The sequence below is a fragment of the Lactuca saligna genome, chromosome 3 (genome assembly GCF_052625555.1).
Source record: "Lactuca saligna cultivar CGN05327 chromosome 3, ASM5262555v1, whole genome shotgun sequence".
Taxonomy (NCBI): Eukaryota; Viridiplantae; Streptophyta; class Magnoliopsida; order Asterales; family Asteraceae; genus Lactuca; species Lactuca saligna.
This window is the reverse complement of record NC_136419.1, coordinates 144,089,886-144,161,974: the sequence shown is the minus strand read 5'-3', so window position 1 is coordinate 144,161,974 and position 72,089 is coordinate 144,089,886. Positions and strand designations below refer to the sequence as shown.

At 35.9% G+C, this 72,089-nt stretch overlaps 1 protein-coding gene across 1 annotated transcript; it reads right to left on the bottom strand.

Annotated features, from left to right (window-relative positions):
• Positions 1–48,124: 48,124 nt before the first annotated feature.
• Positions 48,125–49,227, bottom strand: LOC145036052 (zinc finger BED domain-containing protein RICESLEEPER 2-like). Its single transcript, XM_078984535.1, has 2 exons — positions 48,583–49,227; positions 48,125–48,487 (listed from the first exon to the last, which is right to left on the bottom strand). The coding sequence occupies exons 1-2, from the start codon at positions 49,225–49,227 to the stop codon at positions 48,125–48,127; spliced, it is 1,008 nt and encodes a 335-aa protein (XP_078840661.1).
• Positions 49,228–72,089: the final 22,862 nt, after the last annotated feature.

Sequence of the window (72,089 nt, the reverse complement as noted above, 5' to 3'; positions counted from 1 at the left end):
AATTTTTAAGAGGCAGATTGGCCAGTTGGACCTCAAAGAAGCAAACATGTGTTTCAACCTCTATTGCTGAAGCTGAGTATGTAGTTGCCGCCATCTATTCTCAAGTGCATTGGATGCAAACACAATTGAGAGATTATGGATTCAAAATGCAACATATCCCAATCTATTGTGACTGTAAGAGTGCAATTGCAATCTCTCACAAACTAGTCAACTACTCAATGACCGAGCACATTGATATCAGGTATCACTTCCTTAAAGATAATATTCAAAAAGGTCATATTGAGCTTTATTTTGTTCCTACAGAAGAAGAGACTGCAGATTTGTTCAAGAAAGCTTTGGATGAATCCAAGTTCTTACACTTTCTAGGACGACTTGGCATGCATAATCCAAATTCTCTAGGCATTTGAATTTTTTTTCTTTCTCATTTTTTTTCAAAAAACTCCAAAAATATTTTATTTCTAATTCATTGTATTTTTGCTTTACTTTTCCACAAAAAAACCTCAAAAATATTTTACATTTTTATTTACATAAGAGAAAACGACAAAAATTTTTAATTTTTTGTATTTTGTCTTTACTTTAAACAAAAGAAAATACCAAAAAGATTTTATCTTTATTTTTTTTAGGAAAATGCAAGTTGTCATCAACTATGCAAATGAAGAAGGTTAGTTGCTCCACACTTTAATGATTTTTCAAAATACTTTATTTTGTGGTTCTTTAGTTTGCTTCAGTACACAACTAATATTGGTACTTCGGTGACCATTAACAAGCTTCATGGTTATACTCTACTTAGAGTTATAACATACATCAAGTACCAATGTTATGTGGGATAATTTGAGGTGAAATCTATGGTTTAGTTAAGCCAATTTGTTATAGTATATTTGTGGCTTGCCTGTCATAGTGAACTAATGAGAAAAAAACACGAACTTGTGTAGTTTGAGGGACATAAAAAGTTTTGCTTTGTGAATATCTATACCCGATAAAAAGCATATTAATTAAAACAGAGCAAGTTAAGTTCCAAGTATATATATTTAATTTCTTCACTTTGAGTCTAGTTATATATTCAATAAGTTATAGGTTAGGAGTGGAGTCAATCTGAGACCTATGAGAACTCGACCAGTAAACCCCACGGGATATTGAAAATTTGTCCACCTGCAGTACATTAATGCAGATCGAACCGGGAAGAAGTCCGCTACATGGGTTTTCATAGAAAGTCATCGACTCCATTAGTGACCTAACAGATTTTGAGCACTCCAATGAATTTCTTATAAAGTCACGAACTAAAGTACAAATAGAAGTAAAGATAAGAATTATTTTCTTGTGTACTTTATCAAAGTTAGAGTTATATGAAAAGATTTTAAAAAAATATAAAAAATCTAAAAAAATACAAAAAAAATAAAAAAAAATCTCTAGTTATATTCTTAGGTCAACTATTATATATATTATTTTTTTTGTTTTAAAGTCGTGTTGGTGATACCTTTTGAAGCAAAAGGAGTAAATGAAAAGGTATGGGTAGTTGGAATGCCAAATATGAATGTTCTTCAAAATAAATGGTTGAACGTTTTATGAGTATTGTAAGTATTTAGGGCTTGGGAAGTAAGTAGGCCTTAGACACAAATATACGCAGTGCGGTGAGACATAATTGGTGAGTACAATTAAGTTATTTTGCATGATGTTAAGGAATTCAAAAAATAATAATCCACAAGGGAACTCTTTACAACGTGAAGTGAAGAATCATACACATAATTTATTTGCTTGATAAATTTGTAAGTAACAACAAGATAATCCTCAATGTCTCTAAATCAGTCAATAAGTGTTTCCTTAAAGTTCTTGTTTCCGCATGCACACACTTCACTGTATTGTACTATTCCCTTCTCAGATTCTCTATCTATATGCACACACATCACTTTCAAAGTAGATTATTCAGTGTTTGCACTTTTATACTTTATGTTTAACTCATGGCTTAGAATCTAGGTAAAACAGCTAAGTTAGATAGAGAATATCACTTACTTGATCATGGAAGATCCTTAGCCAAGTGGAACATCTTATGACAATGGATCGTCCTCTTTAAGAAAACCATATGTGTTTGTCTTGGTTTATGGAGCATTCTTGTATATTGTGAAGATGGTTAAAATCAAAAGCCTTAATGAATGATCTTGAAGTAACTTTGTGCTATTGGACCAACATGGAACAACTTCAGGTACATGGACCAAATTTATAGCAACAACATACAACTTGGACCATCTTGGATCATTTACTCATCTTTGGACCAATTGGACAGATGAATGAAGCATCTTCATTCATCTTGATCATCTTGATACACGTTGAAACATCCCAAAAACAGTGTCAGAAAATTCTGTTTAATTTAATAATAATAACCATAGTAAATAACCCTCATATAAAAATCATAAGCAATTTATCTCAAAATATTGTAACAACTGTCAAGTATATCAGAGTATAAACATCCCATGCTGAACAAATGGTGTGTGCACTGCAATCTTCCCGAGCTCATCTTTTGAAAACTGAGTACCTGGAACCAAAACTAAAAACTGTAAGCCCAAAGCTTAGTGAGTCTCCCCACTATATTTCTTTTCAATTTAAATCAAAATCTTACCTTTTAGCCCCTAACTCCAGAATTTCCTTTCATTTTTGGCCCAAAACTTACCATATAGCCCTCCACTATCAAAATTCTTCACCAATTAGTCTGAGACTTACATTTATTAATTTATTTAAATAAATGGATTGTTACACACGTTGGACCATATTCACCATCTTGATCATATTAAGGCATCTTGGAACACCTTCATCATCTCGATCAACTGGAAGTACCTTGGAGCATTTTCACCAATTTGAAGGGTCTTGATCACTTGGACTAGCTTGGAGCTTCTTCATTCACTTGGAGCATGTTCAAGAACATTGAAGCATGTTCAAGAGCATTAAAACATGCTCAAGAACATTGGCACATGATCAACAACTTGAAGCATCTTCAGCCACTTGTTGCATCACGCCCATGTAGTCCACATAAAGCATAATAAGTATGTCATGCACTTTTCAAGTGAGCTATGCACGTTTCATGTAGACCATGCACATCTCAAGTAGGGCATGCACATGTCAAGTATGTCATGTATGTTTCGAGTAGATGTTTCCTTAGGCACCATGCACGTCACAAAGATAACATCCATGCATGCACCACCTTTTCTTTCTTGATTCTCAAGGCATCATTCTCATGCTCGCGACTCAAGTTGAAATTCTCTTATTTATACTTGAATACCATCCAAGCCTTATGGGCCCACAAGTTGGCCCATGCAAGCCCTATTTCGACCCATTGAGAAACCCTAGAAACCTTCAACTATAAATACCTCACTTCTACTTCTCATTCTTTCTTTTTAACTTTCTCAAAAATTCTTACTCTCATACTCGCTTGGATCAACAAGGCTTCGTGAGCAACAAATACGTATGCAACAGGTAACTTTAGTTGGTGAGCAACAAGTAGCCTTGGCACAACAACAAGTTTAGCTCAACAACAACCCAATTTTCAAAAATCACCTCTTAAGCCATAAGTTGGTTGTTGCAAAACCCTAATTTGGCTCAACAACCTCCTTAATTTCGAAAATCACCTCTTGAGCCATAAGCTTGTTGTTACAAAACCCTAGTTTGGCTGAACAACCTACCCTATTTTCGAAAATCTTCTCTTGAGACACAAGTTTTTTTTTCAAAACCCTAGTGAGCATCAAAGTCTTGGAGCAACATCAACTCATCTCATCACCATCCTTCTTGAGCCACGCAACCACTTCGTGAGCAACTCCTCACCTTGCATTCATATCCATATCAAGCAACACGATCAACGCACTCATAAGCTCTCTAATTTTTTTTTTGTGCATCATGAAAAAAATTTCATGATCCTTTAAAAAAAAATTGTGATCACCTTAAAAAAATTTTATGAGCTTCTTAATTTTTTTGTGAGCGTCAAGATTTGAGTGCATTAAAAAAAATGACATCTGAAAATCGAGCCTCCCAAAACAGTATGCGTGTTGGACAACAAAGGTTTAATCATCTAAGACTAGATTATTGGTTCATACCTATTTTAGAGATGGATTATTTTGCTAAAGTAGGGTTAGTTTTGCTGTAGAAAAGAATCAAACAAGGAAATTAAAAGAGATTCTGAAACCAGTTGCGCCATCCCTCATTAACATCATCATCCTCTTGCTCCATCTATATGAATGAGCGCATTTGATAATCACGATTTGTTGGGGAATTTCGAAATTGGGTTATAGGAAATCTGGATCACAAACAGGAATCGTGTGATACACTTTACTTGTTTGATATTTCGACCCTAATTGCCTTGGGTATCACGAAATCCAAAATAGGATAATTCCTGAAGAAATGATTCTGATTTTAGGCACAAAACACAGAATCAATTTTGAGAGAGAATGAAGAAGAAAAGCATCCTATCAGTTTTCTGTGTTTCAATGAAGTTATACGTTTCCCGGACTTATCCACACAACGGATAAAACGAGAACAGTTTTCAACTTTGAAAAAATACGAATTAATCCTTGAATTTGCATCTTTAAAGAATGACAAATTAGTCATCGTACGAAGTTATACTTTTCCCGGACTTATCTCCGAACCCCAACTTGACACAGTAGATTAGCGTTCGGTACTAACAATGTTCAGTAAGTACAAGTGTGCACTCCCACACCTCCTAACTTGTATTATAACTAAAACACTATTCTTGAAACACCTGTTAAATCCATTACACTAAAATATATCTGGTGATTAAATCACCAACACGATTCACATATTCAATCTTTTCTTGAACATGAGATTCTCATGTACAGTTCCATACTGCAGCCAACATCGATTTTTTTTAGCATCTTCGTGACTTAGATGCACCTGGCATAGCGCAAATTCTGTTGGATCCAATTCATCAGTTGCTTCACCCCTTCGATCCAATTCTGATATCTTTTCTCACTCTAGATATGTTTCTTGGCGCATATTCCCTCTTAAACAAAATCTCTAGCGCATCATAGACTTTGGCAACCCTTGGCGCATCGTCGATTCCCCCCTGGCACACTCTCTCATTGATCACTCATCTATGTGCCATCTCCACATGAATACTCTCTAAGAGTTTGTTGATTAAACTTGGCGTGCCACCTATAATTTCAAGTGCACCAATCTCTTTCGACACACACTTGAGTGTATTTGAAGCAAGGTCAATCAGTCTTTTGGAGGTGAACCACATCAACGCATTCTGGTTATACGAGCACATCTGCATTTATTTATCACCAGCCCTGCGCACCATCAACTATGGCAAGAAACACAACAAAAACTCATTGATCCCATTGAAGTGAAGAAAAGAAAATTCAGATCTCCCCAAGATATATTTGTTTATCACTGCTGCAAGATCCAATGATGGGTTCAGTTGGGTGGAACACACATTGTTAACCGATCCAGTGTAGCATGGAAGTTTATAAAGTATCGGCCGTGAAGTGGTATCCCAAATATACACCATTCGATTAGAGATTCCAGACATAACCTTATTCCCATCAGGAAAACCAACTGTTGTGATCTGGTATTTATCTGGGAATGAGTCCTTTGGCGGAGGTCCCACAGCTTGGCGGTGCCATCGTCTGAGCTGCTCACAACCAACGGAGGTCCTCTATGGGAGGGACATGACTTGTTCATCAGAGCACATTCATGTATGAGCAAGTTTCCTCTCATGCAACGTCTTCTCTATGTATGTAGATCACAAAGTTTTTTTTCGAGCCTCAATCACCTCATTATAGGAATCTCCATTCGATTCGGTATCACAACTCGAACACATATCCAGCCGTCTGGGATTTTTGGAGAAAGAATCACGCAGGAAGCATTAAAACCTTAAGATAATTTTGAGCCTTTCCTTCGAGACCTATACAACGTGTTTTATGCAACAAACCATTTGTGACGCCTTTTTTTTGTGACACTTGAACATCAGAGCAAATAACTCAATTATGATGGTCTAGTGTCACAAAAAGAAACATGTGTTGGGTGTATGTTTTCTGCATGCACATTTTTTTTTTCTTTTCACACACATCTTTTTAATATTTTATCTCTTAATTTTTTTTTTTTTTTTTTTTTTTTTTTTTTTTTGAGATATCTTCTATAGCAAATTTTAAACCAAGTAACCAAAGTTTAAAGTTTTATCTTTTTATTTTTCTTGGGCTCTAAAAGATATCCACACTTTAAATAAAAAAACATATTTTTGAAAATATCATTTGTGATAAAAAAAAAGTTTTTTTTATTTCAATTTTTTTATACGTTACAGTCTTTTAAGGCCAAGACTTAACAACTTTGTTTTATCATAACACTCATTGATATGATTTAGCAAAATATCAAAGTTTTATTTTTGTTTTATCATAACACTCGTTTGTCGAAAAAGATCAAGTTTTTCATTGTTATTCACCACTTGATTTTGTAAATCAATACTTTTTCTTTTACACACTTTTTACAAATCCTTATTTTAGTAACCATCACATAGGAGGAAACTGTTGGAAATATATTTATGTGATTGTCACTTGAAATAAGTTGAGTATTGATTTACATTTTCTAACAAACATTATCAGAATGTTTTAGGCTGGAAAGATATTCAAGATTCAAAAAGTGTTTAAAGAATCAGATGTTGGAGCACTTGAAGTTGACATGGATAAGGTAGTTGGACCATCATGATCTCAGATTGCACATCTAGATCATATGTAGAACATCAAAATGTTGATGGATCATTTGGAATATTGATGGCTCATCAGAAACATTGTTGGTTCATCCACAACTCTTTAGCTCAACAAGAGTTCATGGCTCAACATGAATACTTGGTGGCTCAACTCAAGTCAATAGATCAACATGATCACATTGATGGCTCAACAAGGTTGCATATGACACATCATGTACAATGAAGGCACGTCGAAATGCTCAAAGGAACATGAATTTCGTCCATGGTCCATCATGAACATGTGGTGGTACATCTTCAAGTTCAAGACAAAGTCCAACATTCAAGAAACTACTCAACATGATCAACAACACTTCTAGAAGTTGATGACATCTAAAAGACAATTGAGCAACATGATACTCATGTTGCTCATTATATTTTTAATGTTGATAATGTTCAAGAATTATGAAGAGTCATAACTTAGATGGAACCCTAACGGAATACTAACAGAATTGGAATATTCCATCCATTCTCCGTTAAGTATGACAAAGGTGTCAACTGATGACTAAGTCATGATGACGTGTCAACACCTGATTGGTCAAGCCATGTCATGGGCTTTTCCAAAGCCTATATAATAGGCCCCTTCGGATCCATTATAAAGTGGCTCTTTTCTGATCATTCCTGCTCATTTTGCACAAATCGTTGCTTAGACTATTATTCATAGAGCCATTTGAGAGTTTTAGTGTGTTCTATATTCAAACACTTGTAATTGAGTATTCATGAATACGAGAAACATTTGAATCATTGATCTTGAACATTAAAAAAATTATATTAATTCGATTGACTCACAACTGTTTATTTTCCGCACAATTTACCACTTGACGATTCTGAAACTCTGTTTCAGTATTTTCAACACTTGGTCTATTATAGTCTAGGTTTACTGAATTTTTCTCATTTCTTCAGAAAAAGCATGTAAAATGAGCATCAACTATAAAAAAATAATTGGTGAGTACTCACAGGTTTATAACATAATATAGTTTGATGTCATGAAAATCAGAATATTGATAATAGTTTCCATAAACGAATGTTCATTGCTAAATAAGTAAATAAGTTTTCATGGATAGAAGTTCATTGCTAAAATGAGTGATAAAGTTTCCATAAATAGAAGTTTGTTGGTAATATGAGAAACAAAGTTCGTTGCTCAAATGAGTAAACAAGTTCACTGCTACAAAGAGCAAACAAGTTCGTTGCTACAAACAACAAACAAGTTTGTTGCTAAGACAAGTAAATAAGTTTCTAGTAATATAAGATTGTTGTTATAATGAGAAACAAAGTTTCGTTGGTAAAATGAGTATATAAGTTTCGTTGCTAAAATGTGATGTAAGATTCGTATGTGCATTAAGTTTCCATTCATGGGCTCACAACCTAAGCCTAATGACCGAATCTTTCCTTATTGACTACTATGTGTATCGCAAACAGAAAAATGCACTCAAGCGAATCGTGTGAGTGAGGAGTTGTCTACCTCCTAATAGCGGTATCCATAATGACCATGGGCTCAAAAGAGTTAATGAGTTGTGTCAAATGATTCCACAGACTTAACCGTGATACAGTCCTCATGAATTAAAGTAACATACATATACATGCAAAATATAGCAATGAAGATTATACGAGTCAAAATAAATACAACGAACATAAATAATTGAGGACATGCTTTTCCACCCCAAAACATTTAAAAACCAAAAATAGGGGGCGTGAATGCTCACTATGCTTTGAGGTTATGCAAATGATGCCTTGAACTAAGTTCCAATTGTATCAGTACCAATTCTTACATTATGGATATACACTAGTGAGTCTCTAATCGAAATCTAACACTAACATACTTAACTTCTACAATAGAATTATGCCAATATTGTGCCAAAGTTAGGTTTTATATAAGTTGAAAATACTTCTCTGAAAATTCAGATTTTCATATACCAATTGACTTACTAACATTTGCAAGTGACAAAGCTAATTTTGTGTTACTGTCTGTAATGTATTTTAGCACTTTTGGAAGGGCTTTACAAGCTAAAAATCCAAAACTAAATCAAATCAGTTCTATAAATTTCCAACCTTTACATTTCAGTTCTAACTATAATTTAGAATCCTCTTGTAATTTTTCATGGTTTTTAAATATATTTAACTATTTTTCAACCATTTAATTCCTTGTAAACATCATAAAATCATGGAAAATAATAAACAGTTAATAAAAATTCCCAATATTTTTGTAAAACTTATACAATGTATATAAACTGGGAAAATACTCAAATTGATTTTCGAATAGTTTAACCCAATTTTATGATTTTTGTGTGTTTATTCTAACAAAAATAGAGATAACTAGAAACAAGTGTCTAAAATTTCCCATACTTTTTATTACTAGTGTTATTAGACATATAAAAGCTGAGAAAAATATAAAAGTTGGTTTCCAAATAGTATAGACATTTTCTTTGTTTTATTCACTTAAATAAGCATTAATTCGTGAATAATTGTTAAACACTAAATAAGATTACCAAATTTTGTAACATTCATCCACACTGTATATAAGCTGGGAAAATTATCAAAACTGATTTTCATATAATTTAGTCTGATTTTTGGATTTATTTGTATTTAATGTAAGAAATATAGAATAAATAGTAAAATCATTCAATAATTTTTCAAAATTTTTGTAAAGTTATTATTTGATGTATAAAAACTGGGAAACATATCACAAATGGTTTTTGAACAACTTAACGTATTTGTATGATTTTTGTGTATTTATTCTGCTAAAAATGAGAATAAATACTAAATTGTTTAGAAAACTACTCAAACTTTTTATCTGTAGCTAAAATGTGATAAAATATTTTATGGAAATTTATTATAATTTTTAGAATATGTTAACTATTTTTCTCTTATTTATTCTCATAAATGAGCATTAATTCATGAAAATTTAGTAAAATGTAAGAGAAATACATTAAACTTTTTACTCATCACTAATATTTATTATAATATATTTTGGTAAAGTTTAATAAGTTTTGGACAGTGTAGCTATTTATTACCATTTGAATCCCTTAAACATTCATTAAATCGGGAAAACTAAGAAATTGTCTTGGAAAAATATGGAAAACTTTTCATGGACTGTTTATGATTTCTAGAAGATGTGAAAATTATGAAATTTTGTTTTGGACATTCATAACTATATTTTGTTATTTATTTCTCTTCAACAAAAATAAACTAGAAATTGACCAAAAAAAAAAAAAAAAAAAAAAAAAAAAAAATTCATAGAAATGCATGAAACTTCAAGAAACGTCTTAATCAGTTCATAGGTCATATCCGAAATTTCCCAAAATTTATTAACCATAAAAAGTATTTTATGTGAATTATTGTTCTATTTGCTTTAAAAAACTACAATAAATCGAGAAAATGATTTATTTTCTGAAAATTTCCATATAATCTTAGTATATTGTTTGGATTTTGAGAAAAATGGATTTGAGCAGAAAAGAAGGTTTAGATACTTATTTGTGAATAAATATTTTATGACGTATTTGAAAGTTTTTTAACAACATACTTTGATCGTCTAGCATCTAAGCTTGAAGATCATCACATGTATGTTGTTATTTGGGTGAAGTACTACCACCATCATCATAAAAATCATAGTTATGAACATATTATTCATAATCCATCCACAGGATAGTGTAGAAATAGAAAAATATGCATGAAATGTTGTAACCTTGAAAGGAGAATAAGGGGTTTTCGATTTTACCTTAAGAACACACTTGATGAGGGTGTTTTTTGGTATCTTGAGACTCATTTTTCTATAAATTTTCGTGGGTGGTGGAGAGAGGAAGAGAGAAATTGAGTTGTGGAGTGTGAGAGTGAGAAGAGTGAAAGATAAGGAAGTGTGACAGAGAAGTGATGTGTGTAGGAGGATAAAATGATTAGTGTCTGGGGGAAGAGTGGACTTGGGGAAAGGAGAATGAATTTGAGTTATGAGGGAGGTTCTCTCTCTTCCATTTTTATAAAATCCGAATCTTTTATAAAAATCTCAATTTTTTAATAAAATATGCACCTTAATATAGATTTTATTAATAAAACCTTGAATTTTAACTTATGAATTAAGTGTAAATGTTAATGAGATAAATTTTATTTTCCTTGAATACATTTTCATAATTTTAATTATTATAAGATAATGTTATAAGGTTCATAATTATTTTTATAGAAATTTTAAGGTTAATATTTATAAACACGAGTTTTTATGGCTTTTAGGGTTTTGTGGTTTAATAAATCTTTGGATATCAAAATAAAGTAAATTTTTTATACTTCAAATCATTTTATGGTATTATAACTCTTTTATAGTTATGAAAATATTATGGATTTGTTTTTATCGGTTTATTTACATTCTATGTATTGATTCCAAGATTCAAGTGAAACGAATGAATCAAGTATACTAATCCTAGTTTTCAACTTAGACATAAGTTCCTATCAGCTTCTAACCTAATTTCTAATATTAGGTCAAATATATGATGTGTCTACATAATTCACGCAAAGATGTTCAAGTCAAAGAATGACCTATATATGGATAGTCACTATAGTTAAAGTGATTGTAGAATTCACATATCAATGTGAAATTTAATTACACTGTCCTTGATTCTACTTGTTTCCAAGTTTCTAGTAGGTTATAACTTAGCTTCTAGTTACCAAGTCTAGTATGTGTCGTGCCTATACATGCAACTAAGTTTATTCAAATCTAGAACTATGTCGAATTTTGACGGTTGTCACAATTTCCCCCGGTTGAAAGAATTTTGTCCCGAAATTCAATTCGTGACATATTCTATTAGAACTCAGCCAAATCCAATTGTATAATTGGAGAGGTGGTGACTTTAAGAGCTCTTTGATTATTTTGGTTTTATTTCTCAAAGGAAGTGCCCAACTTTTTAGCTACAATCAAATTAGTGTTTCCCTAATTCGAGTTCTATAGTCTAGATTGTGGGAAATTTGGTTCATGGAATCATGATCCAACCATGACGATCTAGACGAAAAAGATTATCAAATTAGAAATTATATGCATTAAGAGAGCGCTATAAGTTTTGCTGAAGCACCAACTGCATTAAGTGTTAAGTCCGCATGAGCCTGAAAGTTTTGGAACCAAGGGACTTCAAATCAAGTGTTTCTCCTCTTTTCTCAAGCTCCGTGTATTTGCTGTTGAAAATCATATGTAGAAACTCGGAAACATGAGAAATTTATCTTTTCTTTTTCCCTCTGCATTTCCAACCATTTCTTTCAAGATGTATCTCGAAAAGTTGAAGTCGAGACCCGTAGTGAGAGCAGCAATGGCACCCGTGTTTAGTAACGAGATCTCGTCATCAATGACTCTCCTTCCAAAGATGCAGCTCTCGAACACATGGATAAGGAACGTCCAATAAGGTGGAAACAACTTCTTGATTGTGGGAGGAAACATACCCTCATAGCCCAAGTGGCTGGTCATTGATCAATAACACTTCGCGGATGGTTTGCTCGTCCACACATATCTTATTTCCATTTACAAGTGCTTCTACAGAGACTACATCATCTTCTCCTTTGCACACCACAACTTTGTTCCAAAACTGCTTCACAAGATCTTGATAGATTATCGGACTAGATGTGAAAGCATATGCCAGAAAACATTCCTTCAGTCCATGAATCATGGACTTGAAGTCACTGTGCGCAGCTGGTGGATCCATCAGAAAGACGGCAACGTTGTAATTATCTAAAATCTTCAAGCTAGCCATTTTTGATCTGCATCAACCAAGCCAAGTGAGAAAACAAATGATTTAGTCAGTTAAGCTTAAGTTTTGTAATTAGTTAATTAATTAGACTTTTAATATTGAATTGATTTAAAAAAATGAGTTCATGGTCAAAAGACGGTTCACGGCCGTAAATGCTTCATCGGCCGTGACCGTCTCAATGTATTCTGGCACATTATTATCAGTGTTTTGTTTTGTTTTTCTTTATTTCTCCCCCTAAATGTGTGCATGGGGGAGAATGGAAATTAAATGCGCAAATTTAAAGTACCTAAAACAAAAATCAGTCCTCAAAACGTAGCGTTTTTAGAAAGCCCACCAGCACATCAAATTGAGCTTTGTTAAACGGTTTTGTGAACAGATCCATCACATTATTATCAGTGTGGATATGCTTCAACCGAATAAGCGAACGCTCATAAGAATCTCTGATAAAATGAGCTTTGATGTCGATGTGCTTGGTTTTAGAGTGTTGGATAGGATTTTTGGCGATTTGAACTGTAGCATCATTGTCAAAGAAGATAGGAGTTTCAAGAAAATTCAAACTATAATCCAACAGCTGATGTTGTATCCAAATGACTTGAGAGCAACAGGTAGAAGCATCAACGTATTCCGCCTCCGCCATTGAGGTTGAGATAGTTTGTTGTTTCTTACACTGCCAAGACACCAGACAGTCACCTAAAAATTTACATCCCCCAGAAGTTGATTTCCCATCAAGTTCACAACCTCCGTAATTTCTGTCAGCAAATGCATATAAGTCAAAATCAGCCATCGGCATCAAGGCAACTTTTGAATCTTTGAACCTGAACCTCTCAAGCATGTCTTCAACATATTTTCCTTGATGTAGTAGGATTCCGGTTGAATCTTGATGGACCTGCAAACCAAAAACATGGTCATTTCCCCCAAGGAGCTCATCTCGAATCTCTTCTTCATAATGGTCTCGAACTCGGTGCACAACTTTTGACTCGTTGAACCGAAAATAATGTCATAGACATAGATCTAAACAATAATTATGTCCCCATCCACATGCTTAATAAAGAGCGTCTGATCAATAGTGCCTCTGGCATAACCATGCTCGAGCAAATGATAGGTTAGGGTAGCATACCAAGCCCAAGGAGCCTGATGTAACCTATACAGAGCTTTGTCTAATTTGTAGAGATGATTTAGAAACTTTCAGTTGAAGAAATCGGGAGGTTGATCAAAGTAAATCTCTTCTTTCATGGTTCCATATAGAAAGGCAGTCTTAACATCCATCTGATAGACTGTGAACCACATATAGGAGGCATATGCCAGGAAGATACAGATAGCTTCAAGATGCACTACAGGAGCATACACTTCAGTGTAGTCAAGTCCTTCAATTTTCCGAAACCGACAAATGACCAAACACGCTTTGTTTCGCACAATGACCCCACAATCATCTTGCTTGTTGCGGAAAACCTAACCCGTGTCCAAAGACATTTTGCCCTTTGGTAGCTCAACCAACTTCCACACCCCCAGTTTCTCAAACTGATTAAGTTCTTCGTGCATTGCATCCACCCAAATAGGCTCACTCAGTGCCATTTTTACATTCTTTAGCTTGATCTGAGAGATGAAGCAAGAGTAGAGACATGTGTTGACATCTCCACTCTATCTCCTCGTTTTGACTTTGTCGCCTAGTGCACCAATGATGTTTTCGATCAGATGATCGCGTTGAATTCTGGTGGGGATTTCATGGCTGATATCATTGAGTGTGACAGGAAGGTTATTGATGTTGATAAGTATGTCATCTTCTAGTTCATATGCCTCAGACGATCATGAACTGTGAGAGGTGCTTGACACGTACTCATTTGCAATCGGTTCGGGAAAGAAAAGCTCCATGAAAGTTTGAGTTGCAACGAAAGTATCTCTGTTCATGAACTCTCTTTCAGCAGGAGTGAGTGGAGTGGCTTCAATATCAGGATTAGTTATTTGAGTAGGAGAATTTGAAGAAGTACATGGAGCAGAGTCATCCACCATAGGAGTAGTAGGAGGAACCAAAGGTGGTCTGTACACAACATCTTCCTCTTCATCTTCAATAACAACCTTCGAACCTGAGCAAGAACCGGACACATCATCTAAAAACACATTAAATGATTTAAATAAAGGAGTGAAATCAAATAACCAGTCGGGACCGACTCGAGCGTCTATCTCATTCTCCTCCAGCCGGTGCACGTCGAACGATTCAACGACCTTCTTGTTTTTCTTATTGTAGACATGGTAAGCAGTGCGCATAGCATATCCCACGAAGTAACAATCATCATCTTTCGAATTGAACTTGGGGTTGGAATCTAAGTAAAGGAGGGTGCAATGACATCCAAAAATATAGAAGTGAGCAACAGATGGCTTGTGATTATACAGAATTTCATACGGGGTCTTCATCTAGGCTTTGTTGATCAGGACACGATTTTGAACGTAGCAGGCTGTGTTGATCGCCTCTGCCCAAAAGAAGACCAAAAGTTTAGAATCACACAGCATCGTCCTTGCAGTGTCCATTAGAATACGATTACGCCGTTCAGCAACACCATTTTGTTGAGGTGTGCGAACAACACTATACTGATGCATTATACCCTTTTCGGCACATAAATGATCTAGAACATCGTTATTGAATTCCGTGCCATTATCTGTTCTGAGTGCCTTCAGTTTCTCATTGGTTTGATTCTCAATCATCACTACGAACTTCTTGATCAGATCAGCAATTCTGCTCTTGTTAGATAGGAAGAAAACCCAAGTGAACCTCGAGTAGTCATATATCATAACCAAGCAATTGGAGTTTTTGTTGATGCTAAGAATGTTGACCAGGCCAAATAAATCCATGTGACAATTAGAGAACCTTGATGTTTGAGTTGACTACCTTTGGCAAGTGGGGCTTGCGATGATGTTTTCCTTGTACACACGCCACACATTTTTCAAAAGTAATGTGGTCTTTGACAGGTAGGCCATGCACTATCTCGTTCTTGGCAAGACGATTCAGGTTCTTGGTGTTTGCATGACTGATTTGACAGTGCCAAAGCATGGATTTGTGGTCAGAGACCTTAGAGAAGAGACATGTGACTTGCTCTAGGATATTATGATTCATGTCTATGATGTAAGCATTTCCATCCTGCTTTGATTTCACTAAGATCCAGTCTTCGGGAATAATGATTCTAGGTTTCAAAATAAGGCATTCTTTATCGGTGAAGTGAGTTGAGTAGCCTTTGTCGCAGATTTGAGAGACACTCAATAGGCTATGCTTCAAACCAGGAGCATGATTAACGTTCTCAAAACTCAGCACTCCATTGGTAACGGTTCCTATTTGTGTGATCTTTCTGCCTTCTCCTCCTACGAAAGAAACATAACCCCCATTGAAATTTTAAATGTCATGCATTTGCGATATGTCTCCTGTCATGTTCCTGAAACAATGAGTGTCGACATACCAAGGTCTGACGACATTCCTTCATAGTTGTTCATACACGATGCGTGAGAGATTAGTTAGATTTTGGAACCCAGATCATTGACACAACGGGTTTTCCCTTTTTAGCAACAAAAATTTCTTTTTCACCTTTTGATTTTAATTTTTCACCAGATACACAAGCAGAAGATTGTGATGATTGGACATTTAAATTCTTGGGCACCCACATGTATTTAGGTTTAGAGTAATTGATATGTGATTTTGAAACAATTTTCTTTTGTTGTGATGATTTGTGTTTCCGTCTAATATTATATGAAGATCCACACGAAGACTTTGACGAACCCGACCTTGGCTTAGCTGCATTCAGTTTCGTGAAAGTACATGTTATATTTTCATGAAAATCTTGTTTATTCCTTTTAAGCTCATCCCATTTCTTGTAATTATTGACATTCCAATCATCATCACGAGAACGAGGTCTCGAGAAATTTGTCATGAGAGATCTTCCTAGTGACGCGCTCTCTCTTCTGTGTGCATGAAAAGGAACAAATGCCCGATTTAGACAATTTTGAGAAATATGTATAGCGGTTCCACAGTTAAAACAAGTTTGTTTCTTAACATGAAAACTGGTACCGCTTTTCTCTGGTTTATTATTCTTATTTACTCCCTTACTCTTCCCACACGTGCATGTGCAAGACTCAGATGGTGTGATAGGTGTGGGTTGAGTGGATGTGCTTGTGACAGAAAGATCATATTTAGCAAATACATCACCACTTTTAACAAAAACAACCGGATCAACAGACTTTGACACATAGTCATCACAGATCAAAGCATCAGTTTTAGAAACAAAAGAAGCATTGTTTGAAATAGAAACATCCAACACACTATTATTATTAGACACTCTCTTCTTTGCTACATGCTTGCCCTGACTTAAAGACGGATCTGCATAGGAAGTAGAAACGTGTGTATTCTTTTCCATAGCACTACTTTCCGTCATGGGTATAGCAGGTTTGCCATACTCAAGAAATTCTGCTTTGTCGATCTCTTCCTACGTCATAGGTGTAGCAGTGTAATTGTGATTAAAATGAGGAAGGACACACTCATACCCTAGACCTACTTGTTTCTTATCTTTCCATCTCAGTTGTTTTTCTATCATGGTTGCAACTATTTCACTGGACACATCAAAAAATTTAAAGTGAAAATCAGCATTCTCAAAACGAATTTTTAATGTGTCGAGTTCCTCAGTCGCTGTGGAAAGCTGTTTCTTAATGAAATTATAATTATCTCACTTATTACTATACTTTTCCTGCAATTTCCTAAAGTCCTTAGTATTGGCCTCTAATTGTTCTTTTAATGGTTTTTGGCCTTTCCTAAGGTTATACCCCTCGTATTTCAGGTCGTCGTTCTCTCTATGTAGTAATTCAATTTGTTCACACAAGACTTTAACAGTATCAATACAAGTTTGATAACAAGAATTTTGGGAGAGAAATGAGCAGCTTCTTGTTGATTTTTTATCTTAGCACTGAGATACCGGCTGAACTCATCTCAGTGGTGACTGTGATAAAACGCTACAGTTGAGCTTCCAAAGTTTCTCAAAGAATGTGATTGAACATATTGAACTTTTGTCGCGGCATGTCCTGATGGCTTTGCGTCATATCCTCATTTCCGTCATATACTTCGATTAAAACTTCCCATAAAGATTTTGTTGAGTCGTATTCATGGAAACCTTGAGTAATCTCCGGAGATAATGCCATTGTAAGTGTAGCAAGAGCCTTCTCTTGTTCCTCTATCTTCTCAAAGTCTTCATCAGTGTAGATTGAAAAGTCTTTGTCAACAATGATTCCCTTTTCCAGAGTGGTACTGATTTTGATAGGACCTTTCAGAATACTGCATCAGATCTTGAAGTCCTTCATCTTGATGTACTTTTCCATTCGGTATTTCCATTTTGGGAAACCCTCTGCTGAGAAAAGACGTGGGATTCTGGTAGTGGTTCCCATAATCGAGTCTAATTCCTGATGAACTGTTAAGTTTTGTGATTCCATTTTTTTAATTTTTTGAGTTTTTCTTAATTAAAATAGTAATTTGGACATCACATCGGCTTTAAATATGCCTTCCAATGTTGGAAACCGGGAGCTTGATTGAAAACCGGGCTCTGTGAAGGTAGGGCTTCAAAACCGAAAAGATAAAATTTTCAGGCTTCTCAGGGGTCTCGGGATGTGTTTCAGGTGCTAAAATTGATTTCGGGGCTTTGGGAAAAGTTAATATGAAGAAAATATGGAAAGAGGGGCTAAAAGTGGCAAATTTTCAAAGTTAGTCGTTCGCAGGTCCTCTTTATATAGGGCCGAGGTTCGGAGCTAGCTTAAGCAGCGAAGGGCTCGGTGGCAGCAGCGGAGCGAAGCAGGTGGCGCGAGAGGGGAGGCTCGGAGGCGATGTTCGGCTGCGAGGCTGGTAGGCGAGGCGTGTCTCGCTCCTGCTGGACCTCGGCTTCGGCGAATCAGGGAAGAACACGCGTCGGAAGCAAGCAGCGAAGCAGCTCGGTGGCAAAGGCAATACGAAGCGCACGTTGGATCCGGATTGGCTCGCACCTCGGTCCACTCAGCTCGCGACACGTGAAGCTTCTCGGATCGGCCACATCTCCGGTGAAACTGCTGCTTTGTGCGAGTGACGTGTCCGGGCACTATTCATTCGAAATTTTTCGATTTTCGTGCCCCGAACTTCTAAAATCCGTAACTTTTGCATACGAGCTCTGTTTTTGACGTTCTTTATATGCACGTGTAGCTAAAATTACGCTCTACAACTTTCATTTAGACTTCGTCGCCTAGTTTTGATTTTATTTTTAATATTATTATTTTTAACAGATCGGGACAGGAAAATCCGTTAAAAATTCATAACTTCTTCATCCGACATCCGTTTTCGTCAGACTTTTTACCGTTGTACTACATATGACGAGACCTTCGATTCTTGTTTAGGATGTATCAGTAAAGTATCGCTCGATCTAAAATTCGAGTTTTTAGCTGTCTACTTCTAAGTTGAAACTTCGAAAAATCATAACTTCCTCATACGAAGTCAGATTTTGGCGTTCTTTTTATCGAATTTCTCGGTTTAACGAATACTAAGAATTTTATTTAGATTACTAAGGCTAAAAAGTAGTTTAGCAAAAACTCACTTTTAACGTCATTCGGCGCTGTGCCGGTTTTGTCGCGGATCTTCGGTTGGTCATAACTTCTTCATTATAACTCGTATTTTGACGAGGTTTTCGCCTACAAATTTCTAACGAGATTCTCTACAACATCAACTAATAAAAATTTACTTATTTAAAATTTCATATTTTCACTAAATTTCACTATTTGGCTTTTAATTGGAATCTCATAAGACTTCCAATATTTTTTGAGTGATTCTAAATATAGTTTTACTTCTTTTCTAGTAAAAACCATCTGTTAGAACTTAACACTCAACTTTACATAATATTTCACAATTTTAGTCATTACAAAACACGATTTTAAAACGTGTATGTTACAAATGCCTCATCCTTTTGAGGATTTCGTCCCCGAAATTACATCGATTAAAATAAATGGGGATATTTTCCTTTTAACTCATTCTTATTCTCCCAAGTGTAGTTTGGGCCACGATGGTGTTTCCACTTGACAAGCACCAATTCTACTTCTTTATTGCGTAGCTTAGTTTTTCTTTCATTCACGATTTCTTCAGGCTCTTCTACATATCTTAACTTATTATCCAATTTCACTTCGGATAATGGAACTGTCTCATCATAGATGCTCAAGCATTTGTGCAGATAACTTACATGGAACAAATCATTAATACCCGCCAAATCTACAGGCAATTCTAAGTGGTAAGCTTGCTTTCCAATTCTCTGGATGATTTTGAAAGGACCAAAAAATCTAGGACTCAACTTTCCTTTCTTCCCAAATCGCATAAGGCCTTTCCATGGGGATACCTTCAGCATCACGAAATCACCCACTTGAAATTATATAGGTCGTCTTATCTTTTCCGTATAGGACTTCTGTCGATCCTGGGCCGCTTTCATTCTTTCCCGTATGATTTGAATCTTTTCGGTGGTGTCTTGAATCATTTCAGGGCCTCCAAGGATCTTATGTCCTACATCACGCCAACATAACGGCGTACGACATTTGCGACCATATAATGCTTCATATGGTGGCATTTTGATTGAAGTGTGGTAACTTTTATTATACGAAAATTCGACAAGCGGTAAGTATTTATCCCAGTTACCACCGAACTCCAAAACACATGCGTGAAGCATATCTTCTACTGTCTGGATTGTTCTATCTGTCTGAGGATGATAAGCGGTACTGAGCGCAACTCGAGATCCCAATTCACGTTCCATACTTGCCCAAAAGTGAGAAGTGAAGCAAGTATCGCGATCGAAAATGATCTTTAGTGGCACACCATGTCTTGCAACAATTTCATCCAAGTATACTGGTGTGTATTTCTCCATTGGATCCGTTTCACGCATAGCGAGAAAATGTGCACTCTTAGTCAGACGGTCGACGATTACCCAAATGCTATCATTTTGTCTAGCATCCTTTGGCAATTTGGTAATAAAATCCATGGACAGCTCTTCCCACTTCCATACAGGAACATTAAGGCTTTTTGGAGTTCCATAAGGCTTTTGGTGTTCTGTTTTGACTTGTAAGCATACTAAGCATTCCTGTACATATATCTTCCAATGTCTCTCTTTAATCCAGGCCACCAATAATCAGCTCTTACATCATAGTACATTTTACTTGTACCAGGATGTATTGATAGTTTAGATTTATGAGCTTCATCTAAAATCTTCTGTCTTAATCCACCAATCTTTGGAATCCATAGCTGATTGTTAAATACTTTTAATCCTCGTGGATCATCAAGTAAAACATCGGCATAATGTACCATTCCTTCCTTCTTTACATTTTTTGGCTTTAAGGCTTCAACTTGCCACTTCTCTAGTTCATCAATAATGGTGAACTTCACCGTAGTGTGAGTAATAATATAACACATACTATTACGATAAACTTTCCTGCTAAGTGCATCTGCAACCACATTAGCCTTTCCAGGATGGTACAGGATTTCGCAATCATATTCAGAGTTTGCTGAATGAATATATACTTGAGACTCTTGTGGTCGGTAAATAATTGGCTTTTCGTACCAAAAAGGTAATGTCTCCAAAGTTTTAGGGAAAATACTACTGCAGCGAGTTCAAGATCATGAGTGGGATAATTCTTTTCATAATCTTTCAGTTGTCTTGAGGCATAGGCTATCACTTTACCACACTGCATCAACAAACAACCGAGTCCCAATCTTGAAGCATCGCTATATACAGAGAAATCATCATCACCTTCTGGGAGTGATAAGATGGGAGCATGAGTCAAAAGATCTTTTAGAGTTGAGAAAGCTTTTTCTTGATCTTCACCCCATTCGAACTTCACTTCCTTCCGTGTAAGGCTTGTGAGGGTACGGCTATACAAGAAAAGTCTTTAATGAATCTCCGCTAATATCCCGCGAGACCTAAGAAACTTCGAATTTCGGAAGCATTACAGGGAACTTCCCAATTTTGAATGGCTTCGATTTTGATGGGATCTACAGATACACCATTACTAGAAATAATATGGCTGAGAAATTGAATTTGACGGAGCCAAAATTCACATTTCGAGAATTTAGCATAAAGTTTCTCCTTTCGAAGAAGTTCTAAGATTTCACGAATATGAATGGCATGATTGGCTTCAGATTTGGAATAGATTAGAATATCGTCAATGAATACGATGACAGACTTATTGAGAATTGGGCGGCACACTCGATTCATCATATCCATGAATACAGCAGGAGCATTTGTCAAACCGAATGGCATGACAAGGAATTCGAAATGCCCATAAAGAGTACGAAAAGCAATCTTCGGTACATCTTGCTCTTGTACTTTCAACTGATGATAGCCAGATCTCAAATCAATTTTTGAGAAATATCTAACACCCTGAAGTTGATCGAATAAATCATCGATGCGAAGTAGTGGGTACTTGTTCTTGATAGTCACTTTATTCAGCTCACGATAATCAATGCACATTCGCATCGATCCATCCTTCTTCTTGAAAAACAATACTGGAGCACCCCAGGAAGACGTACTCGGTCGAATAAAGCCTTTGTCAAGTAATTCCTGCAATTGGATCATCATTTCTTTCATCTCGGTTGGTGCAAGACGATAAGGAGTCTTTGCAATCAGAGCAGCACTGAGCACAACGCCAATTCGGAATTCTACTTGTCTGTCCGGAGGAAGTCCAGGCAGATCATCGGGGAAAACATCAGGATATTCGTTAACAATGGGAATATCATTTACATTTTTATTCTCCTTTCTTGAGATGTCAACTGTATAGGCCAGATAAATAGGACAACCTTTCGATATGAATTTATGAGCTTTGAGGAAAGAGATTATTTTTAAGATTCTTTGTTCACCGTAGACATGAATAGGATTTTCCCCTTTAATAGGAATGCGTATCATCTTTTCGTAACACAAGAGTTCTGCATGGTTCTTTGACAACCAATCCATGACGAGAATAATATCGAAATTGGGCAAGGAGATAGGGATTAGGTTAGCAAGAAAATTATAGCCTTCAATTTCTATGACACAATCCCTATAGATTTTATCATCAAGTAATTATATACTTCCTGCAGTATCTACGTGAAATGGTTGTGCGAGTGCATAGCAAACAGTTTGAAAAGATTGTGCAAATTCATAAGATACGAAAGAATCTGAAGCACCAGAATCAAATAAGATGTGAGCAGGTCTAGAGTTGACAAGAAATGTACCCGTCACGACATTTGGGTCCTCACGTGCTTCCTCTACGGTAATTTGGAATGCACGACCCTTAGCTTTTGGCACCTCCTCCTTTTTAGCTGGAGTATTCTTCGGTTGTTGGACAGGGACTTGACTTCTCGCTGGTTGTTGAACAGAAGCTTGACTTCCCATCACTTGGCTGGTAAGATTAAGGCAAAAACGCTTCTTGTAGCCAGTAATACCACATGCATAACAAGTCACATCCTTCCTTGGGCAAGTTGGCTTGATATGACCTGTTTCTCCACACCCATAACAAACAATGGATTCTTTGTCTATTTTGCATTGACTCGGATGATTCCTTCCACAAACGCGACATGACGGTGATTGAATAGAAAAAGATTGTGACCTACCACGGCCACGAAAAGCACTCTGAGATTGTGCTTGCTTATTTGGATCAGTTCGAATAGATTGAGCTGGTGGAATAGTGGAAATAGGGGTAGTTCTTTCAGTACGTGGATGCTTTGGAATAGTAAAAGTGGCACCACGTATTTCTAAGTCATGCTCACGCCTTCGAGCATACTCAACGGCTTTATCGAATGACAGAACATCCCGGTTGACAACGAAATCATGGATTTTGTGTCGTAGCCCTCCATGAATAACTGAATTTTCTCATCTTCAGTTGGAATATACTTTGTAGCAAACCTTGCTCTTTGATTAAATTGAGTTTCATACTCATTCACAGTCATTCCTCCTTGTTTAAGCTCGAGGAACTCCTTCTCCAATCTTCTCCTCATATCTAGAGGACAACACTTCTCTAGCACACCAGTCTTGAACAACTCCCAGGATAAGTTCTCCGGGTCACATCCATCGAGAGCTTCATATGTTGCTTCCCACCAGACTAAAGCTTCTCCAATGAGCATTGCAGAAGCATAAATAGCCTAGTCTTCATCATCCACATGAGAAACACGAAATACTTTCTCGGTGTTCTGAATCCAAGTTAGAACAATTATAGGATTAAGGACACCAGAAAACTCTGTAGCACCACTACTCTTGAAATCTTTGAACGAGGGATGCTTCAACTTTCCGCTTGAAGATTCTCCAGTGACTTTCTCTTTTCCTTTATCATCATTCTTTTGGTGTTCTTCGAGATTTTGTCGAATAACACCGGTAAGTTTACCTAGAAGTCGCTCCTCACGAGGAGATACTAGAGTATTCACTTCCTCAGGTTGAGGATCTCCACCAACATCAGGGGTATGGCTACTTACTTGTTCAGCCATCGATCTGAAATACGGAGTAAGATAGTATTTTAGAATATTAGGGTTTACTATTACCTAATACTTTTACTTATATATTTCCTATGATTTGTATCCCTATACTTACAGTGATTAAGTTCATATATTGAACTTCCTATAGTTTAAGTCTAAATACCAATCCGTGGAATTTAGTTCGCTTAAACTACTGCTCTGATACCATGATTGAAAGACCCCAACTTTCGTATGTTTGAAAGACCCAAACCTTCATATTTCACATTATCATTACAACAAAACATGTTATTTGCATATTCATAAAAGCAATATTTTACATTAATATAAAGGATTTACAAACTATTGGATACAAACCTTCTATTACAAAGTGTTATATATATTACATAACTACCCAGGATATTGTAATTTATACAAACATAAAAAGTAGTACAAAAGTACTATTACAAACTATTATGCATCTTTCAATAGTATGTAAACATACTAGTTATTTATCACCTGCAATTGTTAAACACATATAGGGTAAGCAGTGACGCTTAGTGAGTTCAAAAATAGATACAATATAATGTTATGCCATATATATATATATATATATATATATATATATATATATATATATATATATATATATATATATATATATACTTCAATGTGGCAAAGCAAAGAGGAACAACAAGATGTATGTGAGATCATGTGACAAGCGTTCATATCAATCAAAGACGTTATTCAAAGATATTCTTTTCAATTCTTGATATACATCAATAAAGCTTTGGCCTAAATGGCATAGATGACATGCAATTTCTGATTAACATCTTGTTAGATTTCAGGCTTATAGTCCTATCTAACCATTTGCCAATGTCATAGAATAGAAGTCATTCTCTTACGGAGATATGCTCTACATGGCCAGAGGCTATGTACCAGTACCAATGTGAATTTAAGTCCTTTCACTGATCACATGGTCAAAGGTATTACAATTGCTATAAACATAGCGAATAACACGAAAAAATAACTCAGAATGATAATACTGAAAAGCACATAGCACATATAACACATAACATACAATTGTTCCTATATATTGAACTCACCTTAAATTAACCGGGGGTTAAAATAGTAATTTGGATAGCACTTCGGCATTAAATATGCCTTTCAATGTTGAAAATCAGGAGCTTGATTGAAAACCGGGATCTGCGAAGGTAGGGCTTCAAAACCGAAAAGATAAAATTTACGGGCTTCTCGGGGGTCTCGGGACGTGTTTCGGGTGCTAAAATTGATTTTGGGGCTTCGAGAAAAGTTAATATAAAGAAAATGTGCAAATAGGGGCTAAAAGTGGCAAATTTTCAAAGTTAGTCGGAAGGGTTCGCAGGTCCTCTTTATATAGGGCCGAGGTTCGGAACTAGTTTAAGCAGCGAAGAGCTCGGTGGCAGCAGCGGAGCGAAGTAGGTGGTGCGAGAGGGGAGGCTCGGATGCTAGGTTCGGCTGCAAGACTGGTAGGCGAGGCGTGTCTCGCTCCTGCTGGACCTCGGCTTCGTCGAATCAGGGAAGAACACGCGTCGGAAGCAAGCAGCGAAGCAGCTCGGTGGCGAAGGCAATGCGAAGCGCACGTCGGATCCGGATTGGCTCGCATCTCGGTCCACTCAGCTCGCGACACGTGAAGCTTCTCGGATCGGCCACGTCTCCGGTAACACTGCTGCTTCGTGCGAGTGATGTGTCCGGGCACTATTCATGCGAAATTTTTTGATTTTCATGCCCCGAATTTCTAAAATCCATAACTTTCGCAAACGAGCTCCGTTTTTGACGTTCTTTATATGCACGCGTAGCTAAAATTACACTCTACAAATTTCGTTTAGACTTCGTCGGCTAGTTTTGAAATTATTTTTAATATTTTTATTTTTAACAGACCGGGATAGGAAAAAATCCGTTAAAAATTCATAACTTCTTCATCCGACATCCGTTTTTGTCAGACTTTTTGCCGTTGTAATACATATGATGAGACCTTCGATTCTCGTTTAGGATGTATTGGTAAAATATCGCTCGATCTAAAATTCGAGTTTTTAGTTGTCTACTACTAAGTTGAAACTTCGAAAAATCATAACTTCCTCATACGAAGTCAGATTTTGGCGTTCTTTTTATCGAATTTCTCGGTTTAACGAATACTAAAACTTTTATTTACATTACTAAGGCTAAAAAGTAGTTTATCAAAAACTCACTTTTTACGTCATTCGGCGTCGTGCCGGTTTTGTCGTGGATCTTCGGTTGGTCATAACTTCTTCGTTATAAATCGGATTTTGATGAGGTTTTTGCCTACAAATTTCTAACGAGATTCTCTAGAACATGTAACATCCAGAATTTCAGGTATTATATTTATTCTTTTTATTTTGAGTTTTGAAGAGGAACTCGGCGAGTTGGTGCGTAGACTCGTCGAGTAGAGACGCGATTTCTCATCCGAATTAATGACCGGACTCGACGAGTCGCATTGGTGGACTCGGCGAGTCAGCGATGTTTAATAAAACCCTAATTTCATGGGTTTGGGGCCTATTTAAAGGGCCTTATTGCCGTCATTTGTACTCACTAGTCCATAGAGAGAAACCCTAGAGTGCTTGAGCGTTTTGAGAGAGAAAGGAAGCCATTCTTGACCTTTGTGGTGTTGTTTAGCAAGAAGAAGGAGGTCCTAGCCAAGAGGAAGCAAAGGAGGTTGTTATACTATGGATTTGAAGCTTAGATCATCGCACTTGAGGTATTAATTCGGCTCATCATCTGTTTTATCAAGTATATTTGGAATTAGGGTTTCTTGTGGCCTTTGTTGGGTTGACTTAATGCCCAAATAGTCCCTTTCTAGTGATGAGGCTTTGGATCTAGATCCATATAGGTCCAGAGAGCCTCACTCATCAAGCTTTATAAAGAGCAATGGAGGTTATGACCTTGAGTTGTGGTATTTGGGGCTAAATCATCATATATGGTCATATAGATGTTGTATGTACATCAAGATAGCGACTTTACGTGATAAATAAGCTTGGAAGGACTGGATCTATGACTTAGTGGAACAGATCTGAGCTCAGAAGGTTGTTTGGGATTGGGCATGGAATGCACTCGCCGAGTCTATTGGAAGACTCAACGAGTTGGTGCGGGTTGTTCATAGATTTAGAACCAAGGGTTGAGTAACCGAGTTGGGTGAGTGACTCGGTGAGTCGGAAGGGACTCAGAAGAAGTGGGGTCCTCGTAGGGACGCGGCAAGTCCACGCCAGACTCGGCGAGTTGGGGTTGACCATTGACCAAAGTTGACCAGTGTGGAGTTGATAGAGTTAGTCAACCTTAGTTGGGAAAGTGTTAATTAGAGATGTATTGTGTTATAGGAGGACTATAGCTCGGGAGATCGAGCACTAGTGATTTCAGGGATTTACAAATTACCGAGATACGCGAGGTGAGTCTTCTCACTATACTTTACCTTGAGTAGGTAACCATAGTTATGTGATAGAGTATTTATATGCTATGTATGTTATGTGTTGTACTGCATTATTTCTATGTGATTTATGTTGTGCATGTTTACAGAGTTAGAACCGGAAAGTTCCTAGAGTTAGAACCTGAGGGTTCACAGAGTTTGGGTGCACGGACCCACAGAGTTATAGCCTCGAGTGGCTAATATGTGTTATACGTGGTATTTTGGGGAACTCACTAAGCTTCGTGCATACAGTGTTTTGTGTTATGTGTTTTAGGTTTCTCTCAGGATCACGGGACGGCACCGGCTTGATTGTACACACCAGCGAAAGAGTCATATTTTGAGGATCCTGGTTTATTATGCAAGTGAAAATGGAGTTATGTTTTGTAATTTGATTATGAATGAGATTTTAAGAAAAGTGTTTTTAAGAATTAAACCATTATATATAAATGAATTTTTTTTTTTGAAATTTACGGTGTTACAAGTTGGTATCAGAGCCTTGGTTTTAGGGATTCGGATGCACCTTCGGGTAAATCTGGACTCAAATTGAGGAAGTAAGAAAAGTTTTCAAAGAAATAATTTTCTAAAAGCGAATAAGAGTTCAAAAAGAAAGCGAGAAAGAGCAGTGTGTAAAATCAGCCAAAGCCCGAACGGGGATTTCCCAAAATACCATTGCTTCTGTGTTATGAGATCTTTATGATGCACTTTATGAGATATCATTGCATGCTAGAGACAGGCTAGGTATTTCATATCTTAGGACTAGAGTGACCTGATTTGTGATGCCTTAGCCTAGGAATTGTTGTTATATGCGATGTGCTTTTGAGTATGTGATGAGCGAGAATATTTAGATGGAATCCTTTAGGGGGATCTGAGTAGAGGAGTAATCTAGGGGAGATACCTAGATGAGTACCGTGGTACTTAGCGAAAGAATAGTTAGAACCCGCGAGGGGAAGAGTTGCAGATTTTGGTGGTACTTTCGAGGATGAGCAGAGCAAGCGGGGTTATCACCCAGAGTGAGTCCTATGTATTCTTCGATGCTCGAATGCTGCTTGCTCCGTGCTTTGTGGAACTCTCGATGATGGGAGTCAACTACCAAGCGAATATGACGATATTCAGGAGGTAGATGGCTGGCATCATTAGGAGCTTTTCAGCAACTGATGGCAGAGAAGTGTGAGAATCTAGGAAGAGCCTAGGGAGTAACCTTAGCCAGATGAGAGTGCTGGCAGAGTAGAGAATTTCGCTAGGGAGCGAGCACACACGACGGAATTGTTGAACGAGAAGGTCGAGCAGCTACTTAGGAGCTCCGGGATAGTCCGTGTGGAAAGTATGGGTAGATGTGGTAGGTAGTATGGGCCCGTATTACTGAAAGCAGAGGACCCATACTTGATACAGGGAGTATTCTGAAGGTTCTAATGAGTGGAATGAGGAGTGATGTTATGGTTCGAGTACCATACATCGGAGCAGATAGAGAAGTGATGTTATGGTTCGAGTACCATACATCAGAGCAGATGGAGGAGTGATGCTATGGTTCGAGTACCATGCATCAGAGCGGATTAAGGAATGATGTTATGGTTCGAGTACCATGCATCGGAGCGGATTGGGGAGTGATGTTATGGTTCGAGTACCATACATCAGAGCGGATTGAGGAGTGATGTTATGGTTCGAGTACCATACATCGGAGCGGATTGAGTAGTGAGGTTACGGTTCGTGCATCATACATCGGAACATATTTAGAAGAAATGTCATGGGACAAGTACCATGGTTCGTAGTGAATGATGCTCGTGGTTCTTCGGTTATCCGGTCATGATTGATGAGGTAGAGATTGGACACTATGGGCCTTAGGCCAGTGGACCATGATTGAGTTCAAAGAGACATCCCTTGAGAGGGAGGTCAAGAGCCTTTCGGAGTATTTTGGTAAGGAGCCAGAGGGAGTGGAAAATTTCGGTCTGAGTTGAGCAATCAGTCGATAGAGGAGATGTCACCTTCTATGACATGGGTGGTCCTATTTATGTTCGTGTACGAAACATGAGAGGCAAGATGTTTAAGTTTTGGGTTTGGGGGTAAACCTTGCAGGTTGTCATTGAGGACGATTTTCCATAAGAGTATCAGGTAGCATGTGTGCCGCGAGGCAGTAATTTACTATGAGCAGATAGTCAGTTGGGACTGAGATAGTCGAGGACCACGTTACATCTATTTGAGTATAGTAGGGTGTATTGTAGAGGTATCAGTGGGGAGTCCAGTCGAAATTATTACTGCAGTGGTTTTTCTATCTATATTGAGTATTGAATATGGGAGTGGGTCCCTGTTCTTGGGAAGATCCATGTGGAGGTACGTCGGTTGAGGAGTCGAGGTGGGGGAGTATGATGATTTGGTGGTCCATTCTATGGGTCAATGATATTATTGGACAATTGAGTTGTTTGGTTTTGGATTAGTACGAGACTAGGAATGACTAGAGGCAGTTGTGACGAGAAGTTCTTGAGGATATCATCTAAGGTTCAGAGTATATGAGATCGATTGATTTCTTTAAAAGGGATTATCGGGCGTTGTGTAGCACTTTCGAGGGGCAGGTGCATTATTTCTAGTGAAAATAGTTCGTGAGATTGTTGATGTGTCAGATAGTGATGGTTCGAACCCTAAGTGGGGGAGAACCGGGTGGTTTATCGAGAGAACCAGAGATTTGTGCAAGAGCGGTTAGGGGATTGGAAACAGAAACCTACGGCTTGAATTCATGAGATTAGGGTCATTGGTGATCAAGGAAAGGTGCATGACGAGATAATGCATGTGGTATATGTCTGAAAAAAAAAGATGGGTGTCTCCACGGCAGGTGGTCAATGGTCAGGAATCTGGTAACGGTCAGAGTCGTTTCAAGCGGAATACTCGAAATGATGGTATGGCAGTTAAGAACTTATGGGTTGTAATATGGGTAGAAGATTGTTGAGTAGCCAACTCCCGGGCTAGGATGTGTATTCTTGCTTGGAGTTTTAGCAGTAGTGGAAAGGGTTTCAGAGGATCATCAGTGTGTTCTGAAGAGTTAGCGCCTTCCTTGTATTCCAATTGAGTGCTTGGATGCACTGAAGTTGCGCATTGAGTGAAATAGGAAATTATTACGGAATTTAGAGGAAATGTATTGATGTATATGTGTGGTGCTAGGAGTGCGGGAATCAGTGGTAGCGGCAGGACATTGTGATGCTCTGTTATGGTGTTCCGTGGTTTCCGTGTATAGCGTCCCGATTACAGAATTATTTAGAGTCTTGGGTTTAAGACGACTAGTGATGTATCATGTATCTACGGTTCTAGTGGGAGCCCTTCGTGTATTGTCATCAAGAGGGATTATTCAAGGAAGTGGATCTCCGCTGAGGTAGATTCTGTGTTATGACGGTTGTCGCCAGAGTCTGTAATGTATATCGGGGCAAGTGTATGTGTAACTATCTATGATAGTGTTCGGTGCAGGAGTTAGTGAACATAGTGTGGTGTTGTAATGAGAATGAGAGTATAGGGTGAAGCTATGGGGAGTCGTGGTATTCGCCAGTCAGAGGGTGTTGTGATGCTACGAGGAGCCGCAGTACTCACAAATCAAAGAGGGAGAGAGAGAGAGAGAGGGTCGTGATGCTACGGGGAGCCGTAGTATTCGCCAGTCAGAGGGTTTTGTGATGCTACGGGGAGTCGTAGTACTCACAAGTCAGAGGGAGGGAGTCGTGGTACTACGGGGAGCCGTATCATCACTAGTCAGAGGCTGTCGTAATGTTGCAGGAAGCCATAGTACGCACTAAACGGCAAAAGAGTATGATGATGGAGTGATCTCCGATAAGTGCATGATGCATAAGAGTTTTAGGCTAGAGTAGCCCTAGTGTTGAGTTTATGGAGCCTAGTGGTTAAACTGGGGCGAGACTGGGGTCTCCGTCTCTGTTGGGAGGGTCAGCGAGGCGCGCGGGAGAATATGCGTAGCAGACGCCTGAGGTTGGAGCTGAGTCGACCTACGATTGGATTGTATTTTTTTATGAGGTAAAGAGAATTTTGTGACTTGCGTGTCACTGGGCCGTGATAGTGGTCACGGGGAGGAAGTTAGTGAGGTATCTTGGATCATGTTATGTGTGACCTTTGGGGGTTCAGTTGTGGGGCCAAAAGTTGTCCTGGTGATCAGTATCGAAGATGAATATAAGGAATGAGCTAGAGTTTGCCATAGTTTATGTATGTGGACACTTCGGAATGAGCGAACAATTCAGACGCTCGAGGATATGCTTCAGGCATGTGTATTAGATTTCGGGGGAAATTGTGGCCCGTAATTGCCCTTGGCAGAGTTTTCCTACATCCACAACCATCATTAGTGCATCAGTATGCCACCCTTTGTGCTGATGTAGGGAAGGAATTATCGGACCCCATTTGTTGGGGAGAGGTAAGGCAACATGTGATGGGAAGTACAGAGATCGTGCTTTAGACATCAGAGCAGATTCAGCAGGTCAGAAAGAGGTTGTTGACCGCTCAAAGTTGCTAGAAGAGTTATGTAGACAAGCGACGATCCGAGCTCGAGTTCCAGGTCGGTGATTATGTTCTCTTGAAGGCATCTCCTAGGAAAGGAGTGATTCGATTCAGGAAGAGGGGCAAGCTAGGGCCCCGATATATTGGGCCATTTAGAGTGATCGCGAGGGTGGGCAAGGTAGCATATTGCTTGGAGCTGCCTGCAGAATGGGAGCGGATTCATAATACCTTCCATGTGTCTCAGTGGAGGAAGTATATAGCCGACGAATCGGCGGTAGTGCCACTATAGGAAATTCAGGCGGATTCGAGCTTGAACTACGCGGAGAGACTAGTTGCGATTTTGGATAAGAAGATCAAGGTTCTGAGGAACAAGGAGGTGCCTTTGGTGCAGGTCCAGTGGCAACATCGGAAAGGATCGGAGCTTACTTAGGAACCGGAGCGTCCGGAGCTATTTCAGGGATGCGATTTCGAGGGCGAAGTTGAGTTCAAGTGGGGGAGAATTGTAACATCCGAAATTTCAGGTATTATATTTATTCTTTTTATTTTGAGTTTTGAAGAGGAACTCGGCGAGTTGGTGCATAGACTCGCCGAGTAGAGATGCGATTTCTCATCCGGATTAATGACCGGACTCGACGAGTCGCATTGGTGGACTCGGCGAGTCAGCGGTATTTAATGAAACCCTAATTTCTCGGCTTTGGGGCCTATTTAAAGGGCCTTATGGCCGTCATTTGTACTCACTAGTCCATAGAGAGAAACCCTAGAGTGCTTGAGCATTTTGAGAGAGAAAGGAAGCCATTCTTGACCTTTGTGGTGTTGTTTACCAAGAAGAAGGAGGCCCTAGCCAAGAGGAAGCAAAGGAGGTTCCTATACTGTGGATTTGAAGCTTAGATCATCGCACTTGAGGTATTAATTCACCTCATCATCTGTTTTATGAAGTATATTTGGAATTAGGGTTTCTTGTGGCCTTTGTTGGGTTGATTTGATGCCCAAATAGTCCCTTTCTAGTGATGAGGCTTTGGATCTGGATCCATAGAGGTCCAGAGAGCCTCACTCATCAAGCTTTATGAAGAGCAATGGAGGTTATGACCTTGAGTTGTGGTATTTGGGGCTAAATCATCATATATGGTCATATAGATGTTATATGTACATCAAGATAGCGACTTTACGTGATAAATAAGCTTGGAAGGACTGGATCTATGAGTTAGTGGAACAGATCTGACCTCAGAAGGTCGTTTGGGATTGTGCATGGAATGCACTCGCCGAGTCTATTGGCAGACTCGACGAGTTGGTGCGGGTTGTTCATAGATTTAGAACCAGGGGTTGAGTAACTGAGTTGGGTGAGTGACTCGGTGAGTCGGAAGGGACTCAGAGGAAGTGGGGTCCTCGTAGGGACTCGGCGAGTCCACGCCTGACTCGGCGAGTTGGGGTTGACCATTAACCATTGACCAGAGTTGACCAGTGTGGACTCGATAGAGTTAGTCAACCTTAGTTAGGAAAGTGTTAATTAGAGATGTATTATGTTATAGGAGGACTATAGCTCGGGAGATCGAGCACTAGTGATTTCAGGGATTTACAAATTACCGAGATACGCGAGGTGAGTCTTCTCACTATACTTTACCTTGAGTAGGTAACCATAGTTATGTGACAGAGTATTTGTATGCTATGTATGTTATGTGTTGTACTGCATTATTTCTATGTGATTTATGTTGTGCATGTTTACAGAGTTAGAACCGGAAGGTTCCTAGATTTAAAACCTGAGGGTTCACAGAGTTTGGGTGCACGGACCCATAGAGTTATAGCCTCGAGTGGCTAATATGTGTTATACGTGGTATTTTGGGGAACTCACTAAGCTTCGTGCTTACAGTGTTTTGTGTTATGTGTTTCAGGTTTCTCTCAGGATCACGGGACGACACCGGCTTGATTGTACACACCAGCGAAAGAGTCATATTTTGAGGATCCTGGTTTATTATGCAAGTGAAAATGGAGTTATGCTTTGTAATTTGATTATGAATGAGATTTTAAGAAAATTGTTTTTAAGAATTAAACCATTATATTTAAATGAAAATTTGTTTTGAAATTTACGGTGTTACACAACATCAAATAATAAGATTTGACTTATTTAAAATTGCATATTTTCGCTAAATTTCACTATTTGGCTTTTAATTGGAATTTCATAAGACTTCCAATATTTTCTGAGTGATTCTAAACATAGTTTTACTTCATTTCTAGTAAAAACCATCTGTTAGAACTCAACACTCAATTTGACATAATATTTCACAATTTTATTCATTACAAAACACGATTTTAAAACGTGTATGTTACAGAAACCAACCATAAACATGTTCACGGCCGTAGACGCGTTCACGACCATGAACACCCTCACAGCTGCAAACACACACAACACTCATACATAGATGACTATACCCTATCAAGACCTATACAGATTGATGCCTAGTCCAAACCAACAAAATATGACCTAACATTAGTAGAGTGTGTGTGGTTAACCGACACACTAATATAGACTAATAAAGGGTGGAAATAGGCGTCTCGTAAATTATCATTAGTTGATGGAGTGCATGTGGTTAACCGGCACATTAATTAGATGATAAAAGACATCGAGAGTACTAAGCTAATTTGCATGATTACTTACATCTTGTTTGTGATCCTTGGTATCCCAGTCACAAATGGAAGAGCGTAATTGAGAGTAAACATGTCATTGAATAGTTCAATGAATCTCAAAAGATCTAGGATTTTCACTAAAAATCTAATTCGTTAAAAAAAATTTGGTAAATCGTCATTTACCTACCTTTATTTATTTCACAATTAGATTACGACATCCCTTTTATAATTTGTGAATTATTTGGTTGGATCTAGCCTTAATATTTCTTTGGGTGTTATATTGAGGAATATTCCTATCTAACCTCAAACTTGTCATTCTTCTTTTTCAGATGTCAACTCCTAATGATGCTTCTGGTTCCTCCAAAAACAACAACTCCACCAACTCGAACAATAACTTCACACTCTTGCACATCTGCTCGAGGGTCACTTTTGATGGCACCAATTATAATGATTGGACGCAAAACATCAAGATGGCTCTATGTTTCGAGGATAAAAAGTATACGATCGAAAAGGAACTCCTCAAGATTGATGAAACAAAAGCTACTCCTGAAGAACTATCTGAGTATAGGAAAAACTACAATGATGCAACAAAGGTTGCTTGCATCATGGTGGCAACTATGACTCTTAAGTTACAGAGGTTCTATGATGATAACTGAACGTATGAGATGAAGAAGTACTTGGTGGAAAAGTACCACTAACGATCTCGTTAAGAGAAATACAAGGTAGTAAAGTCCCTCGTTACTAACAAGATGAAATACAGAGAGTCTATCAGCAGCCACATACAACGAATGCATCGATAAGTGGAACGCTTGCTAAAGCTTAAATGTGAACTTTGATAAGGAATTGGCTATTGATATAGTCTCGCACTTATTGGCCAGTTATTATGTTCAGTTTATTATGACTTATCATCTGAACAGCCAAAATACCACATTAGCTTAACTTGAAAACCTGCTAAGAACCACTAAAAGTGGACTAAAGGGAAAAAGTATTTGGGCCTGACAATTGGGTTGGGTTCGGGTTAGTGGGTCACGAGTTGTCGGGTTGGCGGGTTAGAATACATTGACCCAACCCAACCCATATAATACATGGGTTGGTGGGTCGGCGAGTGTGACAACTGTCAAATTTGAATCCAATGAAAGTCAACAAGTCAACAAAAGTCAACAAATCAACAATAGTCAACTCGATCTGTATTAGAATTTTAGGTAAATCTTGATATTTCCTAACATACAACCTACAAGAATTAATATGAAATACCTTTCCTTCGCCAATTAATGAATAAAAATTATACTTTTGGATTAACAACGTTAGTTTCAATAATTCCAACATATATTATTTTGGTATAAATAATATTTGCAACACATTGTGCTATTATCTTTATTGATAATACTTCATTTATGATTATTTGAATTTTTATAATTCAAATAAGGTAACAAGACATTAGTTTTATCATGTTTTTAAAAAAACCCATCTTTTTTATAAAAACTCTTAGTTTTTATATAAAAATAACAATAATAATAATAATAATAATAATAATAATAATAATAATAATAATAATAATAAGGTTGACATTGGATGCATGGAAAACCCCATCAAAGGTCAAATCTAGCTACAACTTTCAACAAACATGTTATCCAACAAGTAACCAAGCAATCATCACCTCACCCCACCCCACCTCACCCCTTCCCCCCTTTTTAGTTCTGTCGAGAGCTCCCTACGCCCCACCATCTCTATTTTTTCTTCAACTCTTTCCCATGTCCTCTCAAGAACAAATCTCCTTCTTCGTAGGTTAATTATTCTAAGTGGTTCTTGACATTTCGGTAAGTGTTTTATTTATAACCTAGTGATTTTACACACATGCATGCTCGTTTTGTGACTCTTACACACATTAACATGTGTTAAAATCCATAGGATAATACCATCTTTAAGTGTTCTTGAACCATCTTCAAGTTTTCTAAACTTAAGGTTCTTCATCTTCATCTCTTTAACCAACCACAAACACACTCAATGTGAGTTCATACCCCATATTTTCGAGTTTTTCATGTTTTTAGGGGGGGGATACAAGAAAATTTTGATTTATAACACAAATGTTTGCATGTTTCATTTCTATGTTGTATAAAGTATCAATCTTCATGAAATGTGGTTATTACTATTGGATTAGTGTCTAAGTCCATAACAATATTTGGTATGTACTTGACTCAACTCGGCATGGTCCATTTGGGTTGCATGGCATCAGAACATTTGGATAGATCGTTTGTGAGAAGAGGACATTTGTGACATATTAATATAGTATAAGTTCTAATATATTAATATGAAATCATGTTATTTATTAGTATTGATCAAGAATTAATATGGGCTTAATTTAGTGTTCAAAAAGAGACTAATTAAATATATGGGGATTGATTATGTAAATCATTCATTCTTATATATGTGGGCTTATGATCCAAGATTCCTTATGTTGGGTTTAACCCATGTGGTGACCCATGGATACTCCATGGAGATTAAAACCCATGGAGCATAAGGAATGGGTAAAGTCATGATTTTCATGGTGTAACCCTAATAGCCACACTATATAAAGACCCCATTGGTTGGTGAAATTGGTACTAGTGTATACAAAAGAGGGCAAGCCGATTTCTAGAGTTCATGTGTCTTCTTCTCATGATTATTCCATGTGTTGATGATGTTGTATGAACCATTTGAGGTGTCACACTTGGGTCACTAGGCTCTCGAGCTACATGGAGTCAAGCTACATCAACAAGGTATGTATTTCTATCTAGTTTATTACCAAGTATCAATGTTTTGTGTGCTAGTTAGGGTAATACCATGGATATTCATTTTTGCATGTGTAATAGAGAAAACATAGATCCAAGGTATTTAGGGTTGCATGTACACTTAGAAGTGTTAGAATGCTCAAAACCCAACAGTGGTATCAGAGCCTAGGCTTGTTTTCAATTAAACTTCATGTGAAACGATTTTTCGAAGCCAAGAAACTGCCCAGACTGAAAACTTGATGGGTTCTGGCCAAAACCTCGACAAGTTCATGTGTAAAAGCATGAACTCGACGAGTTCCTTGATGAACTCGACGAGATTGTCTCCTAGAATGCATATCTTCGACTGTTTTGGATGGAATTGGACTAGGAACATTACCCTTGGCTGTTTTTCAACTTATAAACCTATTTTTGATGTGGTAATGCTCATGGTAACCCAATTTCAAAGATAATTATCAATAGATTTATGTTTTGTATTAGTTTAGTGATTAGGCTAATTACATGAAAAAGTTTGATTGAATTATCTTGTTCTTATGAGTTGCTTAGATTAATTGGAAAGTTATGTGAATTTGTTGTTTTCAATCCAAATTAATATAAGAGTTGATTCTAAAATGTGTTTTTGTAACTTGTCCTCAAGTTATATGAAAAGTCACATTTGAGATTCATAAAACTCATAAATATTTCCATAGGTTATGGATAAGGAAAAGTCACATTCTTTTATTAGTTTAAAGTCTTCCATAACTTGTCCTCATGTTATGGAACTTGAAAAGTTTTCTTTGTATTAAAACTACTTTAAACACATAAGTTATTGAAAAGTTATTGAATAGTTCAAAACTTTCCTTCAAGTTTTGTAATTTGAAAAATTTTCTTTCATGAATACTTTAATTCCAAATTAAGCCCTTAGGATTTTAAAAGTTAAAATTCAACCCTTATACTTTATAATATTATAAGTTAATAATATATATATATATATATATATATATATATATATATATATATATATATATATATATGTATGTATGTATGTGTAAGAGCAAGTCAGTCTTACCGTTAGTAGGCCTCATTCACGAAGTCGGTCTATAAGGGGGTATAAGGTTACTGCCTATAAAATGCCAGTTTAATAGGTTTCCACTCTCACCCACCGCTTCCTTGACTGGTGGAGGGTCGTTAGCCGAACGGGTAGGACAAGGACTATAATTCTCCCTTCATTAAAATTATTAATGATAAATACTAATTAACTCAACCCTTTATAAATTCTCAATCTTAATTACTTAGGAAAATGTGAATACGGTGCTAACCCATGAAATTACACTTTGCACTTTGCTTAAGTCGGTTAGTGGAGCACGTGTGGTTAACCAGAACCCTAGATTGATTAAACAAGGTAGGCAAAGGGTTTCTTAAAGTTTATTATAGGTCGGTGGAGCGTATGTGGTTAACCGACACATCGGTTGGGTGATAGACATTTAAGAGTACCAAGTAATTTGTATGGTTACTTCACACCTTGTTTTGTGAACCTCGGCATCCTAGTTACAAAACCTGAAGGGAACACTCAAGATTGAAACATGTCATTGAAAAGTTCAATGAATCTCAAAAGATCTAGGAGTTTCAAATCCAATTAAAACCTAATGAATTATTTCGTTTTTCACGGTGGAAATTAGTGAATCCTCTTTTGGATTATGACATCCCTCTTCCAAGTTATAAAATATTGGGTTGGGTCCTAGCCTTAATATTTCATATTGGGTGTTATATTAAGGACTTTAAATCAACTATCTTGAATATCTCCCAAAAGATGTCTAGTTTAGACATCTATGGTCTTCCCAAATCCCTTGGAACTTCACTTCCTCCACCTCCTCCAATTTTTCTCCCTAACCCACAAGTTCAAGGTCGCTCAAGCCCTATTGGCAAGCAAGGTCTATTTGTGCTCACATCTTGGAAATGAAGTCACATATTGACAAGCCTGAAGAGTTGGGTGTCAAAGTCTTAAGAAAGTAGAATGTTCAATCACTTTCTAAGTCGCATAGTTAGTTCCTTTGGGACAACTATGAAACAGACTATCACATGACCCTTAATGATCTTATCTATTTGCTTTGTGCTACTGAATCAGCAATGATTTGAGGATTAGTAGAGCAAATTTGATTTGAAGATCAATTTCCCAAACTTCCATGGACTTTGAAAATGGCAACATTAGATATCTAGAAAAGCTTTCTCTTACCAATGGAAAGGGATTTGTCATAGTCAACTCGGTTGACCAAATGGTAAAGAGAAAGTCAAGTATGTGATAGTCGAGTACACCACTCCCAAAGAGTCCATATGTTTCTCTTGCCAAAGGAAGGGGCAATGACTGTGAAGCTGCCTATTTACCTGAAAGATCATAAGGTTGTTCAAGTCAAGAAGTTTGACCCTACTTCAGGTAAAAATCCACTATCTAACTCTGTTAAGTTTGTATTATGAGATTCTCATTACATGATGTGGCTGGTTCACATGTTGATGTTTTAAGAATCAAAGAAAAGTGAAGAAACTTAAAGGAAGTATATGTTGATTCTGACCGTGAAGATGAATGCATGGTTCAATGATCAGAATTTTGAGTTGTTGCTTAAGAGTTATGATATATTGCTTAGGAATAGATAACAACAAAGTTTTCGTATGCTTATGCACTGTAAGGATAAGTTTTTCCGCAAAGTTTTTAAAAAATAAAAAGAAAATTTTTGATTTCATTTATTCTAAGTATCCTTACAATGGCATTTGTGAGAAAATTGTTGCTTATATGATTCCATTGATAGCAATATTGGAAAAATGGATTTGTTTCTTTCATTTGTGGTAATGTCTAATTTACCAAATAAGGAAAGATTCTCATCACCCAAGGTTTCAGTTGGATAGAAACTTGGAAATCATGCAAGTTGTATAATATGATGAATGATAATTTTCATCTTTGGAAAATTAAGACTAATTCCTTGTTCACTAGTATATGTAAGTCAAGTGAAGTACTAACGGACCGAGTACACATTCCGGTGCACCGATTAAGCCCACCACAAAAGATAGATAAGACTATTCGTCATGATTTACTAAAGTTTAGTAAGTATGGTTATACTTACTAGTTTAAGTATAATTCTCAAACATTGGAAAAGTTTCGATGTATGACAGAACAAATGAAAAGAATCAAATTAAGTTGAAAGATAAAAGCTTCTCAAATCTAAAAGGATAGGAGAGTACTTTAGTATCAGGTTTTGTGATCATCTTAATGATTTATAAATCATATTACAATTAGTCCTCTAAGGAAATCTTAGTGCATTCTTATGACTAAGAAGAGGAATCTTGAATTGTTGGAATGGTCAAATCAAGAAGATGAGTCATACTTCATTCCAAAACAAGTCCTAGAGTCATACTCCAAGACTATAAGTTGAGTGAAATATCTTACAGAAAGGTTTAAAACACCTATCAAATGTAAGAGTAAAGGTGTCCTACTCTTGTACTTTTGAAATTGGTAAGTTGTGATGTTTTGGATAAAACAAAGTCCAACTAAGGCCAATTGTGTGAAGTGTTTGTCTTGATAAAGAATCCTCACTATCTGTTGAATATTTAGCAAGATAGTTTTATATGTCAAAAGGACAGTAGGAGTCTAAATGGTTCTGAAAGTATTTCAAGATCTAATTAAGAATAAAACATGTATTTCATCACTAGCACCTGACTAGAGGTTTATTACCTATTATATTGACATTTATGTGCCCATTCCAGTAAAGTTGAGTATACATTTGAGTTCTACATGTTCTCAATTGTTTGCATAACTACTTGGAAGCAATGGCAAGCCCTGTACTGCCAGGTGGCTAGAAGTTAAGATTACACAAGTTCAATCCATATGAGTTTGGATTTGTCACTAACCTAGTCTTGTGATTGTGGTCTTGACAAATTCACGTGGATAATAACACATACACCATAAAATCTAAGGGTCATAAGATTTCTCTCCGATTCATGAAATTGATGGTGAGGAAACACTTCCACCAAGTAGATTTTAAGTAAGATAGCAATTGTGATCTTTGCATTCTCAAAGTCGTTAGTGGAGCATGTGTTGTTAACCATCACACTAACATGGACTTATGAGAAATGGCAAAAGTCTAAACAATTGAGACTATGATTACGACATCCATTTTCATAGTTCTAAAAATGTTTAGACACATCTGTGAGTTATCTAAGATAAGGTGTATGATTTTGATAAAGTCTTATCAAAGCAATCTTGTATCAGAAATCTGAACTTTGGTAAGAAAGTCAATAATGTATTGATTTCTAGAAGTCCAGCTAATTTATGGATACATGTCAAAACTAGTGGGAGTATAAGTTTTATGCTAATAGTTTTCATTTTAGTGGGAGCATGATAATTATGATAAGTGTTGCATGTTAGCAATGTTAATTATAGAAAACAAAAGTTTCAATTGAAAAAACAAAAAGTTTTTTTGCTATAATTAAAGGAGAGAAATTATACTTCATTTCAATTCTAAAAGCTTGGATTGAGGTAATAATCGTCTTTAGTCAAGGTTACATATATGAATTTTATGTTTGAGTGGCTTAACATAAGGAAATTCTATATATGGGTCCATTATTTTCGTTCTAAAATTCGATTATGATTACGGCATCCCTTTTCATAGTCTGAATTATGAGTGTTGGGTTTTGAGCATTCTAACACTCCTATGGTGTACATGCAACCCTAAATACCTTGGATCTATGTTTTCTCTATTATACATGCAAATATCAGTTTCCAAGGTATTTATCCTAACTAGCATATTATGAAGTACAAGTAATATAGAAACTAGTAGAAATACATACCTCTTTGTTGGTGCTTGGTTCGATGGAGCTCAAGAGCCTAGTGCCCCAAATGTGACACCTCAAATGGTTCACACAACATCATATGCACTTGGAATAACTTAGAGAGAAATCATCACTTCATGAAATCGGCTTGCCCTCCACACATCGACTTAGTGGCCGATTTTGACAAGAATGATATGTTTATATAGTGTGACACAGTTAGGGTAAACCCTAATTTTCATTGATTCCCATTTCTTTGGATCAATGGGTTCAAATACACCATGGAGCATCCTATGGGTTTTAGCCCAACTTATTAATCCATGGAGCATTAGCCCACTATACAAGTATGGATGATTTACACAATCAATCCATATATTTAATTAGTCTTCTTTTGATCACTTAATTAATTCTAGATTAATTCTTGATCAATACTAATTAAATAATCTTATTAATATATTATAACTTATACTATATTAATAAACCTTAAGTGTTATTTCTTTCATTTTAGTCTATCCAAATGCATGACGTCATGCAACCCAAATGGACCATGCCGGGTCGGGTCACGTATATACCAGTTATAGTTATGGACTTAGACACTAATCCAACAATGATAACATGGAAAATAGACATAGATATATTATAGGAAAAATACTAGCCTAGTATCATGTCTTTATGTGAGACATCATGAATCGTGTCCCATATGCTTCGAATATAGGATCATTGCATGTGCTATAATATTCATCCTTTCTAAATTTTCCAAATGCTCTGGGCATTAAGGGGGAAAATCTAGAATTAGATATGACTAAAATGATTAAGCAATTGTCGAGGAAAATCTACAGTTTACCAAAGATTGGTTGCTCAGGGACAGTTGGAAGTATAATGTTAATTTTGGAAGGACCGTATTGACATGCTCTGAAAGGAGGAAACTCTTGTTCGGAATTGACAGTCAAAATGGGAATATGGAAATGTTTCATAGTTGGAAGTTATTCAATCTGTGTAAGATTAGAAAACTTAATGCAAGAAGGATGTTCCCATGGAGCTGATCTCCATTGGGATATTCTGTAATGTCTGTTGACAAGTCTTTGTGACTTTGTGCATAATCATTACAAGAGGATCATGTGTATAAGTTTAAAATCTAACAAATTTCCTAAATGAGAGGAATTTGGAATTGTACATTTTTTATAAGGATTTGGGAGTGTGAAAAGAGAATCATTGAAGTTATGTTCAATCAATCTAGTTCACAAAGTAAAGATCATAGACAAACATAGAGTGCTTACTTGGTGTATGGCAAAGCTATTGGTTAGAAAAACATAGTGTGCATGCTTGGAGCATGGGACAACTAGTGTTTTTAATTCAAGTATAAAGTTAATAAAACCAAAACAATGACTAATGAGTAATCAATATGGTGATAAATAAAAATTGTTTTGTTTATATTCCTAAGTTTTGATACCATACTAGATTCAATTATTCTTGTGTTTCATTTTGCATGTTTTGACTTCCAAAATAAACTAGGTCATTCTTCCTGAATGACTATGTTATTCAAACCATCCACAGTCGGTCATATGTTGGAAGTAGATATGAATCAAGACTGTCATGAGTTGGCTTGTAGATGTCTAATATGTTGGACATAGCAAAGAGGTGCTACAACACTCCTGAGTGCTCATAAGTTCTGAGTATTGGGTTCAACCTACGCTCATTTGAATCGCTTCATGGATTTTATCACGAGTGATCATGAGACGATAATATCTTATATTCTTCAAACCTAGAGATATGAGTTGTTACTATGAGTTGGTTGTACATTGATTGTGCGAAATCGCATTGGTAACTCGATGTTATAAAATGTGCATTTGTGTATGATTCAACAAGTAGTAGAATAAGCCATATGAGTCGAATTTTATCCATTCCTTTTACCTTCGAGATAAAAGCAATATTTGTGGGCCCCTCGATGATTTAGTGATGACAAATGTAAGTGCTCAGTCGGGCCTGGACTGATTTGATTTGTTCAATTAGTCAGTCATAATAAATCGGAAATCGGGAAACAACAAATGGACAGAGATAATGATTTATAATCAATGTCTTAGTCCATATGATATCTTGAATGGAGGAATATATGATCCCTTATCTAATGGAAAAGTCATTGACGAGATCAGAGTTCAGTTACAACGTCAGAGTTCAACAGCAGATTTTGGGAGCTACGATTGCCAGTTGGTTCTTGAATTCATACGCAATAATAGTTTTAGACTTATCCAAGTGGGAGACAGTTGGATTAGTGTCTAAGTCTATAACTATATTTGATATGTACTTGACCCCACTCGGCATGGACCATTTGGGTTGCATGACATCGGAACATTTGGATAGACCGTTTGTGAGAAGAGGATATTTGTGACATATTAATATATTATAAGTTCTAATATATTAATATGAAATCATGTTATTTAATTAGTATTGATCAAGAATATATTTTGACTTAATTTAATGATCAAAAAGAGACTAATTAAATATATGGGGATTGATTATGCAAATCATTCATTCTTATATATGTGGGCTTATGATCCAAGATTCCTTATGTTGGGTTTAACCCATGTGGTGACCCATGGATACTCCATGGAGATTAAAACCCATGGAGCATAAGGAATTGGTAAAGTCATGTGTTACATGGTGTAACCCTAATAGCCACACTATATAAAGACCCCATTGGTTGGTGAAATTGGCACTACTGTAGATACAAGAGGGCAAGCCGATTTCTAGAGTTCATGTGTCTTCTTCTCATGGTTATTCCATGTGTTGATGATGTTGTGTGAACCATTTGAGGTGTCACACTTCGGGCACTAGGCTCTCGAGCTACATGGAGTCAAGCTACATCAACAAGGTATGTATTTCTATCTAGTTTATTACCCAAGTACCAATGTTTTATGTGCTAGTTAGGGTAATACCTTGTATATTCATATTTACATGTATAATAGAGAAAACATAGATCCAAGGTATTTAGGGTTGCATGTACACTTAGGAGTGTTAAAATGCTCAAAACCCAACAGTTACTTATTTGTAGAACATTTATTTGTGGTATGATAGTTGGAGATGCAAAACTAGGAAAAACAAAGATAAACTATGTTATATGTTCATTAGAAAAAGTTATAACTTCAAAGCTACAAAGATTAAGATTTTTATGAACAAAATATGATTTTTATAGCAAAAATGGTTAGGATCTAGTTATTTTGCCATTTTTGAGGTATATAACCCAAAATATGTTTTTTTGGACATGTATTTTGAAACTAGACAAAAATGTCATGGAGTTTGCTTTATAAAAAGAAAACCCAAAAATCTATCATTTTATGTAAAAATAGATTTTACACAAAAAATGTTCATAACAAGTTTATGGCATCATTTTTGTGGGCTTTGACTAAAAATATATGATTTTTAACATATAAAGGTAACTTGTGTTAAATACCCCAAAAAATGTAAAGATAAGTTTTACAAAGTTATATTTTTCTAGTTACCGATAAATATCGTTTAAAATGAGCAAAAACCAGAAATTGACTTTATAATATTAAATGTTCTCATATTTGAGTTAGATGTAAGTTTATTTATTATAATTTTTTTAAAAACATCTAGACACTATAACTTGTGTGTGTGTGTGTGTGTATATATATATATATGTATATATATATATATATATATATATATAATGGACTTAACAAAACATTATAATAAACTATAATTGGAATAGTTGAATGGTCACATATATTACACTATCATTTGGTTTGAAACATATAATTACTTACAGGTGTAATTAATTTACACTATGCATTTACTATGGAAAGGTGATACTTCCACGTACAAAAAAGAAGAGTTTTCATTACACTAGATGTAAACCTGTTAATACATTTTTATGAGACATAGTCTTCACCGTAAACACTTGAGTACATACTAAAGTCCTAAATTATAACCAGAGTCTCGGTAAGAGAGATTGACACTTGTGTATAGATCTATATAGGACTGACAACCCCGCACCTAAGATGTTAGCTGCAGCTAGACCGGCAGCTCTAGAGTGACAATTATCTAACATTCTGACGCTTGAAGAACATCGTAGATCGTAGCAGGCCAATTAGTTAATAGTATGGTTATAATAACTCACATGGGGTATTAACAATACACTTGGTTTACTGGGATAACATACATATAATTTGTTTTATATAATGATAAAATTACATAATACCATTTTCCAGTACAATAATACTTACATTTTTGGTCTTTGGTTTTTAAGACTTACAATTCAATTTTAAGAGAATATTATATTTTCTTAAGGTACATTCTTTCATTGTACAAGGAAATAATGTAGATTTTTCTCATACAAAACTTTTATGATAATCACCAACTTAATTATTGACACTTTTTCAAAACCACTTGTATTCTCATGAAATCAGTAAACAAGTAACCAAAAAGGTTTTGAGGATGGGGCGTCACAGCATCACATTATTTACTTTTGTCATATGTATTTGGTATCAAGTAACAAATGTTTTGGATACAATGTAAACTTCTTAATTATCAATATGATGCTTGTATGGTTTTGATCTCTATTATTCATTATGTTATGATACTGTACATGAAGTCATCCACCCCCAGACGTTTCCGCCGTTCTGGTTTGGGGTTTGTGGGTTGAAAACATCAACCCAACTCAACCCCTACAACCTGTATAAGTATATAAGTTTGTGGGTTCATGGGTCAGTAGGTCAAACCCAACCCGTATAACCCATTTAATAAGCAACACATTTTAAAATGAAATTGAAAAATACAAATAAAATGAGTCATAAATTCTTAAACATTCAACATATAGTTATAATTATAAACATAAAGTTATAAAATTGAAAATAAACACCTTCATGCAAAGTGTAATTGTTCAAACATATCCAAAAATCAAATCTGTAGTTCGTTCATGCTACAACTTCCATTTCTAGATCGACTTCTTTAAGATGACCTTCAAATAGAAACAATATGCAAAATTAAATTTGTGATCTTTTAAAAGCTACATAAATAATTATACAAAAAAACACACCAAATGACAACCTAAAGTATGTTGGAATTTGAAGCCTCCGTGTTGTCTTCGTTGATGTTCAAATTCATTGCATTTTGTGTTAGATTGTCAACGACCACATTCAAATCAACTGCACGAGTAATAGGAAAAAAAGAACAATTAATACAAAATTTTAGTTAATATTTTAAATTATGAAATATTACCTTTTTCTCCAAACCACCAATCCCTCTTACAAACCAAAGCTTCAACCACACCAGGCTTCATGGAGCTTTATTATTCATTCAGAATTCTTCCACCTAGACTAAAAGCCGATTCAGATGTTATTGTTGAAACGGGAAAACAAAGCATATCCATAGATAATTTAGTTAATTTTGGATATCTATATTGTTGGGATTTCCAAAAGTCAAGAAATTTAACAGAAGAAGTTCTTTTAGCTCTTGGCTCAAGAAGGTATATATGCAATTGACTTGTGGTATTGGAAGCCGAATCATTGTTATCATATTCGTCAAAATCCTATAATTAAAAATAATATATAAAAACGAAGTAGTACTTTAGTATATTTAAAAACTAAACTATAAAATCAAATTTAATGATAATTAAAAATGTGATTTACCTCAAGAATGTTGTTTTGACTAGAATCTCCCCCAACATTACTTTATCTAATGTTGTCATTGCTCCCTTGATGTGATGTCGAGTCGAATGTGGTTGAATTTTTTAAAGCTTGCACATATTCATCATAAAGTTCATAAAGAGCACTCTCAATAGCCTTAAATTGTGATGAACCTTCTCTATAAAGTTTTTTATAGAAAAAGTCAACAAACATCAACTTATATCTAGGATCAAACACCACGACTATAGCTAACAGTAGATTAGAATCAACCTAACATTTGTTGAACTTATTCCATATTTGAGTAGCTATTTTTTATTTCATATACTCATCAGGACTTTTCATCTCTTCAACCAACTTCAAATGTATTCTAAATATTTGAGGGAATTGAAGAGTCACATCATAAAACACTTTCATCCCATTCATAAGAGGACGAGCAATCTTGAAAGTTAGAATCACTCAAACTAAGATGCAAAAAGGCTAGTCAATAATAAAGTGCACAAGAAAGCAACCTACAAGTGGAATTCCACCTAGAAGGAACATCTTTCATCAAAGCTTTATTGGTGTCCAAAAGATTTTGTGAGCAACATTGACAAAACCTTATTTTTCTTGCTAAAGATCCTTTGACATATTTCACATATTCTCTAACTTTTTCCACAACAACAATTTGTTTCAACCCATCTTGAACAATCAAATTAAGAATATGGGCACAACATCTCAAATGAAACAGCTTACTATCATATACTAAAGAATTCATTAAGAGAAATTGATTCTTAAGCAATCCAGCAAAAACATCATTAGAGGAAGCATTATACAAAGTGATAGAAAACAACTTCCTTTCAATTCCCTAACTTTTTATCAACCCACTAATCTTTTCTGCAATAGAAACACCAGTATGTCGAGGAAGAAGTTCATAAAATTTAAATTCCTCTTCTATAAAACCCAATTGCTATCAGCATATTGGGCAGTCAAACTCAAATAACCATTTGTAACAATAGATATCCAAACATCAGAAGTCAAACATATTCTTCTTGGACATTTAAGCAACTCCCGACGAAGTCTATCACACTGACTTTCATATAACTTTTTGACGTCTGCCTTTGCTGTGTTGCTATAAATATGACTGGCATTTGGTTCCAAGTATTTGCAAACATTTCTAATTCCTTCATACTCAACGAAGGCGAATGGCAAGTCATGTCTAACAATAGCTTCAATCAACAATTCCCTAAGTCTTTCCTGACTAAACTTTGGAGTTCTCGTACTCATTACACATTTGCTAGCGAAAATCATATATTGACCAATATCTCTGGTATTATTATTTTCACATTTGTTTTGATGGCGAATTAGATTACCGGTACTGCAAGCACATCCTGCTTGATATCTTTTACCAAATTTGTTGCACACACGATATAGGATTTCATCTGGTGTTTTTCTAGGTAATTTAGTAAATTTTTTCCAAACATTAGAACATGTTGTCCTCATTTTGCTTTTCTTTGTAGAAGTACTTTCAACTCCTTGAGATTCATTTGGTACTGTAACTTCTTTAACCGAATCATCACTTTCACTTTCTTCATTGTCACTCTCCATATTATTGTCAATAGTGATACCTTCATTATCCATAACCTACTAGAAAACCACGAAAGAAATCATCAATTATCTAACAGGTTAGAAGAAAAGCAAATAAAAAAACACAAAAACACAATGGGTAACAGGTTAACACTTAATAGGTTAACAATTCTGCTCAACAGTAACAAAGGGTAACAGGTTCTGATCAGTGATCAACACGAAAGCATGACAAAAAACAAAGGGTAATAGGTTCTGATCAATGATCAATAGGAAAGAAATTCAACAACCTAAAAACAATTTCTGATCAACATGACAACAATCAAACAAAAAACAGAATAGAAGCAAGCTCATGAATTCTCAAAAGGTCATCAGCTTATAAACTAAGAAACTATTGTATTTTTTCAATATGAACATGATTTTTCAGAAGGAATTAGTCATGATAGATACATAGGTGAGAGGTTCCATGTTGATGGTTTAGTCAACAAGACAACAATCCTAATTATTATCTCTGTAATTCTTATTCATCAGAAGAAGAGAAGAAGACAAGGTCCTATGCGTTAGGTTCAGACTTACTGAGTTACACTCTTAGAGACTTACACTGCCACAGTGTCACTTAACGGAGGAATTATCAAATCAAGTATGGAGGTGGGTTAGGGTCAGACCATCAGAGCAACGGAGGACGAGACGAGTGGTGTACGACAACCATAGGATGAGAGGACAGCCTATATGTGTGCAACATTGAGATTGTAGATGACTCATTGCTAATCGACAGAGACGGAACTCGGGAGACACGAAGTCATGAGTTTAGACTTTAGAGACTGAAGATAGAAGTTCTTTTTAATTACTGATTAGGGGCTAGGGAACACACACTAAGTCGACTTGAATATTCAAAACTGATAAATAATTAAATATTTATTAAACATAATATATGTAAACATGTTGGAGGGTTGACCCGCTAACCCCAACAAGTAACCCAACCCAACCCTTGAACTAAATGGGTTGGCGGGTCAAAAATCTCAACCCCAACCTATTTATTTTAGTGTTGGGTCGGTATCCAGTTAAGGATTGGGTCGAGGATCTCCACCCCTAAAAGTATTGACTCCATTCTAAATGTTGTTACTCCTGTCTTGGCCATTGGGCAAGGAAAGGGGAAGAAGAGGATGGGTCCTCCCAAACAGAATTAGAAAGGAAAGTCCCAACTCAGGTCCTCAAGCAATGGACCCAAGGAAAGGTTGGTTCTGATGTTCCTCATGCCTTTGATCCTAAATAGGCTACTTGCTTTTACTACCATGATAAAGGGCATTGGAAATGAAGATTCCCCAAGAAATAGACCCAAGGAAAGGTTAGTTTTGATGCTCCTACCGCCTCTAATCCTAACGAGGCTACTTGCTTTTACTGCCAAGATAAGGGGAATTGGTAATGAAGATGCCCCAAGTACTTGAAAGAGATAAAGGATGGCAAAGTGAAGCCAACCTCGACAGGTATTTACACTATCTTATCCAGAAACTCATCATATTCTCATTCTTATGTCCTTGATACAAGATTTGGTTTTCACATTTGTTCTGACTTGCAGGGGCTATGAAGAAGTGAGGATGTGGAGCATGGGAGAATGAACCTGATCATTGGCAATAGGAGATCGTCACATGTTACCAAGATTGGTGTTTATAACTTAGTGCTTAGTAGTGGCTTGTGTTTGGATTTGAAGATCAATATGCTCAGATCTGATAGAGGTGGTGAGTATCTTAGTATCGAATTCCACGACTATCTCAAGGAATGTGGAATAGTTTCACAATTAACACCTCCTGGGACACCACAACTTAATGGTGTAGATGAGAGGCGTAATCTAACCTTGGTGGACATGGTTCATTCCATGATGAGTCAAGCTTCACTTCCAATCTCCTTTTAGGGGTATGCCTTAGAGATCGCCACCCAGATTCTTAATCTTGTCCCAACAAAGAAGGTTTCCAAAACACCTCACGAGATATGGACAGGGAAGGTTCCCTTGTTAATACACATCAAGTTTTGAGGTTGTGAAGCTTTCATTAGATGAGAGACTCACGAAAAACTTGAACCTCAAAGTGAGAGATGTATTTTAATCAGCTACCTACAAAATTCCTTTGGATATATGTTCTACAGACCTTGTGACAACATGGTCTTCGTAGCATGAAGGGGAGTCTTTCATGAAAGAGAACTCATATACAAAGAGGACAGTGGGAGTACTATTGATCTTGAAGAAATTCAAGAGTCAAATTATGAAAAAACCTCTAATACTAGTGCTAAACATGAGGAAGAAATTCTAGTTGAACCAACTGACGAGTCGTTACCTCTTAGGCGTTCTTGTACAGTTAGAATGCCACCTGAGTTTTATGGTTTCCATATAACTACAGATGGTGATATGCTTATTAATGATAGTACATCGGTAAATTTGGATGAACCTTCTAACTACAAGGATGCTATGGCGGGCCTTGAGTCTGCCAAGTGGAAAGAGACAATGGACAGCAAGATCAAGTCCATATATGATAACCAAGTTTGGAATTTGGTTGGAAATGTACCATGTTGTAAGACAGTTGGGTACAAATGGATCTTCAATAAGAAGATCGACATGGATGGAAAGGTGCACACCTTCAAAGCTCGACTGGTTATGATGGGCTTTACTCAAACCCTAGGGGTTAACTATGATGAGACCTTCTCACCAGTAGCTAAGATTAAATATGTTAGGGTAATGCTAGCCATAGTTGTATTTCATGATTATGAAATTTGACAGATGGATGTCAAAAATGCTTTCCTTAATGGGAAGTTGGCTGAGGATGTTTACATGAGTCAGACAAAGGGTTTTGTGGGTGCTAAGTACCCTAATAGATTGTTTAAGCTTAATAAATCTATCTATGAATTGAAACAAGCTTCTCGCAGATGGAATCGTTGCATTGATGAGAAAGTCAATGAGTTTGGCTTTTCTAAAAGTGAAGATGAATCTTGTGTGTATGTTAAAGCTAGTGGGAGTATAGTCACCTTCCTAGTATTATATTTTGATAACATACTACTCATAGGAAATGACATTCCAACCTTGCAAGATTAAATCTTGGCTTGGAAAGTATTTCGCTATGAAGGATTTGGGAGACGTTGGTTATATTCTGGGAATAAGAATTTTGAGAACCGGGAGTAAAAGAGTAATTAGACTTAATCAAAGTACATATTTGGATAAATTCTTAAGTCGTTTTAGCATGGAAAATTCAAAGAAAAAAGAGTTTCCTATCTAGATAATACCAAACTGAGTAATACTCAGAGTCTGAATACCGATGCATAGATAGTAGAAATAAGTCGAGTTCCATATGCTTCCGCCATTGGATCGATCAGGTATGCTATGACATGTACTTGCCATGATGTGGCTTTTGCTTTGAGCATGGTTAGTCGATATCAGGAAAATCTAGGTAGAGCTCATTGGATAGCGGTCAAGAATATTCTTAAATATCTGCGAAGAACTAAGGACTAGGTCCTTGTGCTTGGTGGCAGTGAAAACTTAAGAGATCATGGCAGATCATGTAAGATCTAGACATATCGACAGAAAACACCATTTTATCGGACATAGATTAAAAGAAGCACATGTTGTCGTGAAGAGGGTATCATCTGAAGAGAATCCTACAGATCCCCTCGCAAAGGGTCTGAGTATGGTTAAGCATGTTTAGCATGCAAGGAGCATTAGTCTGACAGATGATATTAATTTTAGTAGTTAGACAGATATTTAGAAACTAGTACCAAAGTAAATGTAATTGGCATTTGATGAATAAATAATGGAGATTTATTTATAAGTATTCTTTAGTATCTTTTCTCAATTGTTTATTATTGTGTTTAATTTGGCGTGTTTTACTTCCTGAGTAATTGGAGTATTCAAATATCCATAGCCGATCATACTTTTGGAAGTAATTAATGTGTTAAGGTTGTCTTGAATAGGGTTGTAGATTGTCTAAGGGTTTAGACATATCAATGGTTTGCTGCAACATTCATGAGTACTTTTGAAATGGAGAATTTAAGTATTGCATTAACCTACACTCAGAGAATTACGTCATGGAATTTATCACAGTAATTCTCAAACGATAATATCGTATCATCTTAAAACGGAGATATATGAGTTGTTGTTTACAAGTTAGTTGTGTATTGATGATACGTCAACACATCAGTAACTTTATGTTATAAAACGTATTGTTGTGCATGATTTGATGAGTAAATAGTGCAAGCATATACATAAAAGTTTATCTATTCTTTTTTCCTTAACGTTATAAGAAATATCTTAGGTCCCTCGATGATTTGGTGTTGACTTATAGTGTTGTGCCCAGCCAGGACTAAATTGATGAGTTTGATTAGTAGTTCGTTGTCACTACAAATCGGAAATCAGTAAACAAAACGTTGGAAAATGAGAATGATTCTATTCCATGTCATTTGTCCACATTATATCTTGTAGAATGGTGGATTATATGACCACTTATCATAAGACACGTAACTGACAAGGTTAGAGTTCGGCAGCGACTTTGAGAGCTACAATTTGCTAAATAATTTTTGAAGTTATACTGGTAATTATAGTTATTAGACTTATCCAAGTGGGAGACTATTGACTTTTGGGTTGCCCTCATACTAGCAACTGGACATGATGACTTTTGGAGGAAGAGGTTGAATTTATTATTTGATTAATAAATTGAAATAAATTATTTATTAATGTATTATGAAAATAATATACTAATTAAAAATTATATTATTTAATTAATAGTTGATTAGAAATTATAATTATAATTAATTTTGGGATTAATTGTATTAATTAAAAGTGCAGGGGTTGTTTGGCATTTTATTGATAGTTGAGGAATTGGGCTCTTGGACCTTCCTAGAAGTTTTAGGAAGGCCCTAGAATTTTTGTCCAATGGCCTTGGATGGAAAGTCCATGGGCTGCTTAGGCCTTAAGCTGAGTAATTAGGGTTTCCTCCATGAAACCCTAGCTTTCGCTCTAAGCTACCTCAACTTTATAAAGAGTTATACCCCTTCACATTTTCGGCCACTCCTAACCCCATAAGAATAGCCAGATTTCTCAAGGCTTCTCCTCCTCTCTCCTCTCTATTGGTTTATTTAATAGATTGTGTCAAATTTTGTTATGTATGTAGTTAGCCTTTTACGGATTGGGTCTGTCCATCCGTCTTGATGTTGCTAGGGTTAGGCTTTAAATATTGCATGCATGTATTGTATTAGTGTTAGTCATTTTGTGATTCCCTACAATGCCTTTACAGTTGAAGTTCTTTATCGAGTTCTTCTAAGGCACTTATTATTAATCATTTTACATCACATTGATCAATGCAATCATTGTTTGATTTAATTTTCTACTTAAGAATCTTTCGGTAAACTCTTGATTTATTCTAACAGTTGGTATCAGAGCTGGAGACTGTGTAAATCATACACAATTCTTTTGTCAAGTGTTCTAGGGTTTTTTCGCTTTTATTGGATCTGTTCTTGCCGTATTCATCGTTTTGATTGATTGTTGATGTTGGATCTTTATCCTTATTAAGCCGTAAACTCGATTTTAATTTTACACATCTGATTCTTTATAGGTTTTAAGAGAATCTACATCATTCAACCTGAAGATCCACATAATCTTTCTTTTAATCTTTCTACCAGCATCGGATCTACTACCAGGATCCCTATTCTCTTTCCTCGAGACTATGAATTCTGGGCTCTACATTTTGAGGATTATGTTATGCGTATCGAAGACCATGGAATGACGATTTGGCAAGAAATAATAGAAGAAACATTCATGCACATGGGAACTAGAAGAGTTATCAAAACTCAGGTAGAGTATAATAATCTTCTTGTCTATGTTAAAGATATTCCTCAAGATGAGAAAGATAAACTGTTGAGCAACATTAAAGCCATGAGGATAATAAGGTTTGCTTTAGCCCCAGACATGTTTCGATTGGTGAGTTCATGTGATATTGTGAAAGAAATATGGGACAGGTTGAAAAAACTTTATTCCAGTGATGCAGATCTTGAACATTATGTTTAAGTTTCTTCATTCTGAATTTGGTGCTTTTTCCAAGAAGTATGACCAAAAGCTTGATCAGACTTTCAATTGCTTTAACCATATTTTAAGTAGGATGCTTATGCACAACCTGAGATGAGAAAACATTGAGCAAAAATTTACCTTTATGAATGGTTTAAGACCTGAGTGGAAGGCGGTGGATTCCACAGTTAAAGCTCATGAACAATTCAAGAATTATTCTTTGGCGTAGTTAGTGGGAATACTTAGGTCCCATGAAGATGAAGTAACAAAGGAAGGGAAAGTTATATCTGGTATGCGTTCGTTGGCCTTAGTCATAAGGAGCAAAAGGTCTGTAGAAGATGATTCGGAGTCTAATCTTTCAGATTGCGAACTTATGAAAGAGGAATACGCTTTGATGGTCAGTAACCCCAGAAAGTTTGCAAACAAGAACTTTGGACGCTCCAAAAATAGAAAGTGGCAATGGAATAATAGTTCTGAAAAGGCAAATGAGGAGAGCATCAACAACTCTCAAAAGGATGAAGTGAAGAAGTAGAAAAAAGTGATTGAAGACTTGAAAGGCCTAGTATTCTCAAGAGTCATATTAAAGTGATATTACTAAGTAACATATGATACAAATGGGTCACACTAATAACAACTCGATATAAATGATTATTTATTTTTATGCATATATCAAAAATTGCACAAAGAAGAAAGAAAGAAAGTCAAACTTTTATAAACTCTTTTATAAAATATAAACATTGTCTTTTAGTAAAAGACGAAAAGATTCAACTTGTCCAAAAGTTTGTACATGACTTATAAATCATAACATATGATATATATTAAGTTACTTGCTAGTGGAATTTATTATTTCCATGAATATTCAATAAAAATATTATAATTAAATTGGAAATTATTTATTTCATGGAAATTATTTATTTCCATGAATATTCAATAAAAATATTATAATTAAATTGGAAATTATTTATTTCATGGAAATAATAAATTCCACTAGCAAGTAACTTAATATATATCATATGTTATGATTTATAAGTCATGTACAAACTTTTGGACAAGTTGAATCTTTTCGTCTTGTACGAAAAGACAATGTTTATATTTTATAAAAGAGTTTATAAAAGTTTGACTTTCTTTCTTTCTTCTTTGTGCAATTTTTGATATATGCATAAAAATAAGAAGTGTATGACTTGTCTAATCATACTTTAAAGGCATGGGAGACATGCTTATTACAATGGGGACAAGTTTGCTTAAAGTGATAAGGACTAATTGTTAATAACTTCATTTTATGCATATAAAAAAGAGAACTTGTACTTGGATTATTTTCTCATTCATTCCTTGATGCAAAATCCGAATCCGCTCTGCCCTCTCCTTTTGTCTCTAGTTTTGGTTAGAAAACTTGAAGAACACTTGCATCTTCAAGCCCTCTTTAAGTTGATATTGGTTATGAACTTAAAGCTTAAGGGTTTAAGAGTTTTGGACTAGCATCTACATCGAGTTGATTCATTGTTGGTGTCTCAAAGGTTCCACATTCTTCATCAACTGCCAAGCCTCCCGAGAGGACCCAAAGAACTAAAAAGGTTGTTATTTCTTCACATCTTCTTTGGTCGGTGTTTTAATATTTCTATAACTTGCAAGAAGATCCTTGGTGGGTATAAAATATTTATTTTATTTCAAAAATTAAAGTCTTATCTTGCCATATTTTTCAAGTTTATGAAACTCTTTTCGAACTAAAACCCAACAAGACTCCGACTATGATTGGAATTATTGTCACGACAAAAATCATTTGGCCAAGGAGTGCATGCTGAGAATAATGAATGAGAATAAAGTCAAAGAAGATAAAGATGATGCTTACTATCTCCGAAAAATAGAGGAGATCAGAAAGAAGAAAAATGCTAACAATGTTAAGCCTGCTTTGATTGTGCAGGAAGATGATGACGAGTTCGTAAGAGTTGAAGTGTGGTCGACTAATTCGAAGGATGAAGAGGTTCGCAAACCTACACATGGAGAGTGATTTGTCTCGAAGGCTGATTTCCTTAAGTATGAAAGGTGGTTCGCAACGTCATTTCTGATCAAAGACGATACGCCACTGATGGCAGCAAGACTTCGGACAACAACTTCGCTGCGAAACCTGTTTCCAAGAAGATAAGCGAATGTGAGAAAGTGATTAGCAAAGTACATTCAATTCTTGAATTATCTTAATATTCCTGTCTCACGTTATGAAACTGAATTAGATGATTTAAATTTTATATTCTCTAGCTTAAGTGATAGTTTAAAAAGAACCCGTTTAAGTAATACTAACTTAACTGATCAAATCAGCAGGGTAACATCGAAGTGTGAAAAGGGACGAATGTGGATTGAGAAGTTAGATTCGGATTTATCTAGGTATAGGGATGATTTGATTTATTTGCAACGAGAAAAATTAGGTCTTTTGAAACAATGAAACATTTTCTGTTTGATTGCTAAACATCTTTAATTTAATATACAAAATAATTGATAATTAAGCAGGATTGAAGGAACATATCATCATACTCTCAATTACGAATGATGAGGCAGCTACTTAATTCTGAATCTTTGCACTAGTTAAGTGTCCCTAGAAGCATGTTGTTGCATGTTGTCCGAAACCTCCAAGACTCTATGTTTGAAGCCATAATGAATCGATAATACCAATCGTTTCTTCCCAATCAGGCTAACATTCACATAAGTCATTGAGTTACCTTAGTCTTCTCATATTGAGTTAAGAGTTGACTGCTTGGTCATTTGTAATATAGCATAGGTAAATTTATTTCTTCGGAACCACCTTTAACATGTCTCCATATCACATTCACTATCACATTCGTAACCCTTGAGACTCTCAGACATAACCACCAAGGTTTATGGTTACACAACTTCTGTGTTCATGATCTTAAATTCGTTATCACCACGAATTGAGTGAAACCCAAAATCCAAAACCACTTTCTGAATTAACGGTGAACCATTACTATGTTCCATACATTTCACCAAGGAATTGACGAATCCACCTTCGTGGCTTGTACCATGAAATCTCATTATTTTATTTGTGCCAAATCTTGATAAAATGCTCTAGACCTAAGACATTTTGTGGCTTGTACCCATGGTTTTAGAGCCTTCAATAATTAATCCTGAGTTACTTTTTCTATGCCAACTTCTGTTCCCATAACAGATGACTTTTTCCAGGATTTTACTCCACCTTCTCCTACTGCTACTACAACACCTATCACGATAGCTCCTTTTCCAAATGTTTCTATGGGAGTTTCACAATCCCCGTGTCTGTTGCACAATTAGCTCCTTTCTTCACAGAATCAACAACATCTACTTCAATAACTACTAGTTCACCACATGTCACTATCAACGTATCTGATATGAGGGCAAGGGCTTCTGGTTTTTCTTTTGCTGCTGATTTCATTCCCATCTCTCCTTTCCGACATGATGATCCTGATACAATGTTTGGTGATGATTGGGATTCTTTTGAAGACTTCCACTATAGTCCTTTTAATGTCTAATAGGCTAGTGATGATGATGATGATGCTCCCATAACCGAATGTCAGTTTAAGCTTCTTCACAAAAAGTTGGATACTTTGATTGAGTCATCCAAGTCCTCCTCAAACTCAGATTACTCTCTTGAGTCTCACAAGGTTTTGTTTGAGACTTTTATGAAAGAGCATGTTACGAAGCTTTCCAAAACAAACAAAGTTGTTGAGGATTCATAAAAGACTTGCATGGAAACAACCGAAAAAGTCGAAAAACTATTCTCTGGTGTTCAAACTTACATGGGTGATTTCAAAACTTCTTTTGAATCAAACACTACAGCAACAAATAAAGTGATCACCAGCCTTGGTTCTACACTCCAAATAGAAAAGGCAGCTCTTACGAAGGTTCGTACAGAAATCCAGGCTGACAATACAGAGTTTCAAATGTCCATCTCCTCCAAAATCAAAAAGCTTTAGGAAGATCTGGCTATATAGAACAAAATCATGGATGAGAATGCAGTCAAAACAAAAAAGACGATGGTTTATCTGTAAAGCTATCTTATGCAAACAAGAAAATTGATGAGCTCAAATCTGAAAAATCCATAATCAAGAGTTGTGTTGCTCATTTCAATGCTCATCTGCATAATCTTATTGAGACTCATAATTCTCTTCTCTTAGTCTTTGTTCGTCAGCATCTTGCTGAGAAATTAAAGCCCATCTTCTCCATGCTTGACATAATTAAGGGTGTTTTGAAATCTTTTACAATTCCACAACAAGGGGGAGAACCGGTGAGAACTTTTGGTGGTGGAAAAGCAACTGATGGTGGGAATGATCACAAAGAAAAACCAAAGTCTAATGATCCGAAATATAATGTAGCTTCGGCATCAAGAGGAAAAGTGAAAATGGTTGAGGATGATGAGGAAGAAGAAGAAGATGAAAATGAAAACCTAAAACACAAATCTCGTAATGCTAAAATTGATGAAAACCTGCGAGTTGCTAGAGAGGCTAAAAAACGAGAGAAGGCAGTTCGTGAAGCTGAGAAAACTTTGAAGTCTCAAAAAACTCTTTTCCCTTTATGGCCAATGGAACGCATCTTGAATGAATCCATTTATAACCTAAATGATTATTAGCTAGAACCTGTTGGATCGTTTGAATTGGAAAATTCTCTGTATTCGCAGCTTGATCTGCTAAACACACCGAAGGCCTTTCAGTTTTGTAGCTTTGACAAGATTTCGAATGCTTCTCTTCTGGACCGTGATGTTGATCAGGTGTTTTTATCGTTCTATCTCAAGCATATGAAGTCACAGTACGAAACCTGGAGCTCAAATAAGATTACAAATGTGAAGGTTTTTGGACCAATTAAAACTAAGAGCTTCATCAATGCTCGTTTCAAGGTTGCTTGTAGGGCTGCGAGTTCAATGTTTGAATTTACTCTTACTGATTTTCCCTGCCTCAACCCATTCGACTGGATTTCTCTATTACATCTATTGTTGAAGGATGAATAGAAATTTGAACCAATTGTGGCACATATCAAAAGAAAGTTGGTCTCATATATCTAGGAAGTTAGCAAGATGGACGTGAAAATTTCATCTATCATTCGCAAGAAACCTACAGTACTTCCTACGGAGCCTCTGAAAGATATTGACAAGATGAAGCTGGGAAGAATATGAAAGGATGATTGGAGTGTGGCATTTCAAATACTAGAAAGAGATGATGTGAATTTTCATAGAATCGGCTTCTTTCTGCCTGACAAGCATCTATAATCCACCTCATGCATTGAATACATTTTGGATTTTATAGTTCAATGCAAAGTGAACAGTGCTGGGGACAAAAAGTACTTCTCTGATATGATCAACTGGTACATCTTGGTTCGCAAAAATTTGCTGGGAATAATGCCAAAACTTTTGAAAGTTCAAAAGCATCAACAGAACTGAAGAATCTACGTTCCTTATTTGACAAGGGGGAGATTGTTGGGTTATTTAATAGATTGTGTCAAATTTAATTATGTATGTAGTTAGCCTTTTTACAGATTGGGCATGTCCATCTGTCTTGATGTTGCTAGGGTTAGGCTTTAAATGTTGCATGACTGTATTGTATTAGTGTTAATTGTTTTGTGATTCCCTAATATGTCTTTACAATTTAAGTTCTTTATCGAGCTCTTCTAAGGCACTTGTTATTAATCATTCGACATCACTTTGATCATTACAATCATTATTTGATTTAGTTTTTTGCTAAAGAATCTTTCAATCAACTCTTGATTTATTCTAACACTCTCTCATCATCTTGCTTAGTTTGGCTGTGAACCATTAGAGGTGTTACCCTTGTGGCACTTGCTCTCAAGCTTCATTTAGTCTTGGATTCAAATTGTTATTACTACATAACAATTAAAGGTATGTTTACTATCTTTTGTTATAGATTTCAAAAATAGTATATACCTCCTAGGGTTTTTCATTTTGATGTTCAATACTTGTATGTTCAATTAGAGAAAACATAGATCCAAGAATATTAGGGTTGCATGCACACATAGGGATTGTTATTTTTACTCAAAACCCATCACACAGTTATAGATTCAATAGAGAAAACATAGATCTTTATTGGGGTTGCATGCACACTTAAGAGTTTAAATTTATTTCTTTCGCATAAAACCCATCAAGGAGAAGATAGTGGAATCATCTTGGAATCTCAAGGAAACTTAGATCTAGAAGTATCTTACCCTCAAGCATCCCTTGAAGGTATAAACCTTGAAACTTGATGAATTGTTTCCTTGGATCTTGCTAGTTCTTAGGTGTTTATGTATTTTAGTCCCATAATCTTGCTGTTCATGAGTATAGCTTACTCTAACCATAAGAGCTATCCTTTTATACGTTTTAAGGTTCAAAGAATCATAAAAATGTGATCTTGATCCTTTTCTCCCCACCATGCAAGAGTTATGGTGTTTGGTTTGAATATTAAGTTAGGGTTTTAATTTTTGGACCACTTCTAGCCAAGGAAAGTTATTAAGGTGGAATCTTTATGATTTAGAATGACATTTGGGTCTAGATCTGAGTTTTGGATGTGAAGTCTTTATGGATTAAGCACTTATTGAGGAGGAGTAGATCTAGACGGAGTATGTTGGGCATACCAAGAGGTACGTTACGCGTACTGAGCTAAGGCCCCATGGGTTGGAAGGATTGTGACTACGCCTAGCGTAGTGACTGAGTACGCGGGGTATACTTAGTATGTGTTGACTTCCCTTTGACTTTTGACTTTTTACTTCGACTTTGACCAGGATTTTGATCAAGTTTGACTTAGGGGCATTTTGGGTATTTTGAGTAGTAGTTTGAGTTTAGGTCAATGTTTATTGTATAGCTGACCGATTGATTCAACAGTTGGAGCAGTGATTTTTCAGTACATTTCAGACTGTGAGGTGAGTTCTCATCATTGTACTCGTAGGTAGAAGGCATCAATGTCAGCCCCTTAGGTTATGCATCTTGGTATATAGGGTGTTCCTATTCTATAGTGATCTGTTAGATCTATATGATTATCTATTGTTGTTATATGTTATCTATTGCATAAGTCGACATAGTATGGTTGGGTTGAGGCAATGCTGCTTTTTTTTTTTGGGGGGGGGGGGGCAACAAACCTGGGAGCAAGCCCGACATAAATTGTGTGCCGGAAAGGCAAGCCAGACTTATGTTGTAGGCTCGGGATCAATCCAGACATGAGCTATCAGCCAGGTAGGCAAACCATACTCATGTTGCAGGCTCATGGATAATCCAGTCTGATAGTTGTGGACCTAGTATGTATGTTGTTATATGTTGTGTAATGGTACTTTGTGGAAACTCACTAAGTTTTAGCTTACAGTATAAGTGTTATGTTTCCGATACTTCTGATGATCGATGCAAGGAGAAGACGTGATCTCACACATTCTTCATTTCTATTTTTGGAGATTTTATGATACTCTGATTCTGGGATATTTGTATTTGGATATCTGATTTTTATGACTTGGTTTTGATTGAAACAATGATTTTTAATAAATTGAAAAATGAAAATTTTCATCGTGAAATTTGGGATGTTACATAATTTATTCTAATTTTTGGTTCATGTTAATCTGATTTCTTATTTGTATGAATTGTAAGATTTCGTTATTGTTCTTTGCTTCTTTCATGATACTTTTCTGATAAAAAAAATTACTTGTTCTTTTTTATTTTTAGTAGATAAATTCAAACTTCAACATTATATGTTTTGAAATACTTATTGTTGAAGCCTAAAAAACCATTTAAAAATCATTATCTTTATTGTTGAAAAATAATTCAATATCATAAGTTCATAACTAGGTGTTTTGTTTCCTTTATTTGTTTTTTTTCTCATTGATGTTGTTTTATAAGCTTAAAATATTAACATGTGTAGAAAAAATTTATCTAGTGGTGAAAGAAAGAAAAATAAACCGAACAACCAATCTCTAAAAATTATTAAAAGAGAAACTTTATGACATCATCTAAAACAATCTGGATCGTTGATTGTGTTTTCTTTATAGGTTTTACACCCTTAGATCAATTTGCTTACATCACCTTGATCAAACAAGAAGTCAATCCGTTATATTAGGAAATTAAATGTAGGAATTGAATGAAAATGATACTTGAATTCTTTCCAAACTTAGAACTACAAAATTGGTTCCTTATTAATGTAAACCTTAAATTTAGTCTTTATTTCCATTCAAAATTGTTTTCTAAATACATTATATGTTGAAATCTCGGAAACTATTAATTTCAAATTTCAAAAGTTTCAGATATTTTTATGAACCAATACACTTTCAAGCATGATATCTTCTATTTTAAGTTTAAATGAGATTTCAATTGATTACCTGCTAATTTTCATCATATTGACTTGTATGTATATTTCAAACCTATTTAATAATCGATTTACACAAACATTATGTCATAATTCTCACGTAGAAAACAAATGCAAAAAAACTTCAACCTTCCCATCAATCTGATTAGTCAAATAAATGTATGTATTTCTTCCTGAAATCATTTTAATCTGTAAGTTTGATATTTTTTTCAAAATTATATCTTTTTACTCATTCGTATGGTTCTTTGTTGAATACTTATAATTTGGATGTATCATGTTGTTTTTGAATTTTTTTTTTTTCGATGTTGTGTTCGGTTCTTGGTTCCATCTTTTTAATCGGTAACTATGATCCTATTTTCGAAAACAGTAAACTCAATGTTAAAATTGGATGTTATATATAATGAAATTATGATGTTACATGTGTGTGTATACCTTTGTAAAAAATCAATAGACAAGACAAGAGATGACATGACATAATATAACAGACGGGTTGTACAAAAGACATGAACGCCCTCATTAGAAAGTTTTTTTATGTCTCCGGTAGTAACAAAATAAGAATACGAAATATACCTTCTCAACAATTGATGTGAGCTTTAATGTTAAATATAAGCATGTTGTGAAAGATGAAAATAGGCTCCCGTATTCTTTTTTCAAAAAGAATCGGTACCATACATGGGCAGGTAAGAATGCACGGTATAATAGAAGTGTGCACTCAACTAGAGTCAGCATTTGACCCTGAAATATACAAAACGCCCCTTAGAACCTTCTGAAAAAAAAACAGGTATACTCAAGGACCAAAAATGTAATCTACTCTAAACTTAAGTAATATATATATATATATATATATATATATATATATATACACACACACACACACATATATATATATATATATATATATATATTGTTGTTATGCTATATGTTTTTTAGTTTTGGTTCAAAGGCAAAATGGTGATTTAAAAAATAAAAAAAATAAAAAAAAAAAAGAAAAAAAATAAAAAAACTAATAGCTAGGTTGTTAACTTAGGCAATCATAAATTTTTTATGAAACAGTGAAACAAGGTCCAAAAATTACAACCTGGTTCTTTTAGGGACCAAAACCAAAAAAATCAACTAAACACAGGGACCAAATATGTAAATCACTAAAAATAAATAAAAAAAACTTTTGTTTATGCTGATCCCCCCTCCCGCCATTTTGAGGTCATGGTGGTAGATTGAGCTTCATTACTCCTGCCCCTAATTTGCTCTTTGCTTTATAGTAAGGAATGTTCTTTACTACCACTGGATCATTTCTTGCACGTTCAGGATCCATTGATATAATCCCTGTTGTATTTCAAATTCAATAACAAAATTGTAATTAATTAATTTCTCATTGAAGTTAATAAATTATAAATTTATCTCACTTCCTGCTCATTCAAGTTTTCTCATTGCTATAACATCACAAAGTTGATCATATCACATATTTTTCTAAATAAGAAACACTAATATTAACAAGAGAAACTATTTAATTTCTTAATAAAGTTGAACTAAAAAATAACTAAATAATTAATAAGAAATAGAAGAACCTTGTATTACCATCATATTTTATGTTTGACCTCATCACCATATTTAAATCCCTCCATAATTTGAGGCATTGTGATTAACCAAAATGCAACAATGCTTGGATCTTTCATGCTATCAATAATATGCTGAAACACAAAAGTAGATGTTTTGAAGTGAGATAATTGTTACAATAGGAAAAGGGGTAGAATCGTAGTTGACATTTACCTCATAAGGGTTTTTTGTTTTTTTCATTATGTTGTAAGCTTTGCATTGAGGCTCGATAATTTGCAAAGTAAATAAAACTAAAGGGGTGTTTCTTTTTCCTTCATTAAACTCTATAGTGAATGACTATACGGATGAAGTGTTCTATACATAAAGATTGTAGATAAAGATGGAAAATAAAACGCAATGAATTATGAGAAATCACAAAAAATAAGAACCAAACCTAGGAACCATCATCGAACAAAAACCCTACTTTCTTTACTTCAAAAAATTCAACATACCTGAACATACTCAAAACCATAGAAGAAATTTCACAAAAAAACGTTATTTCATAAAAAAAAAAAAAAAAAAAAAAAAGGAGTCTGAAAAAAAGATGGTGGTAAACCGAAGAAGGCATATCAAAATCAACAAAAAAAACGAAGATACAAACATAAATGATAGACCTGATAAATGATTTCTGTCATATTATCCCTAAAATAAAAAAGAAGTCATCAATGAATCTTAACATTATCGATGATAGTGACAATAACTTAGATTAAGAAAAAAAAAGATCTGATATTAGAGATGAAGTGGAGGGAGATGATTAGCTTCGTTGCAGATTTATTAGTTATAGTTTCTTTATATTTAATATTGTGGGGGGTTTTATGTGGTTCATTTTAAAGGAACATAAATAAGTTGCTATTTTTTGAAATAAACAGTTATATTTCGCAATATAGTCATAAAATAACAATGTATTTTGAAAGTTCATTGTTAAATGTTGGATTATACTTGTGTAGACCCATTTTCACGCATGGTTGGCTATATATAGTTGTTTTCCGTGTCACAAGTAAAAAATATTTGAAGGTACTTACATGTGACAAACAAGGTCATTGAACTAATAAAACAAAAAATGTTGTTTATAAAGAGGTCCTTTAACGTTATATATATTTACCTATTTTAGTGTAATTTCTACACATTTCAATAATATCAATAACCCTACTTTTTTATAATTATTTTGTAATATCTATATAAATTTGCATTTTATTTATATGTTCCCCGCGTTTAACGCAGATCATAAATAGTACTATAAAACGATCCAAATTTAATTTTACAATAATGACTTCCTTTAAAAAAAACAAAAAAAAAAAAAAAAAAAAAAAAAGATTTCCACATTTACCAAATTATTTACTGCAAGGGTCTTATTTATTATTATTATTATTATTATTATTATTATTATTATTATTATTATTATTATTATTTGCACAGGATGTAATATTTTGCCGAGGATCTTAAATCGTGTTGGAACATCCCCAACTATAAATGTGTTTTTTTTTTTTGAAGCGGTCTTGTAATAAAAATCCAAAATTTAAGAAAAATTATCTTAAATAATGGGAAAATAATGTGTATTAGTAGAAGAAAAGACGTGGGCCGCATCATTTATATAACACAATAACAAACCAGACGACTTTCTTTCGTGCCCAATTATGCTCGTCCACCCATTCAAACCATGTTGGCAAAACTAATTATTGATCATTGTGATTTAAAATTATAATAAAGTTTTCAATAAATAAATTAGTTTTTTTAGCTCTTGAATATTTTATGGGTTTCGGAATCAAACATTTTCATAAGGTTCATGCAGCTATTTAACAAATATGAGTTGTAAAATAATAAAATTGTATAAATACTTAAATACATTCTCTTTAATCAAAGCCCGTAAAACTTAAATTCTAATAAGAAATTAAATATCTTTCTATTTATTATTTTAATCCATCCTTATACCATTTATTATTTCTAGTCGATGACAAATACAATAAAACTTTAATATTTTTATTAAATATAATAAATGTTTTAGTCTTAATTACAAAGGATTAGTTATATAGGAAGATGGAAGGAAAAAAAATACTTGATTTCTCAATTCTAATTCACAAGAAACCTAGCCTTCCTCACACGATTTTTTATTTATTTCATTTAGTTTCTATAACAATTAAAATATGTTAAACACTCGATTGGTTATGTGATTATTAAGACATCAAATAATATAATAAAATTACTACAGTCAAACTGTGTTTAAACATTCATGTCATTCAAACTAGTTATTTAATTTTATTTATTCAATCTAGTAATCATCGGTCAAACTTTGTTTAAACACTTCTTCAAACTATTAGCCCAAATGGTATCATGTCACATTTTCAAAAACCATAACATTTCATTACTTAGAAATATAAAACACATAACATTACATTACATAAAAAAACACATAACATGACATTAAAAAACTCCTAAACACTAAGAAAATAAAAATAACAAGAAATTTTAAATCTACACGTATAAATAAATAAAAAAAAACACACACAACAAGCGATTAAAAAAAACTAATTAACATAACGTTTTTTAACGTCGGCTTTCATCACCAAAGCAATTTCAAGCTCCTCCCCGATCATGTGAGTTGTCTCTAGCCTAATCTTTTCAAGTGACGCACATCTGATATAGTTTGGTTTGATTCGAATGTTTTTGAGCACTTTGAACCACTATCTACATGCTCGTCAGATGTTATTCCCTTTTCCATTTTTACTCATCATTCATGACATTCAAAACCTCAATAAACTTGAACGCCTTCTTATTTTCTTGACAGTACACTTTTAGAGTTTTCTTCAAAATCATTTCATCACTTTCTCCATTTTTTCTTTGACGTTTCATGTTGCTATACAAATCATTAAACAACCTTTACTTCATCGTTTGTCTTCCCCCATTTGGAATACAATTGATGTTTTAAACGATACTCTAGATCACATCATTTGTTTGTCTTTGTGACTGGCATGGAAGTCCATGGGTGGATCACGACAGAAAGGTTACAAATGAGTTGTAATATAGGAGTAACTACAAGACTATGGTTGGATCATAACGTTCCTGTAACATCCAGATTTTTAGGTATCATATTTTAATTGTTTATTTTGAATTATGAGGAGAGACTAGACGAGTTGACGCTTAAACTCGTCGAGTAGGATCGTTATTTGCTGACTGGATTAATGAAAGGCTCGACGAGTCGATGGGTGGACTCGGCGAGTCCACGCTGAGGTCAGAAACCTTAAATATCCAGCCTTTGCCCTATTTAAGGGACCTTATAGCCCTTATTTACGGCTACCAGTCCAGAGATAGAAACCCTAGAGAGCGTGAGCAAGTTGTGTGTGTGTGTGTGTATGTGTGTGTGTGTGTGAGAGAGAGAGAGAGAGAGAGAGCTATTTTAACCCTTTTTCGTTGTGGCTTTGCAAAGAAGAAGGTGTTTCCAGCAAGAGAAGGTCAAGGGGATTGTGATTCTGTGGTTTTCAAGCTTGGGTCTTCATTGGTGAGGTAGTAAATCGATCTCTTCTTCTATTTTGTGTAGGATCCTTGAATTTAGGGTTTTCTCTACCCCCTTTATTGGCTTGAATTGATGCATATGTTGTCCCTTTGAGTGTTAGACTCTGGATCTAGACCTTTAGAGGTCCAGAGAGCATTATCCATCCTACTTTATGTGGTTTCATGGAGGAAATGAACCTAGGATGCCATTTTAGAAGCCATTTCACCAAAAGAAGCCTTGGGTGTGTTGCATGAGTGTCAAGATTTAACCTTTACGTGATTATTGGACATGGGAAAGTCATATCTATAGGTTAGAGAAGCATATCTTACATCGGAAGGTCGTTTGGATGATTTTCATGGAAGAAACTCGCCCAGTCCATAAGGGGACTCAACGAGTCGAGTTGGGTTGCTCCACGACACGTGACCAATAGTAGCCCGTCGAGTGGAAGGTTCACTCGACGAATCGAGTGAGGTTGAAAAAGATCCAGAGGATACACTTGGACTCTCCAAGTCACCTTTATGCACTTGACGAGTCTGGTCAAAGTTTGACTTTCGTTGACTTTTAGGGTTGGGTCAACACTTGGACTTTTGGATCATTAGAAGGGTAAAATGGTCTTTTAGCCTTCTGAGAGAACATTGGAACGGACTAGTCTAGCCCGAAGAGCCATATTGATTTAGGATGATTGCTTATGTGTTTAGGCGGGGCTAGGTCATTGTTACCAGGTTCAGGAATACCGAGCACGTGAGTTACTAGACAGTATATGAGGCGAGTCTTCTCACTATACTTTACGTAGAGTGGTAACTATGTGTGACCAGAAGGTCTTATATGCTATGTGAAGTATGTGATATGTGTTGCTATGTGATATCTATGTGTTATGCTATGTTATGAGTACCATGATATGGACCAGAAGGTCAACACTGTATGGACCAGAATGTCATACGGGTAGGGCTGGAAGGTCTACCAGAGTTGGGACAGAAGTCACCTGAGACACATGGATCAGAAGATCCCATAGAGTTATCGCCTTGAGTGGCGTATGTGTTGTATGTGGTATATTGGGGAACTCACTAAGCATTTATTCTTACAGTGTTATGTGTTATATGTTTCAGGTACTAGCGATGATCGCGGGAAGGCGCCAACATGATCCGTACACACTGGCATAAGATTTACTTTATGATCTTGGGATATGTTTTTATCATGATGACATTTATTAAACATGATATTTAAGAATATTGAATGAGTTTTATGTTATTTGAAAAATGAAAAATTGTTTTGAAAATTCATGTTGTTACAAGTTGTTATTAGAGCATTGGTTTGAGGGATTCGGATGCACCTTTGGGTGCACCTGAACTCAAACTGAGGATTTAAGAAGGTTTTTCATACAAGAAACAATTTTTCTAAAATGTAAAAAAATTTGAGAAAGAGAAAAGAAGCAGTGTGTACGATCAGTCAGCGCCTGAACTGTGATTTCCCAAAATGCCCTTACGTTATATGTTATGAGATATGATATGATATGTTATGTATGCTAGAGTAGGCTAGGTATTGATATTAGGACTAGTGTGGCCTGATTTGTGATGCCTTAGCCTAGGAGATTACTGCTGCTATGAGATGCTTGAGAGATCAGTGAGGAGCTTGTGAGGGGCCTACCGAAGGGTAGTCGGTACTTAGCGAGAAGTAGAGTACTTGTAATCTGGGATCCTAGGAGGAGGACATGTAATGAATGTTGATGCAGTGTGGAAGGTAGTATAGGGCCTGTAATACTGGAAGCACTAGATCAGTGCGTGATCCAAGTAAGAATCCTTAAGGTACTAAGGAACAAGTAGGGTTGAGTTGTCAAGTGTGTGTATACTCGAGCAAGTCTCTGATGTTTTTATGTTGTATTTCAGAGACATCATGGTTGCGACACGCCACAGACTAGAGACTAGTAGCGTGAGTGATGAGGAGCTTCATCAGATGATCCACGAGGAGGTGGATGCGGCTATCTGCGTAGAGATACTAGAGATGTTTGGGTCTATCAAGACCACTTTGATTGAAACGTTTGACAAGAGATACACATCAGTTTCTGAGGCTGCAGTTGTGGCTGTTGCTAGACCTCAGGGGGGTGACTTGATGTTGTTCCGGGAGTTCAGCAACACGAAGCCACCAGCGTTTGATGGGATGCAAGATCCGATTGCTGCGATGAGATGTATTTATGATATCTAGGGATGCTTTTACACCTGTTCGTTTCCGGAGCATTTGAGGGTTTGGTTTGCACTGAACCAACTTCGCTTGGGAGCGAAGGACTGGTGGAATTTTGTGACGGCGAACTTCACTCTTGTAGAGATTTCGGAGGTGACTTGGGAGAGGTTCACCACCATGCTCAGAGATGAGTACGTTCCCCCGGTGGAGAGGGAATGGTTGGCACATGAGTTTTTTTCCCTCAAACAAGGGATGGAGTCAGTGACTGTGATCACACAGATGTTCCATGAGAGGGCATTCTTTTTCCTTGAGCACGTGTCGTATGAGCAAGCATGCATGAGCCGGTATTTGAACATTATGAGGAGGGACATCCGGGAGTTTGTGGAAAACTCGACTTATCGGACATTTGTTGAGATCCAGGAAAATGCTTGGAAGAAGGAGATTGAGCTGGAGACTCAGGACAGGGAGGAGGCTAAGTCTCAGAGGAAGGATAGGCGGCCGGTACAGTCTCAACCGGAAGCCAAGCGGGCTAAGCTCGCCGATTCGAGATCTGGATGCAAGAAGGGCCGCACCTGTGGGAAGTGCAGCAAGGGACATGATGGAGTCTTTCGGTTGGGTCCTTGCTACAAATGTGGCAAGGAGGGGCATATAGCCAAGGACTGCCCCAAGGGATTTATGGTTTGCTTTCATTGCAACCAAACGAGCCATCGGAAGGTCGAGTGCCCGCAGCTGTTAAAGGGATCTCCACAAGGATCTGCCCCTTCTACTGCATGAGCTATTGAGGGTTGGCCAGTGAAGGTCGAAGCACTGAAGGCACGACGGAGAGCCTTCTAGTTGACAGCGCAGGAGGTCCGCGCAGCGCCCGACGTCGTGGCTAGTATGTATTTTTTCATTTATTTATGATGAGTTGAGATATTATGCTTATTTTATGATATGCGTAGGTACTTTTCTTGTGAATTATGTACCTGCTTTGGTGTTATTTGACTCAGTGCGATTCGATCATTTGTGTCGTTAGCATTTAGTTAGCACATCAGTATTCGACGAGAGGCATTAAGTCAACCTCTATGAGTTTCCATAGCTAACGAGCGAGCGGTGTATGCTACTGATATGATTCGAGGATGTATACTTGAGATCTTCGGCGTTGAGTTTCTAATAGATCTAGTATCGATTGCGATGAGGGGCATCTGCGTTATAGTGGGCATGGATTGGTTGAGCCGATTTGGGGCGTTTATAGAATGCGTGCGGCAGATAGTGTCAATACGAGACCCTAGTGGGGGAGTGCTGA

Coding starts and splice junctions, on each gene's coding strand:
- LOC145036052 (XM_078984535.1), bottom strand. CDS start 49,227: ATGGAGAGTGACAATGAAGAAAGTGAAAGTGATGATTCGGTTAAAGAA. Junction 48,488..48,582: donor AATATGCTGATAGCAATTGG/GTTTTATAGAAG, acceptor ATAAAAAGTTAG/GGAATTGAAAGGAAGTTGTT.